The 66,920-nt window shown below is 37.7% G+C and overlaps 4 protein-coding genes across 14 annotated transcripts; 2 read left to right on the top strand and 2 right to left on the bottom strand.

Annotated features, from left to right (window-relative positions):
- The first annotated feature begins 19,779 nt into the window (after positions 1-19,779).
- Positions 19,780-22,733, top strand: LOC114289569 (U-box domain-containing protein 9). Its single transcript, XM_028233316.2, has 2 exons — positions 19,780-20,606; positions 21,282-22,733. Exons 1-2 carry the CDS (start codon positions 20,313-20,315, stop codon positions 22,365-22,367), a joined length of 1,380 nt encoding a protein of 459 aa, XP_028089117.2. The 5' UTR covers positions 19,780-20,312; the 3' UTR covers positions 22,368-22,733.
- Positions 22,734-25,511: 2,778 nt separating this feature from the next.
- LOC114289567 (E3 ubiquitin-protein ligase CHIP) lies at positions 25,512-30,467 on the bottom strand. Of its 11 annotated transcripts, none has more exons than XM_028233306.2 (8): positions 29,823-30,467; positions 29,539-29,606; positions 29,339-29,402; positions 26,996-27,067; positions 26,530-26,663; positions 26,242-26,395; positions 26,037-26,147; positions 25,512-25,959 (listed from the first exon to the last, which is right to left on the bottom strand). In XM_028233306.2, exons 1-8 carry the CDS (start codon positions 29,937-29,939, stop codon positions 25,834-25,836), a joined length of 846 nt encoding a protein of 281 aa, XP_028089107.2. In that variant the 5' UTR covers positions 29,940-30,467; the 3' UTR covers positions 25,512-25,833. The 11 variants fall into 11 exon arrangements, with proteins under 11 accessions (XP_028089107.2, XP_028089110.2, XP_028089111.2 ...); XM_028233309.2 differs by having other exon boundaries at positions 29,332-29,402; positions 29,823-30,404; XM_028233310.2 differs by having other exon boundaries at positions 29,535-29,606; positions 29,823-30,404.
- Positions 30,468-31,325: 858 nt separating this feature from the next.
- Positions 31,326-36,750, bottom strand: HINT3 (histidine triad nucleotide-binding 3). Its single transcript, XM_028233305.2, has 7 exons — positions 36,237-36,750; positions 35,057-35,112; positions 33,357-33,414; positions 32,631-32,697; positions 32,083-32,138; positions 31,762-31,815; positions 31,326-31,681 (listed from the first exon to the last, which is right to left on the bottom strand). The coding sequence occupies exons 1-7, from the start codon at positions 36,435-36,437 to the stop codon at positions 31,550-31,552; spliced, it is 624 nt and encodes a 207-aa protein (XP_028089106.1). The 5' UTR covers positions 36,438-36,750; the 3' UTR covers positions 31,326-31,549.
- A 22,091-nt stretch (positions 36,751-58,841) lies between these two features.
- Positions 58,842-60,535, top strand: LOC114289564 (serine/threonine-protein kinase OXI1). Its single transcript, XM_028233304.2, has 2 exons — positions 58,842-59,467; positions 59,560-60,535. Exons 1-2 carry the CDS (start codon positions 59,073-59,075, stop codon positions 60,419-60,421), a joined length of 1,257 nt encoding a protein of 418 aa, XP_028089105.2. The 5' UTR covers positions 58,842-59,072; the 3' UTR covers positions 60,422-60,535.
- Positions 60,536-66,920: the final 6,385 nt, after the last annotated feature.

Below are 66,920 nucleotides of genomic sequence, written 5' to 3' on the forward strand. Positions count from 1 at the left end.
TCTCTCTTACTAGATGAGTGAAAGTTAGCTTCTCAAACCGAGGAATTAACAGATCCAAGGTCTGGTGGTAAATTATCATATTTTCTTCTTTGACTTTCCAGTCTCCTTTTGCCTGAGACACAACAAGGTTCGAATCCCCGATGACGTCTAACCGTCTTGCCCCTAGTTCCAGGGCTGCTTCTAAACCAGCAATACATGCCTCATATTCTGCTTCGTTGTTCGAGACTTTGAACCGGAGCTTGAAGGCTAGAGGGATACGGGAATCGTCGGGTGCTATCAGCAACACTTCTATCCCATACCCGTACTGATTTGACGCTCCGTCAAAGTACATCGTCCAATACTCGTTGTCGACGTGCAAAATGGCTTCATTTGGAAATAGGTATTCAGTTGCTCCACCTCCTTCTACTGGATGATCGGCTAAGAACTCTGCTACTGCTCTTCCTTTTATTGACTGACGCGTTACATACTTCAGATCGAACTCGGAGAGCAACAGCAACCAACGAGCTAGCCCACCCGTAAGCGCTGGTTTCTCGAAAAGGTATTTGATGGGATCCAGTCGTGAAACCAACATTACGGAGTGAACTAATAGGTAGTGCCGCAGCTTTCTGGTAACCCATACTAAGGCCAAGCAAGCCTTCTCCAACGGTGTGTAGCGAGTCTCATACTCTAGCATTTTCTTGCTCAGATAGTAGATGGCTCTCTCCACCTTGTCCTCTGACTCTTGCGCGAGCATACAGCCCATGGTGGTCTCAGCCACCGAAAGATACAATATCAACAGTCTCCCCTGCTCTGGTGGCGACAACACGAGCGGGTTCTGTAAATATTCTTTGATCTGTTCAAAAGCAGCTTGGCATTGGCCGTCCCATTGGAAATTCCTTCATTTCTTCAGGAGACCAAAAAGTGGTTCACAAGTCAAGGTTAATTTTGAGATAAACCGTCTTATGAATTGCACTTTACCCAGAAAGCCTCGCACCTCCTTTTCAGTCCCCGGTGGTGGCATTTCTAAGATGGCCTTGATTTTGGAAGGGTCGACTTCGATGCCCCTTTGTGTAATCAGAAACCCTAGCATTTTTCCTGCCGTAACACCGAACGTACACTTCTGAGGATTCAGCCGCAACCGGAATTCTCTGATCCTTTGAAAGAACTTTTGCAAGGCGGTGTAATGTCCCTCCCTTTCTTTGGACTTGACAATCATATCGTCCACGTACACCTTCACCTCTTTGTGGATCATGTCATGCAATATTGTGGTTGCAGCTCGTTGATACGTAGCTCCAGCATTCTTCAACCCAAACGGCATCACTCTGTAGCAGTAAGTCCCCCACGGGGTGGTGAAAGCAGTCTTCTCCCGCTCTTCGGGTGCCATTACTATCTGATTGTAGCCTGAGAAACCATCCATAAACGAGAGCAAAGCGTGCCCCACCATAAAATCCACCAACTCATCAATATGTGGCAAGGGAAAGTCATCCTTCGAACAAGCTCTGTTCAAATCCCTGAAATCCACGCATACTCGAATCTTGCCATCCTTCTTTGGTACTGGAACAATGTTGGCCAACCAAGTCGGATATTCGGATACCAGCAGGAAGCCTGCGTCGATTTGCTTGGTGATCTCTTCCTTAATCTTGAAAGCCCAGTCTGGGCGGATCCTCCTAAGTTTTTGTTTGATCGGTCGGGCCTCGGGGTCAAGAGGGATCCGGTGCTGTACAATCTCAAGATCGATTTCGGGCATGTCTTCGTAGGACCACGTGAAAACGTCTTTGAAATCTTTTAATAAAGCGACTAAGCGCTCGCATTCCTCCGAAGACAACGTGGACCCGATCTGGAGCAGCTGCGGGTCCTTCTCAGTACCAACATTCACAGTAGTGATTTCATCTATTAAGGGTTTAACAAATCTTTCCTGCTCTTGATCAATTAATCGTTGCAAAACCGGAGGAATTTCTTCCTCGTCGTTTTCATCAAAATTTTGAAAATCCTGATTTAAGCAATAAATCAAAGGCACAGAAAAATACTCAGAAACCACATCCACATCATTCTCATTAAATACTTTTAAGCCGTCCGATTCTTCTGTTACAACAGACTCAAAAGAGAAAGAAAATGACGACCTAGACAGGACTGTAGCATCCGGGTTATCACCCCCAAGAATACCAGACTCAGACTCAGTCGAGCTGGAACTTGATTCCGACTCACAAGACTCGGTGGAATCAGATTCCGGCTCACTACCTGACCCGGTGCTGCTTGATAAAAATCCCTCTTCGTATTGCCAAACGAGAGAGGGTGCGATGGATGCATCCAAAATAGTTGCTGGTAGGCCCGCAGCCGTTCCATTCCCGATCATGCATACCGAGAAGTTATCCCCCAAGCACTTCTGTTCAATCGGAGGATCTGAAAGTAGACATGCCAGTGCTATCCCCATTTCATTTTCAGCGTCCTCAGACTGCGCTTCCTTACTCTGCCCAACCTCAGCTGATAAATCTGTCTGCCCTTCGGCAACGTCATCCTCAGGTAGCTGCAGGTCAAAGAAAATCTCAAACCCTGGTACGCGCTTCCTCTCCGCGTTCAGCCACGGCTCTAGGAAGCCACAGAACGGAAAGTCCTCCCCCTCCCGAACGAAGCGTCCGTTTAGGGTACCCTGAATGGGCCTATGCATCAACTCAAAAGGCTTCCCAGCCTGCTTTGCTCTGGCTCTTCCGACCATTTCCTTTCCCTTCCTTACCCAGTCCTCTTTGGTGGGTAGATAACCCAAGCCAAAGGTATGTGGGTTATGTGGCACTTCGGCCAATGTTGCGACGCCCTTCCGGCCGCTCTTTCCCAATCCCATCCCAGGGATATGTTGAAGCTTGTTCATGAGGTATACCGCTTGGGCACTGACATATACCCCTTCGTTAGCAGCCATGATGTCCTGTACAACCCGAGCCTCAGCAAGGGTGAAACCTGACAAAAACACATCCTCCATGCCGTGCTCAATTTCCAAAACTGGTGTAGATACTTCCGGCGGTGGATGGATCGATGAATTCCCAAAAACAATGGCTACTCCCTTTCCATAGGGGTATTTCACCATTTGATGCAAGGTAGAAGAGACTGCCTTGACTTGATGCAGCCACGGCCGTCCCAAAAGCAGGTTGAAAGTTGCAGGAACCTCCAAGACATGGAAATCTATCTCATGCTGTCCCGGCCCAACTTTTGTTTGAATCTTAACTGTTCCCATTACTTCCCGGCTTGTGTTGTCATACGCCCGAATCACCTGGGCTGTTGGCACAAAGTCCGCGATTTTTAAACCGATCGCATAGGCTGTTCTTGTCGGGCAGATGTTGATGGCGGACCCTGTGTCGACAAGGACCACCGGTATCCATTTATTCCTACACTCCACAGAGATGTAGAGTGGCTTGTTATGGTTTCCCCCCTCGGGCGGTAATTCCTTGTCGGAAAATGTCAGCATCGGGGTAGCTCCTCCCGAAAAAACCAATCCAACCAACTGCTCTGGCGTAGTCTCTATTGAGAGTTTGGCCTTGTCCATGGCTGAAAGGACAGCCTGTCTATGTACTCGAGAAGCCATAAGCAGCCCCCGGATGGAGATGTCTGCCTGTATCTTTTTCAATTGTCTCAATACGGCCTCATCCTCGAGTTGCTTTTCTTTTTGCTTCTCTGCCTCCCTATCTTTTCCAGACGCCTCTGGTTGATCTAGGTGTGGAGGCTTGAAATACCGTCCACTCCTAGTCATGTGATCGACTTTGCCGATATACCAGGTATCATCTGGTTGGTTATCCCCCCAATCTTCGTCTGTGTGGGCAAGACACAAGTCCTCATCTTCCCACTACATTCCATCAGCAGCTGACAAACATCTGTCCGGCTCTGGTATGACTGTTCTTGTACTTGCAGTACCTTCTATCGTTATGCTTGCGGCATTCTCCATTTCTGTGCTCACAGCAGTCTCAATCCCCACATGGGCTTTTGCCTTCCTGATTCTCTCGGAATCTTCGAATCTTTCCTGTTCTGGGTGCGTCAATACAATCGACTGTTCGATAATCCCCGTACTAGAAATGCTCCAATCCCGAGCGAAATTCTTAACACCGGCGCTCTCCGGCGATACACTCTGTTCGTCGACCCTCCCGGCTGTTACTGACATTCTTGCCCCTGCCGGGCCTTGTTGTGGCTGAAACTCTTCCACCACATCTGGTTGATCATCCAACCATCCCGTAGCCTCCGTTGATTCCTCATAATCGAACCAGTTGACGGCTGAGTCCCCTGGATCTTAGTTACTGTAAAACTGGAGCTTGGCAAGGTCCTCTTCCACAGCCGTTAAATCATCCGTTCCCTGTCCCAGACTGTCCCCTTGGATCATACACAGCTCCCTTTCTGTTGGTAGTTCCATATCTGGCCTATCCTGGCCTAATGACAAAATGTAGTCACCTGGGCTATAAGCTTTCTCAATACCACTCCCAGATTCCGCAGACTCTGGCTCAACAACCCCCTTCTCCTTAGGAATCTTCTCTCTCCTGTCCTCGACAGTCATCACTACTGGCTTAGGTTGGGTTATGGAGGTGTCCATCATGCACAAATCGGTGCAATCGGAAAGGAACACTTCCGGCTTAGGCAAGTGGGAAGGAGTGATATAGATGCTAGGATCGTAAGGCATGACCCCAGTTTGGATGAAGTTGACTCTTTTGGGTGGTGGAGCTTGGTTATGTATGGGAAGAGGGTTTGTAGTAACGTTGGGTTTCTCGGGAGGCAAAATCACCCCGTTATCGATGAGATCTTGAATCTCATGACGTAATCGGAAGCACAGATCGGTGTCATGACCATGTTGTTGGTGAAATGCACAATATTTGGCTGGGTTGTGGGCAGCGGGGAGTCTTTCTGGTAAGGGCCGCGGCTCTAGGGGCTTCAAATGCCCTTTTCTGATTAAAACCCCCAAAGCTTTGGACAGGGGCATATAAAGCGGAGCAAAGGTTCTAGTGTTTTTGGGTGGGTATTTGGCTGTTTGTGGGTTGCTTCCGGATGCACCGGAGAATGGTGCGGCCGCCACAGTTCTTGGGGGAGGGTTGGTAGTGACCATACTCACTTCGGAGGTCCTGGTAGTTATAGCGCCACTCGGGCCTACATTAGTGTTACTATTGAAAGTTCTGCGGGGTTGCTCCCGGTCATTATCAATTAAGCCTTGCTTCAGTGCATCCTCAATCTGTACCCCCATTTCATGTAAATCGGAAAAGGTAGGAAAGGGGAGTACGATCATCTTCTGCATTAACTTCGGCTGAAGATTGCGCACAATCATTCGAATATAATCTTTGTCCGTGGGCCTTAGGGTCATCATCGAAGCCTTAGCCCACCATCTGGTCACGAATTCTGAGAAGCTCTCTTTGGGTTCTTGCCTCGTTGTCTCGAGATCTCGGGTCGTAATCTCGATTTGTGTATTGTACGAGTACTGCGAGATGAAGGCCTCAGCCATTTCGTCCCAGCTTCTCTTGACGTCATCCTCCAATTTGGCATACCATATGGCCGCTACACCCGACAGGTCCGGCCAAATAGAGACAGCTTTTGCAGTCTAGTGAGGCCCATTGGCCTCAGGATATCTGAAAACAACCTCAGGTGCACCATGGGGTCCCCGGACCCATGAAATTGATCAATGTGCGGCATTTTGAATCTGTCAGGCAGCGTCACAGCTGTGTCAGTGTATCCATCTTCGATGTCAGGGATGGTCTTGACTCCCTGGGACTTCTTAAACATCTTTTCCAACTTGCTTAGTTTTAAAGCTGTGGGGTCCACTTCGAACTCAAAAGAAGAGTCCGGTATATTGACAGGCGTGGGCGCCTTGGATAGTTGTGGTGGAATCGGGGGCGGAGCTGACCCCGCTGGAAGGTCTGTATTCTCTTGGACATTCCGGACATTCGGTGTTTCTTCGGGTATCGAAACCCTTAGTGGGGGAGGGACTTGCTGTGAAGCAGATGCTCCGGTTTGCTGCTGTAACCTCACGATTAACTCTGCTTGTTCATTCATAACCGTGGCCTGCTGTTTGGCGAACTCTGCCTATCGGACAGCATCCTGCTACATCATTTTCATGTTTTCTTGGAGTTGGCGCACCATCTCCTCTAAACTAGCCATACTGTTCTGTTTTGACTGAATTATCGGTATATGTTCCCTCTCTGTGGGTGAAGCAGAACCCTGATCCCTACTGTACTCGGGTGGGGTAGACAAAGCCCTCTGTACTGACTGCGGAACTGATATCCTCTGCCTAACTGCCCTCCGTCTAGTAACCGGGGGTAGGGAGTGGTACACTAGTTGTCCGTCTACCAGATCCTCAGATCGATGGAGCCGACGACCTCTAATCCAGAGTGCTTGGGGAATATCTACTGGGTCAGAAGCAATTGTGCTCGACTACCTAGTAAAAAGATAAATAAAGCAAATAAATAAACGGGCAATTGGACAACATAACAACGTAAAATAAACACACACAACGCACAGTTGGGTATTTATAACACACAGTTGGTAAGCCGAACACACTGTTCCCCGATACTGATCATTGCTCTCAAATTACCGTTCCCAGAACTGAACTTGATACCCGCAGATAACTGATTTCTCAAATACTGATCATGACGCCCACAGGCTTGATACACAAACTCGCAAACTGATACATGCAATCCTGTAGAGGCCAACTCTAAAGCACATAGCAGATAAGTGAGAGCCAAAACACCCCTATGTTGGGGTAGGGTTTCCCTGTCCTATTTTGTCAAGAGCTAGGGTTTTACTATGTACGCAGCAGTTTTCAAACAACCTAACATCAGGTAAGCAACCTGTCCTAATTTGAAATGGTCACTATGGATTTCGATATGCACTAGGTCGAATTGTCGAAAAGGGTGCCCCGGTAAAATCGGGGTTTGTATTCCCATACTGTCAGAGCCCATAACCGGTCAGCCTTATGGTCATGTCTTGACAAGACAAGCCTCCGGCAAACCGTTCAGGAATGGCAGATGGCAAACACGGTGTCCTAGGCGCACCGATGCACATGCAATGCAAAGAAACACATAAATGAAATCAAAACATGATATCACGAGTTCGAGTCAAGCTCTCTAACTCCCCAGCAGAGTCGCCAGAAACTGTAGACGTCCCCGAACGTCCCGGGAGGGTGAGGTCCCGTTCCGTTTGTTTTGCTGGTCTACCACAGTTCGGACTCAAATTGTCACGGTTCTTAATCTGAACCAAAGAGTCCAAATCTGGCAAATCGTTTTAAGAAAACAGATTTTTGAAAGAAGTGCCAAACATGGACTGCTTTGCCAGATACAGAGTCGCCACCTAAATATTTTTTATGGGGAAATTTAGGAAACCCTGACTCGGTGCCAAAGGCCACGTGTCCGTCATCACCAAAGTTGCCTCGGCTCGGGAGCTTGGGTACGATTGGGGAAGGTCAGCTATGAGCACCTCCTCTCGCCCGATCCGAAGATCGGCCTATACTAACCGTGATATCCTTTTTTGAAAACGTTATGTGTTCTTATTCCGGTTATTAGCCTAGAATTACTATGTTATGCGCGCAGCAAACAAGTATAGACCAAATCGCCTAAATTGGAACAAAACATTGCATGTTCGTTTTGAAGATGGTTTGCTACTCGCAAGTAGGCTAAAATGCAGGTTTTGCCACCCTCGAGTGGGCTTTTAGAAAAGATGGTTTTGCCACTATCTAGTGGGCTTAAAACTCACAGTTTTAATGCATTATTCCAATTTAGGTAATTCAACCTCCATCCACAGGCATTCAAGCAGTTATATCACATAAGCAGCTAGCCTCATGGTAATCTTGCTGTTATGGCAACACTCACACACATGCGGTATGCTAAAGCATAAATGCTTACTGAGTACTCCAAGCCAAAACAAAAACTAGTTAGTAATCATATGCATGATCCTAGTTTAATATGGCTAATGCAACACATACGAAATGCAACTAGAAATGGGCTCGGCTATTCTAAACATAGCATGTGAAATGCTACAACTAACACGTATTCAATTTGGAATTGAAATATAAATGCAGTTAGAATGATGCGCCGAGCCCGGTGCATGCAAAACGAATGAATGGATGCAAACATGCTATCATACTGTATGCTAATTGAAACATTCCCTAGACTAACCATTGAAAGCTAGTAAATAAAAGGGAAGAAAGACGTGGGATTAGAAGACATACACACACTCACACACACTTATTACACAATTGCCCTCGCTCGGAGGGTCCAAATAAATATTACAGTTCGAATAAATAATACTAAATTAATTATTACAGAACTTCTAATTAATTAACAAATTAAATGCAAAAGGAAGGGGGCCACAGCCCTGCCTCGGAATGCGTGAATGATGCATGCTTGACCCATCTCGCCCGGAAAGTCGCTGCCATAGCACTGTTGCCTCTATTAACACTGCCCTGCTCCTCTAGGGACTGCCAAATTTCAAGAGTATGCTCTCTGGATGTTAGGGAATACCACCGGCTAGGACAAAATTCCACCGGCCGAAGGGGAAGATCACCGGCTGCCTTTTGATCTATCGGCCACAGATTACTGGCCGGTCGACACTAAACACTGCCGATCGGCCACAAATTCCTGCTGGGACCTGCAATTGACAGCAGCAGAGGACAGAGCAGTACATGGCATGGAATTTTGAGCAAATGTGAGCTTGGTCACACTCCTAATCATGCAAGAGACTCAAGGGAGCGTGACCCTCGACCTTCGGGCCATCAATTGTGCATTTTGATGCATGATGGCCTAAGAGGCCGAGGTTGCAATTCAATATAAAATGCATGCAAACAAAACACATGAATACCAATACCCTATCATATTGGAGTCAAGGGGATTGGCGACCGAGGGTTGAGGCGCGTTTTGTCACTTGAAGTACAAACACTCCTCAATCTCCATGCCCGGTTTGACACCCCAAACCAAGCAATGCAATGCATATATACAAACTTGGCCCAAATGCACAACATGAGGTTAAAATGAAAAACATGCCAAATGTAATGCAACCTAAAGATGCAAACTAAGTTAGTGCATTCTAAATGTGCCAAGTATGGTACAATGTATATGAGATGCAACTAGATAAATGCCATGCCAACATGCAAGTATGATACAATGTAAGCGCGAGGACCAAAATAATGCAACATGATCATGCAATGGTGGTGCTAAACCATGAAGGGCAGACCTCAGTCCATCCCAAAACAGTGACCAAAAAGTATCCAAAATGATGAACAAGCACTCATGCCAACATGTAAGCCAAAAGGGTCCAAAGCTAAGGCACAAACAAGGGACATTCTACTACAATCATCATGACCACTCATGGCATGGACTAAGCGACCAAAAACAGATGTTCAATGCAGCAAAATACACCCAAAAACCCGCTGATATGGCAGCCCCAAAATGTCTTAAACATACAAGCATGCATAATGCCCATTTCAAGGCACAAAGCTACAACACCTTAAAGCATGGGAAGGGACACAAATGACAATATAAGACCATCTTACATGGACTGAAATATGATCTTAAATAATGCCAAATCATGAGGATAGTCTATGTTAAGCATGCTAGAAGCCAAAATACTCAAGGCCTACAAGCCAAAATGCCAAGCAACTACATCAAGCATGTCAAACATGACCAAAACAGTGGTCAACAGGCCTTGAGCATGACAAATTATGACCGAAAGCTTCAACAAGCTAAGCTAAATTATGCAAGCATGGAAGCCTATATAGAAGATGCATTTCTATGCAAAAGGGAGGGATACAAAACAAGGGTATTATGCATGCAAAAGACCACAAACCCAACCAAAGATAGAGATATATTATGATCAAAAGACACCTAAAAACCTCTGAAATAGGGCCAAAATCAGTCAAGCATGCAAGTTGCCCTTTAAGCCAAAAACGAGGATAAAAGAGAGACAAAGGGGAGAGGGGTGTCCCTCCCCTATGCAAGAGCTCAAACCATCTTCTTCACCACTGAAAATCCACTGGATTTCAGTGGTGAAAAGAGCAATACAACAAAGTCAACAAGGCTTAAAGAAAAGGCACCAAAAGAGGCCAAAAGAGGCCTAAGAGGGGGAGTTCGACCCCCAATGCCAAAATGACCTTAATGAGATGTCTTAAGCAGGAAAATATAAGACTTTTTTCAGTTATACACAAAGTCTAAAACAGAAAGCAAGATAGGTCAAAAGCCAATGCCAGATTGGGAAAACTAAAGTAAAGTGATTACCCTTGAAGAACCCTTGAAGAATAGTTGGTCCAGCCACCCTCTACTGACCAAAATCAGTCCAAAACCTCAACAAACAACCCTCAAAGTCGAAGTAAGGTGTGGTAGTGTGTGTGTTAGTGCAAAACTAAGGTAAAAATGCACTTTTAGGCCACAAAACACACACAAAGGATGAGAGAGAGGGGAATATATAGAGAGAGAGAGTGTATATGATGTATATGTATATAAGCTCTGGTTTTTATGTTCAAAAACTCTAACCCTAAACATGGTGGAGGAGAGCTCTTTATATTGGCAAAGGCAAAGGCTTAAGCTTCTCAAAGAAGCTAAGTAAAAAGGGGCAAAGGGTGCAAAGGGAGTCAAGGCTTCTTGAGGAAGCTAGGACAGCTAGCCAAGCCTCCTCAAGAAGCTTGGCCAAAGGGGTCAACCTTCTAGAAGGAAAAAAAAGGGTCAAGGGTGCAAAGTGGTCATCCCCGTGCATGGGGAGGAGTGATGGTGCATTCCAGCTGGCACAGCTGGCATGCATCATGCCTAGAGGGTGCAAAAGGGTCACACCGGCCAGCAAAAAAAAGTCATCGGCCAGAGAAAAGTGTCGGTCGGCAAAATATAGTGCCATCCAGCCATTAGTTTTAAGAAACCACTGCCGGTGGAACCAATAAACGGCCGGTGATGTGAGGGGACAGCCGGTGGGGTGTGGGGATGGCCAACAAGCCATTCCTTGCCTCTCAAGGCAGAAACACAAGTGTTTGGTACAAAACCAGACACCGAAAAGTCGAGTTGAGAGATCCTGAGGCGAGGCGCGCAGCCGAGACCTCCGGGAACTCGAGACGAACACAAGCACGGATGATCACCGAGTGTTCCAACGGTGACGTCCAAATGTTGAGGACGGTCAAAAATGGGGTGTACATTATCTCGTAGGAGCTCCCTTGGTCAATTAGGATCCGTTTGACATCGAAGTTCTTGATGCGCAAAGTCACCACCAGTGCGTCATTGTGAGGGCGTTGTAACCTTGCTAAGTCCTTGTCAGAAAAGGAGATGATGTTCGTTGCCGTCGTTTTTTCCCTTTTGATGGTAGGTTGTGCACTTAGTACCTTTCTCATGTGCTCAACATTTTTTATCATCCCTCTGAGTTCACATACCCACTCAGGTTTGACGATCCCATGTATTACATTGATTATGCCTTGGGGCTGGTCGTTGACCGGCATCCCATCTGGCCTATTACGGTCCTAGGGGGCTAGTTATGTTCCTCCTTCAATATACTGGTCCAGGTGGCCTGCGGCCACTAACTCTTCCAAATGTTGCCGTAATGGCGTATAGTTTTCAGTTCGGTGCCCCTTTTCATTATGGAAGGTGCAACGGTACCTCTCATCGTAGCCCCTCTACATCTCTCCCAACTTGGCTGGCCGCCGAACGACGGGTTCATTGCGTATCTCGCTAAGAATCCGGTAGATAAGTTTATTGAATACCGTGGTGATGGCAGTGCGGACTCTCAACTTCCTTACTTGGGGGGTCCTCCCTGTTAGCTCTTCTGCTTTGCCCATTTTTGCTTGGTTGTTCAACTGTGTTGACTTTTGTTGCGGTCTTTCTATCTGGCATCGCTGTTGTGCCAAATTTTGCTTTAGCGCGGGCGCTATCTTCTTCTACCCAAACATGCTAATGCACTCTCTCCATTAGGGCCTCCATCATGAGGGGTGGCATCATTGTTATTGAATCCCTCAACATGTTACCGGCTGGTAAACCCCGTTTTGTACTGTGCAATGGCAAGGTTTGTAGTGCAATCTCCAATCTGATTGAAAGTCTCCCAATACCGACTGTTGTAAGACCTCAATGTTTCCTTCTCGTCCATGTTAATGGAGAGTAGTTGGTCAATCTCCACTGGTGTCCTGGTATTTGTTCTAAATCTGGTCACAATTGCCTCCGCCAACTACGCCCATGGAGCTATGCTACCTTCTGGCAACCTTTCAAACCATGTTAAACCCAAGTCACCAAGGTTGGAAGGAAACAAGATACACATTAGAGCCTCGTTTCGTTGATACACAACCATAATGTGGCAAAAGTGGCTTAAGTGCATGTAGGGGTTAGACTTTCCCTCATAAGTAGTGAATTTTGGTTGGTGAAAGCCTGAGGGCAGCGGTGCGTTCTCAATTGCCGGAACGAACGGTGAGCTCTGTAACCTTGCTAACACTTTATCTGCTGGTTCGTAAGTAAGGCGCAACATTGGCATCCCTACCTCGGCACTCCCATGTGTCCTAGGGGCTAATCGCTGTAGAGCTGAAACTCTACGAGGGTTGCGAGCCCTGGTGTCCTCCTTCCATCAAGCCCTCTCCTCTAGCACTGTTCGCAAGTCTGCTAACCTACGCAACTCCGTGTGCCTAGATGTCGTTTGGTGCGTGTGCAAGGGCCGATAACTGCTTCTCTCCGTATACGACCTCTCAATCCTCGTTCTCTTAGACCTGGAGTAACGAGTCCTAGAGGTTCGTGATTGTGTATCGCCTGTCCTTAGGCTTCTACTTTCCGTCTGGGACGGTGTGACTTGCCTGTCACGATTTTTTGAGTGGCGAGGGTGCGTACTACTCTTGCCCACCTCTTCTTCCGTCGCCCCTTTACCCTTTATCTGGCGCTTCATAGTCTCCATGTCTGTCGCCATCCTCCTTATCAATTCGTCTTGCCCCCTCATGCGATCCTCCAAAACCTAAGGATCCAACCTCTTCATCTGCCTTTCAGGACTTTGGGAGCGACGAGGACTGGATCCCCGTCTCTCCCGTGTATCCCTCCGGGAGTTCCGTCACTGGGGGTCTAACTCTACCATGGGTGGGATAACAGGTAAGCCTTCATGTCTCCCGCCCCCCTCCATGGTTTGCCCATGAATGGCAAATTGTGCCAAATCTTCATTGTGCGCCATTAATTTCAACTAAAGAGGAAAACTCGATCAAAAGGTTTTGTTCTTTGTGATTCCCACAGACGGCGTCAATTGTACGAGCATGAAATAATCTTCTCGTATAATCTTGTTGATCAAGTTTGCACTCCAAACGTCGTCACTTTGCTTCTTGAAAACACAAACGTGAGCTAGTCAACAGGTGTGTGCCGGAAACCTCTCCGATGCCTAAGTCAGCAAGTAGACAACAGACACAAAAGCTCTGTGTATTCTAGAGTCAGAATTGTGATACCTATATATAGGTCCTATACGAGTTTTTATAGATTTCGCATGGCACAATTTTAGTAGGACTCTTATTCTCCAATGTAGAATCCTCCTAGGAATCACATCTCTTAAAAGATAATGCTTATTTTTTAACACCCTCCTCACTACTTAACCAAGTAAGATGGTTCAAACACTATACCATGGTTTGGTAACAACACAACTGAGCTAGCACAACTTTGCCTTACACCAGACTTAACCAGGCTCACTCAACGCAATGTTATCTTGGGCAACACGATCAGTCTTGAGATTATGCTCTGTAGTGCCATCCTCTAGCTCAGTTCTTCTTCAATCGATACCTCGATCCAAGGCATCCAGACCAGGCCACTAGTAGCCACCTCTGACCGAACTGACGGGATCAAGGACAAAGCTGCGTAGACTATTACCTCGGCCCATTGCTCGGTCCATTTCAACATCTGGACTTAGCTTGGCCCAAGCTACTCATAAATTACCCTCTCGGATCCTTTATTGTATTGATATACACTATCTAAAAAAAATGATATAATATTTGAAGGGAGAAGAAAGTTCATAAAATGAATCATCAATCACATTATAAGGGAATAAAAACTAGCTAATAATTTTTTTTAATTATTAAAAAAATTAAACATCAAGAGAAATAAATATGAAAGATGTAAATTGATTCCTATATTATAGTGATATAAAAATTAATCATTTTCAAATTTCTACATTTAAAATTTTAATTGACTAATTAACTTTCTTTTTGAAATGTGTAAATAAAGGCATAATAAGATATTTTTTTAAATGATTCAATAAAAGTTATAAGATTTGTTTTAAATTTTAAAACTGATTAGTTAACTTCCCTTTTCAAACTTCTAAATTTATAAATAGATTAATTAATTTTCCTTTTAAAATGTAAATCAAAGTATAATAAGATTTTTTTTAAATGATTCAATAAAAGCTGGAAATTTTTTTAAAAAAAAATTAAAATTGATTAGTTAATTTTTCTTTTCAAATTTCTAAATTTAAATTTATAAATGGATTAATTAATTTTTCTTTTGAAATGTGTAAACCAATGCATAATAAAAAAAAAAAATTTTAGTAATTCTTAAAAGTTAGCCAATAGAAATTTTTTTAATTATTTAAAAAATAAAAAATTTTAAAAAGTAGTTTGAGAATTTCGGGATTCACAATGCTCTTCTCATTAATTTTTTTTCTTCTTAATATATAGTATAAATATATAGATAGCATTTATAATCATGGAATTAGTAATATCCTTGGTAAAAGTATGACATGGTAAACTATTAAAAATATGCCATTTGGATGGTTCTCCTCAATAGGTACATAAATTATTCCCTCTGTTTCATTAAAATAGTTACCTCACTGTCAATTTCTTTAGAATGGAGGTTTTTCTTTTTAATTTAAAATTTAAATTTTTTTGCCTGAAAACAGAAAGCATTTCCAACCTCCTTAATTACAAAAAAATAATTTGCTCCTCTTAGAAAGACAAAGTACTAAAAAATGTAAATTAAGTAAATATAAATGTTATATGAAATGATTGCAAATATAAAATGCAAAATTAAATATAAATTTCAAAAAAAATATTGAATTCCAAATCTGTTGAGAATATTACAAATATATATCTTTTAAAATATTATTACATATATGAAATAAAAGGCCATAGATAGGTAGTTAAGAAATAGCTCATGATTTTTTTTTTTCTTCTATTAATTAACCCACAAAAGGTTGAGTTCATATTAGACAGTGTCATGTGTCCAACAAAAAGATCTCCCAATTTAATAATGCACATACTTTGTAGTGGCACTAGTTAGTTTAGACTTGAAACAAAATAATAATAATAATAATAATATCATAAAAAATAATTTTAAATGTCTACAATTTAATTATATAATGTTGAAGCAGCCAACCCCATCAGCATAATATTGTACCACCGCGGGTGGTGGTCCAGTGGTGAAAGTATTGTCTTCCCACAGCCATGAGTCAAGTTCGACTCCTGGGGCGCGAAAAATCCTGGATTTTCCAGTGGCTCTCTTCGGAGACCTCGCGATGTACTCTAATCGAAACTTGGCCATGGCTGGAGCGGTTGATGAGTTCCACTGGTGCCTCGGTGGTAGGTCCCTTCCTATGGGTTGGGTTAAATCAGGCTGGCAACTGGCTACCCCGGGGCCTGGGCCTACAGATGTAGTGATGACACCTCAAAACATCCTTATTTTACTTTGAGCAAAAAAAAAAAAAAAAAGCATAATATTGTTTGTTTTGAGCATATCCTCACGGCTTTATGCATAATATTGTCCGCTTGGCTCTCTTCGGAGACCTCGCGCTATACTCCGATCGAAACTTGGCCATGGCTGGAGCGGTTGATGAGCTCTACTGGTGCCTCGGTGGCAGGTCTCTTCCTATGGGTTGGGTTAAATCAGGCTGGCAACCGGCTACCCCGGGGCCTGGTCCTACGGATATAGTGATGACACCTCAGAACATCCTTATTTTACTCTGATAAAAAAAAACAAAAAAAAAAAACAGCATAATATTGTTTGTTTTGAGCATATCCTCACGGCTTTGTGCATAATATTGTCCGCTTTGGATGTACCTTCACGGCTTTGTTCTTTCCTTAGGAAAAGGGCTTGTGCTAATTTAAAGGAGATGTGGGATGGTGAATGACGCAACCAACCCCCCATTAGCACAATATTATCCCCTTTGGGCGTATCCTCACGGCTTTGTTCTTCCTTTAGAAAAATGCCTTGTACTAATTTGAAGAAGTTAGTCAACTTATATAGTGGAGTGTGGTTTCCTCAATGAACGATATGGGATGGACACCCATTGGGGTCCCACAAATGTTAATTTAAATTTAGTGTAATGTTTAAATTAAGTATGATGTGAACAATATATGTTTTGATTTTAGCTACCAACTTCCCAAATCAGCCATTAAGAGTGTAACTTGGGCAAGACTATTGAGTGACCCTAGTCCAATTCAAAAAAAGAAATAGAATTTGAACAGTATAATTCCAAATTTGGTGAGGGGCTTTGTTAAAATTTAGGAAAAATTATTTTTAAAAAAATAATTCAGGGTTTGATCATTAAAATAAAATAAACTATGAATTTTTAATTTTGTCAATTTAAATACTAAGGTACCATTTGGTAACACTTACGTTTTCAATTTTTTGTTTATATTTACAAAAATTTTAAAAACTCAAATAAAAACTTGTTTGGTAAATTTTTGATTTATAAATTAGTGGTCTCAGTTTATAAATTTGGCCAAAAAATGTAAACTCAAAAAATGCGTTTCCGTTTTGAGTTTTTATTTTTATTTTTTTTACTACCCAACACTAGCCACCACCCGTCACCATTTTCCACCACCGTCTTTCACCACCACCACCCACCACCCACCCGCCACCACTACCTGCCACCACCACCCACCACCCACCTGCCATCCACCCGCCACCCGTCACCCGTCACTACCATCCACCGCCCGCCACCACCACCACCCGCCACCTACCCGCCACCACCACTCATCACCCACCTGCCGCCACCACTATCTACCACTTGCCACTTACCCGCTATCACCACCCAGCACCACCACCACCACCTACCACCCATCTGCCATCCACCCACCACCACCACCACCACCCGTCACCTGCCACCCACCTGCTACCTGCCGCCACCACTCGCCGCTGCTACTACCACCACCCACTCGCTACCACCCACAACCCGCCACCGTCATCCACCCACCCACCATCAGCACCCGCCACCCCCATCCGCCCGCCACCATCCACCACCACCCACCTGCCACCACCACCCATTACCCGCCACAACCACCACCACCACCACCACCACCCACTCGCTACCACCCACCACCCGCCACCGTCACCCACCCACCAACCACCACCACCCGCCATCCGTCACGCACCAGCCACCACCACCCACCACCCACCACCCGCCACCACCCACCGCCCGCCAACGTTACCCATCCACCCACCACCACCCGCTACCCACCACCCACCGTCACCACTTTCCACCACCGTCTTCCGCCGCCACTTGCCACCATTTGTCATTTCTCACTCTTTTTTATATTTTTAAATTTTTTTAAACATTTTGTCAATTACCAAACGTATTTGCAGTTTATGTTTTTCTAAAAATAAATAAAAAATAAACAAAAATCAGTTTATAAAATTTTTGTAAATATAAACTGAAAACGTAACGTTACCAAACAAATAGTAAACTTTTTATTTGTTTTCAATTTAAATTATTTGCATGTTTCTATTAAGTAAAATAGATAGAACAAAAGATATTTTAATCATGTTAGTCAATGAAAATGGATATTTCAGACGTATTATGTATATCTATATTAAGGCCTCGTTTGGGAACAGGCCAATTTAGTAATTTTTTGGCTATTTAACTAAAATATGAGCTAAAAAAAAATAGTATGTTTGGGATGACTTTTTGACTTTTTACGAATAGATGTGTAAAGAGTAGAGAGAAAAGAGAATTTTTGATTTTTTTGTATGGATTGTTGGCTTTTTGGCTAAAAACAAGGGTTCCCAAACGAGGCCTAAATTTAATAATTAAAATATTGTTTTTGTTGATTTTCGTTAACGAAAATAGATACATAATTAAATTAAAAATATTAAAATTTAAATTGATAAAATTAAAATATCAAAATTTAAATTAGGGTTTAATTTAAACAAAATGTTCAGGCAAAGTCAAGCTTAATTAAGTTTGAACAAATTCCCTACATTTTAAGTTTTTAAGTTGAATTTGAATAAAATCAACCATATTGAACTCACCCGAGTGGTAGTGGCCTTACGTGGTGTTTGGCAAGTTGATTTGTGACTAAAATAGTCACACAAGACAAAATAAGTTATTTTAGTCATAACAAACAAAACATCACATTCAACCCATAATCATTACACTCTTTTCTCACAAAAAAAGTCAAAAAAATAAAAAACCCTTTCCAAACCAAGCTTTTCAGCCCAGGCTAAAATAATCAAAAAAATCAAAAAGTGAACCCACTTCTTACTTAGGCCTATAATGAGAATACAAATATGAGTACGCGATAAAAAAAAATAATGCATTAAATTATCTGTAACCCAAATTTAAATTTGATAAAAATTTAATAAAAGTGGTGTTCTAACTTTTTTAGGTCCGTTTGGGAAGCTAATCTTGAGGTTTTTTTGGTTATTTTAACCACAAAAAATAAAATAGATTTTTTAACTCAATAAGACAAAATATCACATTCAACTCATAATCATTACATTCATTCTCTCACAAAAAAGTCAAAAAAGTCAAAAGTTCTTCCCAAACCAGGCTTTTTAGCCTCCGGCTAAAATAGCTAAAAAAGTCAAAAAGTCAAAATGCCAACCCCCTTTCCAAACGAAGCAATATCAAATTAGTTTCAAATGAAAGGAATGTTATCAAATCTCGCAGGTGACTATTGATAGACGACCAGATGGATGACCGGCTGGCTAATCAATGAATGACCAAATTGGGAAAAATTTAATGAAAATTTACACCAAGTCGGACGACTGTACAGACATTCTTTCAATCATCTTCTTAGTCGATCAGTTGTTTAATGAAAATTAAAAATTTAGCATCAAAACGTTTGGTATTAAATGAAATTTTTAATTAAATCTTTACTCAAATTTAAGTAATAAAAAAAAAGTAAAAAGTTGAAGATACTCTTAGGGGGTGTTTGGTGTGGATTATTATAAGTTAAAAACTGATAATCAAAAAGCTGTAAGCAGAAGCACCTCTTTCTCAGTTTCTAAATAATTAGTTTTTCTCAGCTTATTTAAACTATTTTTACTTAAAAAGCTATAAGCAAAAACTGTATCAAACAGTATGACGCAGATTCTCAAATTAAAACAAGCTATAATCACCCCCTATAGGGGGTGTTTGATTGAGCTTTTCTAAGTCAACTTATAGCTTTTAGTTTTGGAAAAGCTATTTTGAATTGTTTGGTTAAACTTATTTTAAACAACTTCTGATTCTAACAATTTATTTTAACTAAAAAAAACTGATTCTGAGAAGCTGCTCATCCCTTTCTTCTGATTATCAGCTTCTGCGGTGGACATGTTAATTTACCGTTATACTCTTAGATTTTTTTATTTTTTATTTTTTTAAAAATAAAAAAAGACTCAAATAGACTATAGATTATTATTATTATTATTATTATTATTATTGAGAAATGTAGATAAGTAGTGAATAACAAAAAATAAAAGTTAATTGAAAAAATTACTTCACAGTTTATTTAACAAACACTACTTAACAACTTAAATTTATAATTCAACAACTATACTAAATAAATTAATAATCCCTAATTAAAGTCATAATTTATAATATAATCTATAATCTGCGCCAAGCGGGGTCATAATCACCAAACGGGGTCATAATCCACAACAAACACCCGCTTAGTACACCAAAGATTGAACTGGTTGCAGGTAAACCCTACACCGCCTGTTAATGCATAAAATAAAAATTAAAACAAATTGAGTAAAAAAAAAAAAAAAAGCAGTGGCATGAGGAGTCGAAAGCAAGCTTTTCCCCCCCGCGTAGATGCCAGCTGTCAGGCCATGGATTCCGTGATTGCGTACATCATGGACCACCGTTAGCCCCCCACACACATATACATACACACACACATACATACATACATACTCTCTCTCTCTCTCTCTCTCTCTCCTTCGCAGCAGAGCAGACTCACATTATCATCGTCATCATTCTCATCCTCCTCTCTCTCTCTCTCTCTCTCTCTCTCTCTCTGCACTCGCCATTATAATTTGTTTGAACCTATATAGCATTGTACATATAGAAAGTGGAGAGAGAAGAAGTGTAGAAGTAGAGGAAAGTAAAAGATGAAACAGGGCACGCAATCTACAGTAGAAGCGAAATTCGATTGTGATTATTCTTCTTCTTCTGATTGGAAGATCTGAGGAACAATTTGTGTGGGAATGGCGAAAACTGGGGTTTTCGAAGGCGATCCGGCCATGGCCGCCAAGGCGAATGAGTTGAAGAAGGATTTGCAGAGGCTGGTCAAGGCTATTCTCGAAGATGACGACGCCGACGAAAATTTCAATGCCGAGGCCATCGATCGAGCCACTCAGACTCTACTTGCATTGAAGGACTTCAAGTCCAAGAGATCAGTCTCTCTGAAACTGAGCGAACACTTGGCTTGTCCTGAGGAGTTTCGATGCCCTCTTTCCAAGGAGCTCATGAGAGATCCTGTTGTTGTCGCCTCTGGTCTGGTTAGTTCTCTTCCAATTAGGGTTTTTTTTTTTTTTAATGTATATAATAATGTATGTATTTTCGTGTGCTGCTTGATCAATTTTGAGGTAATTTTTATGGTGAATTTGGTTCTTGTTGTTGATGCATATGAAATTTGTGGACTTTGAAGTGGTAATTCTTTGATGGGTGAAGATTTTGTTATTCCTTTTGCTCTGTTCTTGGTAATTTAATTTTTTTTTTTTTTTTGGTTTGTTTTCAAATATCTTATTTTGTTCTGATTTTGTGACAGAAGCTCTGTAGCTGGGAATGTTGAATTTATGTTTTTCGTCTGTAGCTTTTGTTCTTTTCTCTTATTGTACTATCTTATGATCAACCCTTCATCACTAATCTTTTAGTTTCAATGATAGATGCGATAAAAATGTAATTTTTTTTTGTTCTTTTACAGAAATTAGTTGTCGGACCCTCCTGAAAAACTCTATTAAACTGTAAGGATTTGTGTTCTCCATTTATCCATTGATACTATGATGTTCATTATTAGTATTAATTTTTCATCAATTGAAAATGCTATACTAGTTTGCATTTTTGTATGTTTATTCATTCCCTGAATGTCTTTGTTATGGTTGAATTGGTTTGATTTTGCTAACTTTTTTCTTCTTCTTCTTCTTCTTCTTTTTTTTTTTCCCCTGATTTAACAGACTTACGATAGACCCTTTATCCAGAGATGGCTAAAAGCGGGGCACCAAACATGCCCTCAAACTCAACAAGTCCTCTCGCATACTCTCCTCACGCCTAATCTTTTGATTCGGGAAATGATATCACAATGGTGCAAAAATAATGGGACACAATTACCGGACCCTACTCAATATTCCAATGAGGATGGGATAACAGAAGCAGATCGAGACCATTTCATTTCTTTGCTTGAGAAGATGTCTTCAACTCTGTCCGATCAGAAGGAAGCTGCAAGAGAGTTACGATTGTTGACAAAGAGGATGCCTTCTTTTCGGGCACTATTTGGAGAGTCTGTTGATGCAATACCTCAACTGCTCAATCCGCTCTCTCAAAGCAGGTCTCAAAGTGACATTCCCACAGATCTTCAAGAAGACTTAATTACAACGGTTTTGAATCTTTCAATCCATGACAACAACAAGAAGTTTGTCGCAGAGACCCCAATGGTTATTCCTCTTCTTATGGATGCATTGAGATCAGGAACAATACAAACGAGGACCAATGCAGCTGCAGCCCTCTTCACATTATCGGCCCTAGACTCTAGTAAGTCGCTGATTGGGAAATCCGGTGCCCTGAAACCACTTATAGAACTTTTAGAAGAAGGGCATCCACTGGCTATGAAAGATGTTGCCTCAGCTATTTTCAACTTATGCATCATCCATGAGAACAAGGCAAGAGCAGTGAGGGATGGTGCTGTGAGAGTGATCCTAAAGAAGATCATGAATCGTATGCATGTTGATGAATTGTTGGCTATCCTTGCCATGCTTTCAGGCAATCCGATGGCTGTTGAGGAAATGGGAGAGCTTGGAGCGATTTCTTGTTTGCTTAGTATAATCAGGGAAAACTCATGTGCGCGGAACAAGGAGAATTGCATTGCAATCCTCTATGCAATTTGTTTCAATGACCGAACCAAGTGGAAGGAGATGAGAGAAGAAGAGAAAACTTATGGAACAATCTCTCAACTTGCTCAAAATGGGACTTCAAGGGCAAAGAGGAAGGCCAGTGGCATTCTTGAGAGACTGAATAAGGCTGTCAATCTTACCCATACCGCTTGATGAGGTCTCTCGTGCAGTTTTTCCAAGCTCAAATTCTGTAAATTCTATGTCCTCGAGCATTACAATCGCATGTGGCTCTCACACATCATTCTCAACCTCCATGTAAATTATATTTCCCCCCTGGTGTTTTACCGTTGCTGTGAATAATTATGATGCAAGCTCTTGTAAGATTCTCTCTCTCTCTCTCTCTCTCTCTCTCTCATTGGGCAATAATTCATGCACATGGCTCACTAAATAGATTGCTTGAAAAAATAGATGAAGCAGAGCATAGTTGCTCATATACTTGTTTGTCAGCAATGATTTAAATTTTGTATTATTTTGTCTTCTATTATTTGTCGAATAAATATTTGCACATGGTTTTTAGTAGATTGCTTGAACTCTACTTGAAGTAGCAATGGTGACCCTTTTTCTTGTTTTGATAGCAACAATCCCTTGCATGTACTAATTTTTTACTTTTTAATATAGATGTTCCCTTTTGTTTTTTTGTCTTCACTACACATTCAATGTGAGTTAATTTTGGTGGATAGATATCTGAATTTTTATTTACTTGTAGCAGAAAAAAGGGCTGTAATAGTCATTGGAACATTTTACGTGGCTTTTTATGACTTGGGAACAAAGCCAAACCTTGTCTTTGTTGCTACTTGGAATGATTTTATGGATAATTGAATTGAATTGAATGAATGGCTGAGAATTGGGTTGGAAATGCAATTGGGAAAAATGTGCCCATATTGAATGAATGGTACTCTGATATATGGTGTTGTGGGCCTGTGGCCCGTCCACTCTTTTGTGCAAGTCTTCATTGGAACAGTTACTATACATCCTGTGACCACCAAGGTTTTTGTTTTTCTTGTTTTTGTCTTTTGTCTTTTGTTTTTATTTTTACTCTACCTGATGTGGGCATGGAGGTTGCATGCCCTCTGAAGTTTTTACATAATGCCATATGTCTACATGTAGAAAGCGAAGGGGAAAAAAATGGCGAAATTCCTTTTGCTGATATATAGCAGGCTTAGCAGCCCTCTACAAAAGGATTGAAGAATAGAGGGTTGATTGGTTATGTGACAAGTGGTAATTTTGATATATGCAGCAAACTGATATGTTGTCAAGGCACAGTTCTTGAAATTTGTCAGGTACTTGCAGTGGTATGGTTGATCATGGTCCACACGCATGCATCTGCTACATACGGTTCTGGTTCATGAATAATACAAGCAAATTTTTTTGGACAGCTTGTAATTTTCTTGATATTGACTGCCTGCATTACATACATTCATATTCATATATATATATATATACACATATAAGAGTACTTCAAATTTTATTTTAACTTTAAGAGCTTTGATAGACTCTCTTCAATCACCACCCCCACACACACACGTGGCCGGTGGTGATTGAAAGAGAAGGAAAAAAAAAAAATAGAAAAAAAAAATTGGCCAATGGAGGGAAAGGGTCAAAGGGGGTGAGAGAGAAAGGGTCTCAAACATTTTTGTAACTTTAAATATAAATAGTTAGATTATCATTATATTATATGACCACTAACAAAGATATTAATTGCAAATAAATGGGGAGTTGCGTAGGGCATCTACTTTCTTGTTTACACGTTTTGTGGGGCATGAATTTTGTGCTCTTAAGCATTTGGCGCAGATCTAAAAGCTAATAGATTCGAAATGCTTTCCCAATCCGGCCGAAATTGGGTATATGGAAATTGAACACATTCTGGGCAAATAAGTTGAATTTACATATATTTTAAAATTTATCATTATTTTTTTTGGAAGTTTGACTGAAATTTAGCTTAATAAATTTGTTATTATTATCGAATTTATTTGAATTGTTGAGTCTTGTTCGATTAAATTTCTTTTGAAATCTACTCAAAAAATAAACAAATTAAGCTCTTTAAATTACTTAACTCGTTTACAACCTGAATACATGTATTACTATAATCTTATTTAACCTGATTCAACAAACAAATTATCTGAAAATCACACAACTGCTAGAATTTTCTCACTCAAAAAAAAAAAAAAAAGACGCATAATATGGGAGACACATATGTATACCTTTGATAAATTGGGCCTACAATTTGTATTAGATGCATTGCTTTATTGAGCTTTATTGTGATAAGACATGACCAAAATGACTATTCTTCATGGGTAAGTGATAATGCCAAGACAGGTCTAATCATCCATTCATTCAGCCCCTCAAAAGTTGGAACCAAATGCCTAGACTTATTGGGTGCTATGAGGCATTTTTCAAGTAGTTCCCATTTTTTACGTAATTAGCTTATAGAGTAAGATCTGTAATCTGTGTGTTTTGCCATGTGTCAAATGATAATTGATATAAACTAATTCTCTAAAAATATTTAATAATTTCTCACTGATTAGGACTGATTTTTATTAGGTTTTAATTTTTTAGAAAAAAGAAAAATAAGAAATGCGTTTTTTTTAACAAAATATAAAGACAAATAACTTATTTAGCTAGAAGAACAAAGTAAGGGATTCGATGGGGGCAGTAGTGGGATGTTGTGGGCAGAAGTGGGAGGTGGGAGAGTGGAGAGGAAAAGACAGGAAAGAGAAAGGAAAGGGAACTTTAGTAATTTTACAAAAACATAACTTCATAATTTAATTTTACAAATTTTCATGTCTATTTAAAGTATTTAATTATGATTCTCCATTCTGTATGATTACTTTTTGGTCAACCACAGTTATTTGTAATTCCTCCCCATACATATGATATGAAGTTATCCTTGAATTTGTTGCAACTTACAAGAAAGATCAAATATTGGCCAAAATACATGAAATTATGATTTGTTGAGTAATGAGAAGACAAAATTGTGATTTTTCATCCACAAATCACTCCAAAATCTTAAGACCCAAACACAATTTTGAAAAAGATATAATTCTTATATTAAAAAAAAGATTCACCCAAGGTCACCACGTCCTAGTGAAGTTTAGACACGCCGCCCCGCCTCCGACCAAGGCATCTTGAAAAGACACGCCATTCATTTAAGCACCGGAAAAACTAGTCTGCCATTGACTTTTGAGGATTGCAAATTAATTTAAGTGTAGCAATTAATTAATCATAGAAAAACCAAACAAGACCTTCAATAACTAGCAAAGCCAATACATAAAAGACATCATTGGCATTCAGGCCAAATTTTACTCAGACGAAAGGCAGTTGATTTCTATTGCCAATGAGAAGGCATTCTCTTCTTACGACATACCAAACTCATCTCAAAGATAGGTTCAATAAACTGTACAGAGTACAAGAAATGATATTAATAATAACTGAAACAATTCAAGAAGACTAATGCTACTATCTCACATATTGGACAAATGTGAAAATTACATACCGAACACGATTGCCTAATGCATCAAAATGAGAATTGAGAGGTGAAACCAAATACTAGATCATTGTTGACGACATACTATGCAAAACGATCAGCTCTTCTTGAGTTCTCTCATTGACGAAATAACTTTCAATCCATCTTGTATGCCCAACCATGTTTTCCTAGAAAGGCTTGGACTGCTTCTTTTATGGCCAAATTTGGTATCAGCTGGGATTCACTAAGAGGTTCCCGTGTGATCGGATCAAACGTTCCCACCTGATTCATGGTTAAGACAGAAATCAATACATGATGAAGACCAAAATTCAACTATACAAATCAAAATCAAATTCTACCTTCTGAAGATGGTCAAGGATCACCCCCCTCTCGTATGTAATCCCACTAGGACTAATGACAGGATCACGGAAAATATCAAGCGTAATTTTACAACATAGGTAATCTGGCACCTGAAATGCACAACCACGGAAAATATCAAGAAATTATAGATTGTAACCTTTTGAGAAGGGGTAAAAGAAGCAATTAAGTGTCCCCAATGCTCACGTCTGTTGGCGTGTCAGCTTCTGCAGCCGTGCTAAACACTCGTTCTAGAGCCTCCAATTCTGCTGAATGGGCATCAGTAGCTTTATCTAAAAACCCTTCCATTTGACAAATATCGAGTAAATGTTTCTCCTTAAGAGCAGACTCACAAGCTTCTCTGAGGCATGCACAAATGAAGATAATAAAAAGCCAACAGCACGATGGACACACAAATATCTAAGGACTAAAACTACAAAAGAAATGAAGGCCTTTCAAACACAGAAGGCTTCAACACATTGAAAAAACACTTACTTCAAGCTTTGCAATTCCCAAGAACGCTTGCTAGATTCATACTCCCATTCCAGGTATTTAGCTTTTGCAAGCTCCTGCCATATCTCCTCTACAATATAACTCTTAGGGTTTGCACCCCTCCCAAGATCCAAAGCCTACAGAAGTCATTTGCATCACATTTCAGTAAGTTCTGATTCTCGTAAGAAAACATCATGCTCATTTTGTCCCAAAGCAGCAATGAACTTTCCCTTCCAAAAAGTTTTTTGTTTTTTCTGATGCTAGGGGTAACAAAGTGTCATGTTCAAAACATGCATGTTAATTTAGGAACCATTACGGAAAATTAATCACTCTAGAATAGTTCTACAAGACGCTAGAGCTTGTTATGCATCAAAATAATTTCCTTCAAACTACAATAATCGGTCAGGTTTCTATTTTTTTTAATCTGTATTTTTCATCCAATTGGAGTCAAGTAGGAGAAAGATCATACTCTTTCCAATTCCTTGATTCCTTCAGCATATTCTTCCTTCTGTAGCAATGCAAGCCCAAGCATATAGTGGGCCTGTCATGTCCAGAATGTGTCAGAACTAGGTTAGATTATAATAATTTAAAAAGACAAGTGTATAATAATCAGACAAGACATTGAACATCAGCTCCTTTTGATAAGAAGAACAAACTAAATAAACATGTAATAATGTAAACAACTAATACCATAATATTGCTCAGACAACATCTTAAAAGCACAAGCTAGCAGTAAAAAAGGTTAATACTCCTTTATGAATTGCAAATCGAAGATAAAACTCTCCTTTCTGAGTGGTAGCACAAAACTATTATGCTGTATCCCACACACTTGAGAAGACAATGCAGTGGAGGTGACACACTCCAGGTTCATGTCATGCCAGAAATACCAACAATATGCTCAGAGAGAGGAGGGGGAAAATGAAGATAAACACCGTACGATAGATCAACTCATATGTAACAAACAAGTATTTAAGTCAAAATTTTCTTGCTGAAGCAAAAATTCCAATCATAAGCTTAGCACTCATTGTTTATCCACTACAATGAAGCAACCTATTTTCATCTCCCAAAGACCATAAATAGTAAGCAGCAATGACGAGTATATATATATCAAAGAAACATAGGAATTTATGGTCCTACCATGTGGCATATATGAATATACAAAGAACTAGTCTAATTATCAAAACAGCCATCATATAAGGTAATATGGCAACTCTACATCAAGGAACAAGCCACACAACAGTAGTACCGATAGCTCGTGGCAATGATCTATCAAGGTAATGTCTCAATTTCCAACTTATCAAAGCAATATCATATAGAGGAAGCATGGCAATCCCATGTATTAAGGCAGCCATCAATTACGACAACATGGTATTGCAACAACTTTCTCTTTCCAGATTGGAAAGACAAGAAAATATGGTGCTTTGAAGTCTCACTAAATAGTTAAAATCCACAAGAACTACAAATCAAGGTAACAAATCATAAATTACAGCTAAGATGTCACATTGTAAAATATGTTCAAATCTAATTCGTGAACTGATAAAAGTTTCAAAGGAAACCACCTGATTGAAGAGATTGCCAAATTTTATATTTCTAGAGGTGACAATAAAATGGGGTTTTGTCATTACAGCGGGTGTGATTTATGGGAGAAATGAGAAATGATAAACAAGCATGAATAAAGCTAAGCTGCACAAAAAAATAGTAGTAAAAAATGGTACAAAGCTATCCACAACAAGTCATAGACAAACAACCTCCACCCCTTATTTTCTAAATCTAATTGAAATTTAGTTATGGTAACATTTCTCAAGAATCTCTGTCTTATGTAAATTATACAATATGGTTCCTGTAGGTTAAGCACCTTTTCAAATGAAATATAGAACAAGAACAGTAAGTGAGTTTACACAAAAACTTTTGTGAAGGTTGAAGAATTAGTTCTTTCCTCCCCAAGGAACTTTTGAAAAGCATGTCACTGGGGAACAATCCTTCGATAATTTGGACTGATGATTACCGTGAGTTATTGCACAGCATTATAGCCTTTGAGACATAGCTATCTATAATGGCAAGCTGGTCATCAAACTTGACTGCCAATGACAATCGACCCTTGCAACATGTAATGCAATCTGAATTTTATTATGTTATCTATTATAATTAGGTGCTTTTGTACTCCTTCCTCTATTTTTTAAATTTTACAGTCCATAAATTCATTATATTTGCACCAAAAGGATTAAATCTCAGCAGCATCATCAACTAACAAAAAGCATAATTTAAAACCATGAATAAACAATGTAAAACGAGACACATATGTTTCATAAAGGTGCCATAAAAAAACATTTCTGAGTTTACAAGTCTAAAACAATCTCAATACATATCACTATGATGTCCACTAAAAAATCCATCATATATATACGTATATGTAAGTGTGTTTTGAACTGTATTAAGCTTTCGATTTCTTTTTTTTTTTTTTTTTTTTGGAAGGGGGAAAGGATGTCCACCTAGAACAAAAGCTTGTGTGTGATGTTTTGTATAATTATGTGGCAAGTTATTCTACTTGCCTAACAAAAGCAAAGCAGCCTTTTGACAGATTGCCCAATTGTGGCCCTTTAAGGCCTAAGAAAAGGACCCTTCCTAGCTACTCATCTAATATCCAAGTATAAACTTCAAGTTATTACCAAGCGCGTTTGTTAAATATTCTCATTTGGTAAGATATTGTTTGTTTGCACAAATAAAGGACAGAAAAATACCAACAACTCTAAAACCAATGACCACAATAATGCAATGGAACAAGTGAGATTAGGGTGAATTCAGTACCCCTAACCTTGACAGAATTGTTATCAAGCTGAATGGCTCTTCTACAATCCTCCTCAACTTTTGTCCAATCACTATCAAAAAAATAAAAAAACACCCAAATCGTAAAGCAAAAACACAATGAATAGGATTATGAATAACACAAACAAAAGTTAATGATTAAAGTGGTAAAAAAATGAATTTGCAAGGAGGGTTTGTGTTCGTACATACTTGCGCTTGCGATGACATAAAGCGCGATTGGTCCAATATACAGGAACATTAGGGCACAAAGTAATTGCCTACAAAAATCAAATAAACTAAACAAAAATGAGAAATTTATGCAACACAAAGAACAAACCATAGACCAATAAAACTAAAAATTTTAAAAAATAAATAAATAAATAAAATCATCAATTTTTTTTTTTTTTTAAAGATTGAATTTACAAATTGATATACATAGAGAAATAGGGTTGATAAAATAGAAAGATGAGATAGATGGATAGAGAAAAAGAGACCTCGGTGTAGGCATCAATGGCGGCGCCGAATCGATCTTTCTTGAAGTAGGTATTTCCATCTTGCCTGAGTTGTTCTGCTTGTTTCGACGCCGTAGCTACGGCCACAGTCGGAGCCATATTCTCTCTCTCTCTCTCTCTCTCTCGCTATATATATATATACACTTCAAATCTCCTTCTTTCTTTCTCTCTCTAAATCGATCAATCCTACGTTTTCCAGCTGATCTCTGCCCTAATTCTATATCTAAGTATATACACACAAACACAAGACTTCGATGAATACAAGAGAGAGAAGAAGAGGAAGTAATCGAAACAGTTGCGAAACGGAGGTTGGAATTTGGAGAGGTATAAGGAATACACGATTGAGGAGGTTAAGATGGAGATTTTTCAAGTCGAAACGACGCAGGGAAGACTTCCTCCTCCTAAAGAACGACCGGTAATTAAAGGCCTAGTTAGGTGACCCTGGAATTTTATTGGCTGATTATTCTTTTTTGCCCTTTTCTTTATTCGTGTTTGCCTCTCATTAGTTGCTTTGCTATGTGGAAAATTTTACTTTTATATGTAAGGGATATATAAAGTGTAAAATTACACTAACCTTTTTAGAGTTTACAAAAAAAAAAAATGGATCAAATTCTACAAATTGAATATGATTATATTATTTTTTTTAATATTTAATGTATGTAATTTATAATTTTTTCATTAATAATTCATTAATTATATATTTTTTATATTAAAATATATATTAGTTATGTCTGTTATCTATAAACCATATATTTCTATTAATTTTGATCTTTTTAACTTTATTAAATTTATAAAAGTCATTATATATATATTTTTTAACTTTAAGAGTAGTCATTGTAATTTATCTAATAATAAATTTTATAAATATTTTTTACTCATTGAGGAAGTGGTTGAGATTTTGGGAGGAAGTGGATGTTTGTTCTTCGTTTGACTAGTAACAATACTTTAAGGTGAGTAAAAAAAAAAAATTTTATTTAGAAGGTAGTTTCGTTGAAATTTAAAGATTGTTTATTTATTTTAATTTTTAACATTATCAGCAATTGTCCTTGTTTTCATGTCACTGGCTATATATGCCTGATGGAGGACTCACGTATTATTTTGAAGAAATTATTGTAAGGGAGAATCATCTGTTTATATGCTTAAGTCTGTCCAATTAAGTTATTTTCGCTTTCACAATCCAAAGTTCATTTTTAGAATAGTGTTATGATCCAAATTTAAGTATATTCTAATTAATCGTAAATAAGTTTAGTCAAATTGATTAGTGAATTGTATCAAAAACTAAATAGGTTTCAAAATGTCAATTTTAAATGAATTTTAATAAAGTCAGTCACAAGCAAACACACACATAACCAAAAAAAAAAGTTTTTTCTATAGTTCACTGAGCCAAATTACCGAGCTTAAAAAGGTAACGAAGTTTCAAAATGTATTCGATACATACAAAGAAGCTGTTGAGAGAGAGAGAGAGAGAGAGAGAGAGAGAGAGAGTTGAATTTAAAAAGAATGTCTTCAATGTTAACCATGTAACAGGTACTGATAATGGTACAACACAACCCCAAGCAACTCTCTCTGAGTCTCAGCTGAAGAAATTTTCTGAACATGGAAATATATTATCATCACAGTAAATATAACTCATTCCACAAGTATACTCCATGAAAGAATGGGCTATATAATTATACATATTGTACAAATGGGTACATGTGATAACAACACTAGTTTGCGAAGAGACTAGATCCTTGGCCCTTGCTATATTCGGAGTTGTCTGAGAATAATAATTCTTTGCGAATTCGATCAGCGAGTCCTGAAGTTTCCTGGTCTAATTTTAGAGGACACCTAGGCAAACTCTGTAGATTTAAATTTTTAGATATCCCATCAGGGTGAGTAAAAATTTTAAAAAAGAAAAAGAGAAACAAATCTAGGATACCTCAGAGCTCCACAAGCAATCACGTGCCTTCCGAGGAATTATATGAAGATGAGTCTAGACGAAGAAGAAGAAGAAGAAGAGCAAATGCTAATCAGTTCCCTCAACAAAAAAACAGTAGCCACTCCATTATTTGTACACAAACAAATTAAAGTCTCATAAAACCTTACATGAATATGAACAATACATGTTTTAAGGTTTCACGAAAGAAAAAATGTCTTCACAAGAGCATGCAACAGCTATCTTGTCAAGTATGAAATGGTTGAACAAAAAGTGTCCATGTCACATCAAATGCAAATTAAATTCAAATATCATAAAACTTACATGAAATATGACTTGGCCAGCAGCTGCACCATTGTTAACCAACAAGTTGAATGAATCTGCACCGTTCAAACTTCATATAAATTGAAGTTCATAATAAGGTGGTTAAAGAATTTTGGCGATACAATTGACCAAAGAAAGTGCCATCCAAACTATTCTAAACGAGGAAGGAATGATTTCAATGACTATGAAACTACTAGTAATTAGGCTTGTAAGTTTCACCTTCACTTGAAACATCACCTGTACGAGCCATCAAATATGTATTTCAGATTCATCAACTAGTTTTTATTCGTAAATCATCATTACTCTCTCCCTGTTTCCCCTTTTGCCTTTCCATTGGTAGTGAAATTTGTTGAAAGCAACTGAAAAAGGGTGCTCAGATTTTATTCTTATTTCGAGTGGCTCATATTTGGGCTTTTATCTATGTAAATCTTTTTTCTGATAGACTCAACGCGATCCAACCCAACAATATACCTCCCCTGTCATCCATGATTAAGAATTGCATACATGCAATCCATCACAACATAAACTAAAGAACCATGATTACATACCACAGCCAGTAGCTTTCATAACCGCATTGCTAATAAAAGGTACTTTTGAGCACATGGCACCGACTGCCTGCATCACACATAAACTACATTAGGTATATTAAGAATCAATCATGTACTTCTATGAAATATGAACTGAAGAAATATAGGAATGTGATCACTTCCTTCAACAAAATATGATTGTATTTTGTGCACAAACACAAAAAGATATACGAAGTATTGTTCGTACTCGTATACTTTCCGGTTTAAAATAAGATTTAACCAGCCACAAAATTTGAATAATTGGAGTTATGATTTTCCTTATAATACAGTGGGAATTTCTTGCTCTTACTTGTTTTTGTTACACATAGATATATAATAATAATAATAATAATAAAATAAAAAATAAAAAAACAATGCACAAATAGTACATATTAATGAGTGTTTGGGAGGGGAAAGATTGTGCATAGTTTACAAAGTGGTTGTCCCGAGATTTGAACCCATTACGTCAAGGTTATTAGTTCAAGATGTTACACATTGATATACATAATAATAATTTGGAATTGACCAATATTGCCCTTCCAAAGTAATCCTGTGAAATTTTATATCATGATATGGCATATGTCCACATCATGAAGACACAACAATAACAATTGAGTATGAAGAATAACCATGATTGGATCAGCTAGACAGACGGTTAAGATCTGGATTACATGATGCAGACTAATTACACACGTGAACAAAACTTACAGAAGGTGGAGTTGCTCGCAAGGAAGAAAAATGTGACTTTGGGATTATAAGAGCATGCCTATAAAACAAATTATAGAAGAATCAGTGGATGATAATTTTAAGTAATAGAATAATATACAGAAAATAAAAACGAATAGCTAATATTTATGGATACCATAAAATAATGACGACATTTGTAAGAAATATTCCTAAGAACCATATATGAAGGGCGGGCCTAGCATAGCAGTAAATCTACCCCTTGGTGACCTGGAGGTCACGGGTTCGAGTCACGAAAATAGCCTCTCCACTTAAGGGGGTAAGGTTGCGTACATCAACCCTTCCTCAAACCCCACTTAAGCGGGAGTTTCGTGCACTGGATACGCCCTTTAATCCTAAGAACCATATACACGCGAGATGACAATCTTAAACGATTTTAGCACACTAATCTCTAATGCTAAAAACAAAGGCTGTGTTTGGTTTAGGGGTGAAATCATAATTCCACCTTCCTATTTCAATGCTGTGTTTAGATATAGTTTTCAAAAATTGATTCCACACCCACGTTTGAAAAAAAAAATTCAAAACATGTTTAGCAGAGTGATTTTGGAATTTTAAATTTTGAAATTAAGTCTACCCGGTCGTCGGCTCGGATATCCTCCCGGACAATTTTTGAACTTTTGGGTCTACCTAGTCGTCCTTTCAGATGTCTGGCCGGTTGACTAGAATAGTTTTTTTTTTTTTTTTTTTTTCACCTGTTATTTGAAAAAAAAAATTATATTTGTTTTTGATATGTTTAAAATATAGAAATTATTTTTTTAGACCAAAATGACAAATTATTTGGCCATTTATTTAAAATTAACAAAAAAAATTTAAAATAAAAATTAATTTGTCGCAATAATTTTTTTTAAAAAAAATCCAATCAAATATATAATCAAAAGTAATTTTAAAGCACTAGATGAATATTTTTTTAACAAAAAATAATATATACACATATTTTTTTTTTAATATTTTAAATAAAAATATATTTTCGAAATTTTTTGAATTTTTTAAATAAAAAATTTATTTTTTTTAATTGAATTTAAAAAAGAATTTGATTATGAGCTTTAAATAAAATTTTCAATAGAGTTTTGAATTATATGTTTGGTTATGGGTTATAACTTTTTGAATTAAGTTTTAAAAAATCTTTTCAAAACTCATAACCAAACAATTTTTCTTATTTCAAGACTCAATTAAAAAATTCAAAACTCAATTAAAAATTCAATTCAAAACTCATAACCAAACAATTTTTCTCTTCTCAAATCATGATAACAACTCACAAACTCAAAATACAACTCCATTCTCAAATCACGATTCTAATACTAAACCAAATGCTATATTCTACTGAAAAGCAGAAGATGTTCTTCGTAAAAAGCCAAAAAATCATTCCAAGCATACTAATTTTTTTTAGCTCATATTTTAGCCAAATAACCAAAAAGTTACTAAATTACCCTGTTCCCAAACGAGGCCTAAGTAATAAACCACTACTTATCCAAAAAAATAATGAACCACGAAAAACATAAAAGTAGACATTGTAGCCAAGTTATTGAGACCAGCGTAGCACTAACAAGGACAGACTCCTGATAGGAAACCTAAGATCATGACTACTCATATTAAAAGAGAACTCGAAACAAAAAAGAAAAAGCAGACTTGTATAGCATTGCAAATATATATAGATGATACCTTACCCATGACTCACTGGATTTTTGTCCAAAATGCATAGGCATATGTCATCTTCATAAAGCTGCAATCAAATCAAATTAAATGTATAAAATGATCAAGGTTTAAAAAAAATCATATTTTCACATCAGACCAGCAATGAAGGCATAAACATCATTCTTAATACAAAGGAATTAGATTGAAAAACAATTCATGAGCATATAGAAAGGAGCAACTTCTAAATAATAAAAACCAAATTTCTTTGAATTGAGCCAAGCTTCTAACATTTTTTGGGGTTGTCTAGAAATTTGAAGAATCTGAAGATAGTATATTCATTTCCCATGGTCATGTTAAAACCTGTGAAGCTCTCATCAGTTTGCTATATGAACAACATGTTGATTTACTGAAACTACGCCCTCACGTGTGTCCTAAGAATCCGGACTTCTAGACCCACAAGTGATTGTGGAAGCGGAACCTAATAAGCATATGTTGTTACATCAAGAATGGATGAGATTGCTCAAGAGAATGCCAGTCCCTAGAACCTGGTTTTGATCCAAGTAGTAATTTTTTTATCTTTATCTTGTAGGCTCAAAAACATACTCTGGAGATTCCCACAACCATTCATCATATTAAAGAAACCAACACACATCAGATCATAAACAATGCAAGTTGTGCTTTTACCAATCAATCACCAACATCAACAGAAGTGGAAACCTAACTGATAGAACATAAACCCGATAAGGAAGATCAAATTAGTCCTTTTAAAATACTTAAACCACAAAATTTAAAATGCATTAAAATGTAATTCTTTAACAATCAGTAATGGCATTATACTAGATGATTGCAATGAGACAATGTTCCGAGTCATGCATGGTGTCTTATCATCTTCACAGAACTGCCATGGGTACAAAGTACACATTATTCATATGCTAAATTACAAGTTAATAAAGACCACACACACACACACACACACACAGAGACACACACAAAAGGCAATTAGATCCTAAATTTAACAAATGAAAAAAGAGTCAAAAAATCAGAAGAGCAAGATTGAAAAATGACCAAAACTATCAAATTCAATATCAAACACGCGAACATCACAAAAACCCAGAAAAAAATAATCATCCACAACACAAACCCAAGTGTATAAAGAAATTAAATTGCTAAACGATCAAAATTAGAAATTCAATTGGAGAGAGAGGGAGAGACCTTGAAAGCGGGGGATTCGCCTCGAATAATCTGGCAGAAAACGCAGTCAGATTGTTGTTGAGTTCCCTTGTCGCCATCGGAACTGGAAGCTGAATTCGAATCTGAAACGCATGAAAAGGGTTTGAGGGTCGAATTTTCAGGAGAATCGATTATTGGGCGGAGGTGGGAAGAGAGAAGGGCCAGACGGCGACGTGCCTCCATATTTTAACAGGAAATGGAATGCTTTTTATAATATGGGGGGGTTTAGTGGTGCGGAGTTGCAGTGGGTCACCATACGATGTGAATTGAATTCAGAGATAGCCTCGAAGCTTTTTTCAGCTCTCTCTGTGGTTGGGTTATGGAGAAAAAGGGTTGATTGCTGTTGCAGACTGTAGCAACGCGGTTGGGTTGGGTTTGGGGGTCGTGTGGTGTGGTGTGCTTTATCCACAGAGATCAGTACCCGACGTTTTCAGGCGTTTGTTTGGATATGAAAAAACTGAAAATTATACTATAGTTCCGTACTATCACCTGGTCCATTTGACAATAGTGTATTTTCGTTGACTATTTAGGCTAGCATTTTCTCTATTTTTTTTTTCACATTTTTCGTAAATTATTTAAATCATCTCCACTTAATCCTTTTAATTATTTTAATTTGACTAAAAAAAAATTATATTTTGAATGATATTTAGCATTTTTTAGTTGATTTGATGGTTTTAAGAAAAAAAATAAAAATATTATAAGTTAGATGTGATATTTTACCTTATAATAATGTTAGAGACCCACATTTTACATTCATAAATACATCTACAATGATATAAAAAATATCAACAATGCTAGAGGGACATAATTTTTGTGGCCACAATGGCTCAAAACTGTCAAAACGACGTCGTTTTGACATGTTTTACACCCAAAACGACGTTGTTTTGACAGTTTTGAGCCATTGTGGCCACAAAAATTGTGGCACTCAAATATTTTCCAAAAAAGATAGTAGATCTCATATAATTAAGTGTATGACTAATTAAATAATTTTTTCCCATTCCTCCTTCCCCATCCCCCATGGGTACTACCATCTCCATCCCTTAATGGGTTTAGATTTTCCCCAACCCAACTTGGCATTTTTTTTAATTTTTTTTCAAGAGTTCACAACCAAAGCTAAATATACATTCAATTTTATTTTATTTGGCTCAATAACAAAATCAAATACATATTAATTAATTAATCAAAAAATTTGTTTTAAAATAATCAAATATATAATGTTGAAACAATCAAATAAATTTTTAGTAATTAAAAGAAAAAATGTGATTGAAAAAAAAAAAAGAGTAAAACTTTTATAATTTTACTAACATTGGCTCTTTCTTTGGCTAAAGCGAGGCTTCAAGTGGCAGTAGATTCCTTAGAAGCCGCGAAGGAAGAAAGAGTGATTTAGAACTTATTTGGAATGTCGGTTGGATTTTTAACATTTTAATTTTTTGATTATTTTAATTTGAGATTAAAAGTCTCGTTTGTGATAGATTTTTTTGACTTTTATAAGAGAAAAAAATGAAATGATTATGAATTGAATGTGACGTTTTGTCATATTTAACTAAAATAGTCAATTTTGTCCTATATAGCTATTTTAGCCCAAAGTGATATCTCAAACGGAGAACATGAAAGTGGAGGCGAAGAATCGAATATATTAAGGAAAGATGAGGGAGTAGTCTTGGTTGCTTCGGATGATATTAGAGTTTGTTAAGTTACTTTGACAATTCTGGGACAGAGTTGAGACAATTTCAAAGCAGAAAAGAGGAATTGCAAAAAGAAGTGGACCGACTAAATGAGATTGCAAAGAAAGTGGAAATGAATGTTTTAAAAGTGAAGGAAAATGCGGCAAATATCATGCATTTAGGAAAGCAAGTTGTGAGAATGAGAACCCTAATTCTAAATAGGATAGTGAAAACATATGGAGGAAATGGGCGGATACTCATCCCTGACCCATTCTTAATGGATATTTAAAAAATACCTCTTACCTAACCCGATAGGTAAAGCAAAAAAAAAATCCATATATTTGAATCGAATATCCATGGATACCCATAAGGTAGGATAGATCCCATTGAGGGCTCCACTTCTTATCTTTATCAATAATTCTAATCTTGTAAGGTTTGTGTGGAAAACTATTGATATCAAAATTTTAAATTAATTAATATGATTAGATTATTTGTTTTAAAAAATATAAATAACAAAAATAATTTAGAACCTTACAATTCGAATGGTTGAGACGAATCCAGAAGGCAGCCTGGAAAGAAATCATCAAATTTCATTCTAGAAAGTTGAATTCACTTTTTAAAAGACAAGTTTTTTACTTTATATTTTTTTTAGTGAATTTTTTAATATTTTAGGGAAAAAAAATTTAAATATATCTAATCTAAATATACGTATAATATTTGTGAAAATAAATTTAAAAATTTTACCAAATACAAAAAAAATATATACGAAAATTTAATATATTTTCATATTTTGTTATATTCAATGATTTTTTAACAAAATTTATACAAATTTTTTACTTTTTAAATAAATTAAAATTAAAGAAAATTTGTGATAAATCCAATCTAAGTATATAATATATGAAATCCAATGAATATTTTTTTATTGGTGAAAGGTCCACCTTTTATGAAATAGTTTGGCGATAAATCTTTTTGTTTATTTTGAATGACATTTTGTTTTTAATTTTACCTTTAATATATCTAATTGACTTTTTTCATCGGTTAACTATCTATTCAAATTTTTTCTTATCTGTCCAAAAAAAATTCATTTTTTTCAATTTTCTTACTTATCTGTTTAATTTTTTAAACTTTTCAATTCAAATTTCTCATATCTATTTAAATATTTGTCCAAATAAAATTCTATCTCTAAATTTATTACCTACAAAAAATAATTGAACAGATCTTGATTTACCTGATGCAATTTGTTTTTTCATTATCATCCACAACAACAACAACAACAACAATAATAATAATAAACAACTAAAAAAATAAAGATTTGTTCACCTCAGATTGGCCGTGACCTTCTCCATAATATATGAAATCCAGTGAATATTTTTTTTTTTGTTAGTGAAAGATTCACTTTTATGAAATAATTTGGTGAAAAATATTTTTGTTTGTTTTGAATAACATTTTGTTTCTAATTTTACCTTTAATATATCTAGTTGACTTTTTTTTTCATCTGTTGACTATCTGTTCAAATTGTTTCTTATCTTTCCAAAAAAAATTCTTATCTGTTCATTATCTGTTTAATTTTTTACACTTTTCAATTCAAATTTCCCATATCTATTTAAATATTTGTCCAAATAAAATTCTATCTCTAAATTTATTACCTGTTCAAATTTTTTGACTTGTTATTTAATTTTTTTCCCTCATCTATCAAATATCTGAACAAATTTGATTATCTGTTGAAATTTATATGTTAAAGAGGAAAGATCTGTTCAAATAACCTTTTCAAAAAATGTATGACATTATTTGTTAAAAAATATATCTGTTGCAAATCTATACGTTCAAGTTCTCTCTCTCTTGCCATTATTTATAAAATAAAATTCAAATTCAACAACAAAAAAACAACAAAAAAAAATAATTGAACAGATCTTAATGTACCTGATGCAATTTGTTTCTTCATCATCATCATCCACAACAACAACAACAATAATAATAATAATAAACAACTAAAAAATAAAGATTTGTTCATCTCAGATCGGTGACCTTCTCCATAGATCCAGATCTACCACAACAACAATAAAGTCATGGACGATTCACACAACTCTCCAAACTTCACCATCAGCTTTGTAAAACAATCAAATCCACTTCAATACTCCAATTCCTCCGAAATTTCAAACATATAAAACACATATATTAAAAAAAATCAACCTGTCGTCGGTAGGACGACGGAGGATTTAGCCAACGCAGCGGTGGTCGCCGGTGACTCTGGTGTTGGAGTTCATGGACTGAAGAGCTTTTAGAAGGATTCCAGTGGTGAGAGGATTTGATGAAGAACCGATGCAGACCTTCGTCAAAAGGAGAGAGAAATAAAATGGCTTTTATAGAGAGAGAGAGAGAGAGAGAGAGAGAGAGAGAGTTTGGGGGTTTGACATCTGAGATCTGTCGATCCGCCAAGGAGCAACGTCGGAGGCGACAGTGGAGAGGTAGCGAAAACGGCGGTGGCTAGCGTTGTGCCTGGGCGCCAAACACCTTCTATGCAAGAGTGCATACGAGCTCTGACTTTCAAGTTCTTGGCTGATCTGGTATTAGAGTAGGTGTTTGCGTTAGTCCTTCCAGCAGCGGCGAACAGCGGAGCATTGCAGAGCCAATGCAGGTGAGGAAGTCGACGGTGATGGAGCCAATCGAGATCTGACTCACGATTTCTCTGCCTTCTTCACTGATCTCTCTCTCTCTCTAGGTTTCAAAATCTCTCTTATTTTGTTCCATGTGGTTGTCCTAATCGACATACTCCCTCCAACTCAAAATAATGGGTCATTTTAGACCATCTTCAATAATCTATCAAATTCATCATTAAATTTAAATTTAGTAAAAAAGAAATTCTTTTTGTACTCTAACGGCTTCATCAAAACAGTATCAAATTGAAAAAATATTTCACCAAATTGAAGATCGCTTGCATCTTTCAACAATTTACTGTGTATAGCTGTTGAATGTAACCCACCAGACGACCGACCGAACATCTAGCCGGACGTCCTCCCGAATGACAGCCTCAAACAAAATTTTGTGAAAATTTTACACTAAGAGGTTGACCCCATGGTCGACCACCAACAATTAATAACTTTGCTTCCTTAACATGTCCATATCTACTCAACAAGTCCACGATAAGAACATAGTGATCCATGTTTGGTTCAATCCCATAATTTGTTTTCATTTTCCCAAATTCTCTTTTCTCTTATTTTTTATTATTATTATTATTTTATTTTATTTTTTGAGAGAAAGAGTTGAAGTCATGAAATCTATAAATAATTCCATGCTTCCCAGCTGCTAGATTTTGGGTTTGTTTTACTTCTTCAACCCAGATTTGTTTCTAACAGAAGAATGGTTTCTCTGCTGATTGAGCAATTTTGCAGTTGAAAAAAGAAAAGAAAAGAAAAGGCTGCCAATGGATCAGAGTTGATCCGAATCCAGTCCAAATTCAATAAGGAGAAATCCGATCGAATAATCCAAAAAGATACCAATTCAAAAATTTGATAATGAAATATTATTGTTATTCGATCATTAATTCAATCCCCAAAACATCTGTGAAAATCAAACATGGCTAAGAGAGAGTTTTAAAATGGTGAGTTTTGTCAAATTTACATGGCTATTGTGTTATGTGATGGTGAGAGATAGCTTTCAAGATTAGAAGATGCCACAAGGAAGAGAAAGAGGCTCGTGAATGCCACACATTTAGGACCATTTGATGATCTGTTTCATGCGGGACTTGCCTCTGCTTTTGCTTTCAACATTGCTTCTCAAAAACCTCATCAATGACAATGGAAACTTGTCTGTCTTGTTCGGACTACTCGACATGGGTTTTGCTAAAATCTTCTCTCCCTCTCTTTTGGGTCTCTTGAAATGATCATAGCCAAACACCATCCATTCTCTGTTGAAAAAGAGAAGTCCGACCAAGTCTGTGAGACCTCTAACTTTTGTAAACCTTATTAGGTCCTTAAATTTTGAGTTATTATAATAAAGCCCTTAATTCATTGATTGTTTGCAAATTAAACCCTAGAACCGAAAATGCATCACGGACGAGGCCATACAAACCCTAATCGACCCTAGAAGCTTAGAAATCATTTCTAAAACTTTAATATTAATTATTTAACTCTCAAATTTTAGATTAATCGCTCTAAACTTTAACTTCCGGTTTTCACAATTTTTGTTCGGTTATTTACCTTTAAATTCAAAGCAAGATAATACAAACTGAATTATTTTTCCTAACACTAATTTGTTAACTCTACACTTGAAATAGATACTTAATTGAGCCCAAGCCCTCACATTGTTATTGAATCACAAATTGACCCCAAACAAGTATCATTATATATTTATATATACGCTTGTAACCTAAAATCTTTTTAAAAACATTTTATTTTACAAATTCCAACAATTTTACACAAATATATATATATATATATATATATATATAAATAAAATAAAATATAAAACAAGTCCATCAATTCACCATCACATAGCTAGCCATCACTATTGTAGGTGTAATGAATGTGCTATGAGACAAATTTTCCATGATTTAAGGAAGAAAAATCTTTGACTTGGTACAAACTTTTATATACATGTATATAAGCAACTAAGTTGGTTTGATTAGAAGGAAAATCCTAACTGGATCATATTTAGAAACCTAATTAAGACCTTTAATCCTCCACTATTCCATTGAATTCAAACTATTCAATTCAATTCCAACCAAGGGGCATTTAGGACCTTTTGCATCAAATTCATTATATAAACAACCCCTCCCCTAGCATTTTACATACAAGAACAACACTTATACACACTATATTCAGCTGAGAGAGAAGAAAAGAAGGAGGGTGAGCTTAGTAGAAGAGATGAAGGAAGAAAAAGTTTGCTAGTAATTCCAACAACCCTCAAGTAAGCCACAACACAACTCTCTCTTCCATTTTCTTTTTTCAAATACATGTTATTAGAAGTTTAAAATGGTATTTTCAAACGTGTTATAATGGTATTCTTGTGTCAAAAATGAAAGGAGTAAAGCCTTGATTGTACCCTTCTTCTATTTCTCTTAATCAGTATAAGACTATATTTTTCCCTATCAACCTTTCAAAATTTTCAAAGGCACACCTTCACCTTAAATTTCTGATTTTAATACATATTATTTATCATGTTTTTATCACAAGATAAGTGGAAAATTTCCCCTAGCTGACCTCTTTTCTCACCAACTTTCTATTTTCAAGAACTGTGCCAGAAAAATCTATTTTACTGCCACCTTACGAAAATTGTAGAAAAATGTATAAAAATATTCTAGACCTCCATTTTATGTCAAAATCTTTCTTAAGGAGTTATCTTTCAAGGAAAATTTGTTTCATTGAAAACAAGTGAGCGGTTTGTGAGAAAAACTGATTTTCGTAACGGTCGACGAATCTGAACAGAGCTGGAGTATTTTTGAAATAACTACAAATCTGGAAAAGCCATTCCATTTCTGAAAAATGTCCTGAAAATTAGATAAAATTCCCTACGAACTATAGGAAGGCCAGGCTCTAGAAAAATCTGAAATAACCCTTTTGAGTATAATCTTTAGGTAGTACTGAATTTGAAAATTATGTTTTCATTAGTGTTTTATGCTCTTGTGTTTATGAATATTCTTATTAATTTATGATCATGTCACGATATGACATTTCAAATGTCGTAGCTTTATATATTTTATTTTAATCCTTCGATGGTGCTCACACTTATGCAAATTTAGAAATTATATTCATGTACGAATTTATTCCCTTAACTACTTGAATATGCCTAGAGCTACTTGTGCCTATCTTCATATGTAAATCTCATGTGTTGTAACCTTATTTCCTTCTATTTGTACTATTTAGTTGTTCAAACTTGTGCAATAGATGTTGCTTGAACGGAAAACTTAATAGGTGGTAATGGGTTGCGAATTTTTGGACAAGACTAAGATATTGATTGGTTGACGGGATGCATTTCCTAGTTGGAAGTTAAAATCTTGCGCAAGTGGTTTTCGGAACCCTTGAACGGAGCGGTTGTAATCGGACCCTAGGTATTTGGTGTAAGGAGGGATATGGGCAAGGCCCATTATTACCGTCTCTTTTGAGACCCTACGGTTGGCGCTACGTGGTATATAACCGTTGGTAGGCATCCAAGATTAGTTCTGCAACAAAGCAGCAAAAGAGGGGGCATACCGAATAATCCGCGTCCGATTCTTGTGGTTGGGAGGACGAAGTCTCTTTGAAGGATTTCTAAATTTCTAATATCTAACCTTGTAATCCTTTATTATTGAATAATTATCATGCTTCATTACTTGCTTGTTATAATTGTGATGGTGTATTGGATTGGGAAAAAGGGATGGGATGTGTGTGCGTTCTCTGGGCATTCAAAGCTCATGGCGTTTCATGCCAAGTATCGAAGAAACGTACGAAGCCAACGAAGAGTCAAAGACATTTGAAGACTTAAGTTTTTCTTAGAGAAAGTTTGGAACCATTTTGCTCATTAGTCTAATTGTGTTTTTATTTATTCTTTTTAGATTGTAATAGTAATAGAACTAGTTTTGTAAATTTAAAATTTAAGATGCTGTAATTATTATTTACTTTGTAATCCTATGCCTATCTCTGCGTTACTTATGAGACCTTACGTCAATGTCTTTTAAGATCTGTCAAAAGGGTGGTAAGCTACCTAAGAAAGCTGGACTTAGAAGGGAGGCTAACTTGACTCCTCCGGCGATCTGGGATCTTACTTGGTTTTTGGCCATAGGACTCATTAGTGCCGTTTCCTAGACTCCTAATCTTGGATAAACCTTGTATTTAATTGATAATATATTCCCTGAAGTTCGCGATTTTTGGGGCATCACAAAGTCTCCAAGGATGCTGCAAAAAGAAATTCAGACTTTATCTCTTTCCGGCCGACCAGCCAGTTGTCCCTCCAGATGTCTAGTGTTTTGATGAAAGCTATAGTATTCTACCGTTGGAGTAGCTGATATCAGATTAAAGAATTCGTCTTTTTTTTACTCAGATTTGATGAAATTTTTGATAAGCCGTTGAAGATGCTCTTAGGAAATTTAACTTTTTTTTAATAATATAATTATTATATTTTAAAAATATTAATTTTTTAAAATTAAATTTTAATAGTATTTTTTTTAAGAATATCAATTGTTATAATTGTACTTTTTGTGTTATTAATGAATTTTTTTTAAAAAAAGATAAAATAGTAAATTCATATTACTTTATTCCTTAATTTTTTTTAAAAAACTAATATTTTAAAATAATAAATAATAAAATAAATGATTAATATTTTGAGACGAAAAAAGCAATAACTTAACGCTTGAATCTGTGGGTAAAAAAAATGTAAAATTGGACTTTTTGTACAAGTACCCTTAAAATTAAGGTCTTGTTTAGGAATTAAACTATTTAAATAATTTTTTTAACTTTTTATGAATAGATGTACAAAAAAAGAGAGAGAGAGAGAGAGTGATATAATAATTTATAATAACATTTTGACTTTTTAACTAACATATGTAATCTACGGGAAAGAAATAAACCTTCTCGTATAATCCTGTTGATCAAGTCTGCGCTCATTTGTACGTCGTCGCTTTATCACCTGAAAACACAAACGTGAGCTAGCCGGCGGGTGTGTGCCGAAAACCTCTCCGATGCCTAAGTCAGTAAGCTTGACAAATAGACAAAAGCTCTGTATATTCAGAAAGCAAAGTTGTGTGTTACCTCTCCAAAGGTGATGTTTGTGAGTTTTTATAGGTTTCGTGTGGCATAATCCTAGTAGGACTTCTACTTCTTCATGCAGAGTCCTCCTAGGTTTCTTACTCCTGAAAGATAATGCTTATCTTTCAACACCCCCCTCACTGCTTAAATCAAGTGAGATGGTTTTTACCATGGCCGAACTCCAACATGACCGAAGTAATCATGGCTATGCTGAGCCGCAGAGTAGGCCGAACTATCCTTAGTTCGATTCTTCCTTTCGCTATACCTTATCTCGGTTCTCTCATGTACGAATCATGGTGTGTTTAGACCGAGCTACCGAGTAGCAAGGTTCTGACCGTTCTAACCATAATGCGCTATGACCGGACTAACTCCAAGTCGCTTCCGGACCGGAGTAACATTATATTTATCTCAGGCCGGAGTAATTTTGTACCTCTCTTGGGCCGGAGTAACTTTATATTTATCTCGGGCAAGAGTAATTTTACGGCCTTTTTACTCAGCCCTTCGTATTGGGGGCCATAATAACCATCTCCCAGCTTGGCCCAATTTTCACAAAAATTACCCTCTCAATTGCCCCTTAATTCCATCTGCGCAGCATAATAGGGATTACTTGTCTATCAACCGAGCTGAAGTTTTTAAGCCTTTCCAGCCGAGCTAAAAAACCCTTTAGCCTTTCTTGCCGAGCTAAAACTCTTAAGCCCTCCAGCCGAGCTAATTTCACACCGGGCTCTGCTTATCCGGTCAAAACGTCTCTTCAATCACAGCAACTGAATCGATTCTTATTCTAATGACACGTGGCCAGCCCTTATTGGCTCTCTGCAACTATCCCGCCGCCCTCGTACTTCGCAAAATTTGAACAGTTCCCGCCCTTCCACTTTCGTCCTTTTCACAAAACAATCTCCACATCTTTGGACTCACTATCTGCATTTCTCATTTCCCTTATTCTCTCTTTCAAGCTCCATTGCTCTCCAATTGTTGCAACTGTGAAGCTTGCTTCGTGTTCCCCTTTTACCGCCGTTGCTTCCATCTCCAGGTCTTCTACTTCAATCTGGTAAGCAAATCTATTTTTCTTGCTCTGTTTGTTTTCGTATTTTGCTTTCTGCGTTTTGTTTTCTGTGTTTTTGCGAAACATATTTTTCCATTTTGCTTTGCTTCTGTACTTTTATGGAAAAAACTTAACCATAGAACACATGAGTATATGAAATATCCTGTAGAAAACTGGTTTTTGATCCAAAATCATGATGCAACCGAACTAGGATACTGTTTAAGCCAGGTAAAAGTCTAATCAGCTTACAACCGGACTAACACTTCATGTTTACACCAGTAGCTTTGAATAAGTCAAACCACTTCTTGACAGACCTTAGCCAAGGTAACCAACCGAACTAGGTTTGCACTTAGCATACTGAGATACCTGAACTCCAACCGATCTAGGCCTTTGGGGCTAAACCAGTTTTCTTAGTTTTTTAGATGGAACTCAGAAAGCTGCCCCTAGACGATCAACCGGTCAAACAGAACCGTTTCCACAACCGAGATATCTAGACGCTTGCCAAGCCCGAACTAACAAAGCCCTCCTCAAACCGAGCTACCAATCACCTTGCAGAAACCGAGATAAGACCTGTAGCATCTACATAGCCGAAGTAGGGCTCCTATTTTTTACTTTTATTTTGTAGCACGGTCCAATGATCTGTGCTTAACCCCTTTGTTTTCTACTTTGCAGACTTAAGTTGCCCAGGCACTCCTCTGCGCGCTCAACCGTGCTACTGAGCACAATTTTTGGACCGAACTAATTTTATTCATAAATTATACAATAAATGGGGAAGTATAGGTTTCTAGTTGAGACGCCAGGTGGTCTAGCCGAATTCCGAAGGGATTATGGCATACCTAACGATGTACACCTTATCTTGGCAGAAAAAGATGTCATACCCTGGGAGAATGAAGGCTTTGTCCCCTTCACCCTCTTGTCCATAATTGAAACCGGACTACGATTTTCAGTCCAACCCTTGATTTGTGAGTTTCTTAGGCAAACCAGACTATGCCCAACCCAACTATCCACCAATTCATACCGTATAATAATGGGAATAGTCGAACTAAATCGCCAAGCTGGTCTCAACCTCGGTCTGGCCGAAATCTTTCACCAATACTCCATTGGTTCGAAGGAAGACGGCTGGCTGTACTACCTTAGAATACGTCGTCGTCATGAGAAAATAATAAAAAACATACTGGATAAAGACTTGAATGACGACGATTTTTTCTGGGTGTCTGGGAACTTTGAGGATCATCAAGCCCAGATTCCTGGCCGACGTATAAACTGGAAAAAAGGAGAACCCGGTATATTTACTTCGGTTTTCTTGCGTGCTTTACTATATTTCGGTTTTTCAATCTTTCAGCCGAACTAACAGTTGTCTTCTTTTGCAGATTCTGCCCACCTCCATTCTCTATACAGCTACCCAAATCTAGCGACCTTGCGCGCCGCACTACGGTATACAGAACGTAGTTGGGCCAAGCTGCTAAAGTTCGAGCCGACCTATAGATATAGCAGCCGCCGAAAAGCGAGGGTGACCGACTTTCTGCTAGAGGAGGCCCCAGAACCGGACCCAACCTTGCCAGAAATCAGACTAATCCCACTAACCGCTGAAGAAGAAATGGCCAAAAGAAACAGAGTAAGGGCCCTCTTGACCGAGACCAACAGGCCCGAAGTACCGCCACCAAGCCAAACGCAACCTGCCATTGTTGCCCTTCCTTCTTAATAGCCTTCTTCATCACGCCCATCCAAGCGCGCCCGGTCTACCCAGACCGAACAGCGTCTTGTGGATGAGGACGAATCCATCCCTCCACCAATTCCACAGCTGGAGCCTTCTGACTGGGCTGACTCTTCCAGATGGGCACCGAAGCTGAAATTTCAGAACCGCTTTATTCAAGATACTGATTCGGTGGTTGCTGAGAAGAATCACTTGATGGCCTTCAATCTTGCCAAAAGTGTGTGCCTTCCAGTAGACATGGAACACCACCAGAATTTGACCGAGCTGAAGGCCATTCGATCGGCCACTAAGTCCATGATCCTGGTATGATGCCTCTTGTCTCTAACTTTAAAAAAATTTTCTCAACTTTCAGTTTGGTTTCCTCATTGATTTCTTTCCATTCATTTTAGTCTCTTCAGAAGAGCCAAATTGCCCACCAAAAGGTATTGGAGCTCAGGAAGACTACTACACAAGCCTTGGCGGAGGTTAAAGAGAAAACAACCGAGTTGAAGAAGTTCCAACAACAATCGGTCGAGCTAGAGGCTGAGGTAGCTCGTCTAACCGGACTAGTTACCTCGGCTGAAGCTGACAAACAGAAGGTGTTAGTCGTAATGAAAGACAAGTACCTTCGTGAGCTGGTCAAGCTTGAAGGGAAAAAGGACGCCGAAATAGCCAATCTGAAGAAGAAGGTCGGTGATGCCAACGCCGAAGGTTTCAAAGAGGCGAAGGGCCTCTACATTCCACAGTGTGAGGGGGCAAAAGACTTATTCTTCAAGTGCGGTTGGAGAAGTGCTGTGGAGCAGCTCGGCTGTGGGCCTGAAACCGAGGTCTACAACGCTCCTCAGTATTTCATTCCGGCCTCACTAGCAGAGTATGCTGCTTCCGTCCAACAACAATTTTTGCAAGGTTCAGATGATGAAGATGAAGAAAATGAGCCAACTGTTACTTCGGTAGTCAACGAGCAAGGCAACGATCCATCAGCTCGGTTGGAGGCAACGGTTGAAGACCTGCCTATTGAGCCGTCGACTGACATCGTTCTGCTAGTTGCTACTGAGACTGATCTTCCATCTGCAACCGGTGTTCAAGTTGATATTGACGCCGACCTCGAAGACCTTTTTACTTGATTCTGCACTTTCTTTTTGTTTGTTACTCTTTGCTCTTGTAACCGGGCTAAGGCCCCCCCTTTGTAATTGCTCTTTTGATGAATGAAAAATTCCTTTTTCTTATCTCGGTCGATTTGTATGTTTGTACTTGCAATGACTTTTCCATGATCTTTTTATTTCCAACTGTTATCTCGGTTTAAATTCCTGTTTGAGCTTGCTTTCTAATAGTAGTGTGGCCTAGATATTTTATCCCGGTCTCAGCTGAGCAATCTGACTGAGCTTACGAGCCAACCACTCTTTTGGTCGATGTCCTTACTTCGGCTAAAGAGTACTAAGAGTTGGTTTAATCCAGCCAACCACTCTTTTAGCCGATGTCTTTACTTCGGCTAAAGAGTACTTACTTCGGCTAAAGAGTACTAAGAGTTGGTTTAATCCAGCCAACCACTCTTTTAGCCGATGTCCTTACTTCGGCTAAAGAGTACTAAGAGTTTAGTCCGGCCAACCACTCTTTTAGCCGATGTCCTTACTTTGGCTAAAGGAGTTCTAAGAGTTGGTTTTTTTCAGCCAACTTAAAAAAGAATGTTTGGTTATTTCGACCAAATGTCCTGCAGCCTGGATCCTTATCCTAGGCTTAGGAAGGGTGTTGGTTTAATCCAGCCAGCCTCCAAGTTAGTTTTTTCAGCCAACTTAGAATAATGTTTGGTTATTTCGACCAGATGTCCTGCAGCCTGGATCCTTATCCTGGGCTTAGGAAGGGTGTTGGTTTAATCCGGCCAACCTCTAAGTTAGTTTTTTCAGCCAACTTAGAATAATGTTTGGTTATTCCGACCAAACGTCCTGCAGCCTGGATCCTTATCCTAGGCTTAGGAAGGGTGTTGGTTTAATCCAGCCAACCTCTAAGTTAGTTTTTTCAGCCAACTTAGAATAATGTTTGGTTATTCCGACCAAACGTCCTGCAGCCTGGATCCTTATCCTGGGCTTAGGAAGGGTGTTGGTTTAATCCAGCCAACCTCTAAGTTAGTTTTTTCAGCCAACTTAGAATAATGTTTGCAATATACCTAACTTCACTTTTACAGAGAACAACTTATGCTGAAAAGAATCGATTTGTTTTATTGAGGAAAGAAAAAATTACATATGTTTGAAAAAGCTAAAAATAAAATAACTTGAGATTGGCTGTGTTCCATGGCCTAGGGATTGCTTTGCCATCTTTGTCTTCTAGGTGGTATGCCCCTTTGCCTGCTAACCTAACCACTTTGTAAGGTCCTTCCCAATTAGGCCCTAGCTTGCCATCTCCTAGCACCAGGGTGTTTCTCATTACTTTGCGCAGCACCCAATCTCCGATCTTGAATTGCCTTGGATGTACTGTTTTGTTGTATTTCTTGGATAACTCCTGTTGATACGAGGCAATGTGGACTAGTGCTCTTTCTCTTCTTTCTTCGGCGAGGTCGAGCTCCAATGTTATAGCTTCTCCATTCAAGTCGGGATCAAAATTTTCACTTCGAATTGTGGGGAGGCCAACTTCCAGTGGGATTACTGCTTCCATTCCGTAGGCTAAGGAGAATGGTGTTTCTCCTGTTGATCGTCGAGGTGTGGTGCGGTAAGCCCATAAAACATGAGGAAGTTCTTCCGCCCACTTGCCTTTTGCCTTCTCTAACCTTTTATTCAGTCCATCCAAGACAATCTTGTTTGAAGCTTCTGCCTGTCCATTTGCTTGGGGATATGCCGGTGTAGAGTCATAGAACTCTATCTTATACTCTTCACAAAAGCCTCTGAAGATTCTGCCGTCGAACTGAGTGCCATTGTCTGAGATTAGGGCTTTTGGTATGCCAAACCGAGTGATGATATTTTGCCAGACAAACTTCTTCACATCTCTTTCCTTGATTGATGTCAATGCTTCTGCTTCCACCCACTTTGTGAAGTAGTCTGTTGCTGCGAGAAAGAACTTCCTGTTGCCGGGTGTTGTTGGAAATGGTCCTACTATGTCCAAGCCCCACATTGCAAAAGGCCATGGGCTAGTCAATGGTAGGAGTTCCTGGTTGATGTATTTGGTGTGCGAATTTTTGGCATTTCTCACACTTCTTCACATATTTCTCTGAGTCTGCCTGCATGTATGGCCACCAGTATCCTTGTGAAATGGCCCTGTAAGCTAGCGATCTTCCTCCTTGATGGCTTCCGCACACCCTTCGTGTATCTCGTACAAGAATGCTTCTACTTTGCTGGGGTGGACACACTTTAGATAGGGTCCTGAGAACGACTTTTTGTATAATGCCAAAGATGGGGAGAGCCAAAATCGCTGTGACTTTGCTCTAATTTTGTTGGCTTCTTTCTATTCTTTTGGTAGGACGCCATCTTTCAAGAATAGTATGATGGGATCCATCCAAGAGGGGCCTAGATCGGCGCAGCATACTTCTTCTGCTTCGGGGTCTTCGATGTTTGGTCTTGGCAAGTAGTCGATGAGTAATAGATGAGGGATGGATGTATCTGCCATTGAAGCAAAGCCTGCTAGTTCATCTGCTCTGCTGTTTTCCTCTCTGCCAATCTGTTCTATCCTCATTACTTCAAATTTCTTGATCTCTGTTCTGACCAATTCTTGGTACTTGGTCATCCTATCATCCTTTGCTTCATAGTCGCCAGAAATTTGGTTTACCACTAACTGTGAGTCGCTGTAGACCATTAATTCGGTGGCCTTCATGTGGTATGCTGATTTGAGTCCTGCTAGAAGTGCTTCATATTCCGCTTCGTTGTTTGATGCTGGGAAGCCAAGGTTGATTGCTTGCTCCACAACCAGGCCGTCTGGTGAGATGAGGACTATGCCAAGTCCTGCAACATGCCGGTTGGATGCTCCATCCACAAAGAGCTTCCACATCTCACCAATCTGATGTCGTGGGGTCAAGAATGTTGCTAGTGTTTTCTTCAAGGTCCATGCTTGCTGTCTGCCCCTTGCTATCTGATTGAACCAAGTCTTTATTTGTTGGTGAGTCTTGGTTTGTTGTAGCTTGGTTTACTTCTTCCTTGTTGTCTATAGTCTGGTCTGCCTTGGAGTCTGACTGAGTACCTTCTGCTAGGGGTTGCGCTATTCCGACGTCAACTTCCATCCCTAGTTCGGTTGTGTCAGTTAGGTCGACTGGGCAGATATGATGACTTCCAGAAGTAAACTCTACGACGAAGTCTGCCAAAGATTGGGCCTTTACTGCGGTCCTGGGTTGGAACTTGATGTCGAATTGTCCCAATTCTACTGCCCACTTCAAGATTCGCCCAGAAAAGTTCGCCCTCTCAAACAAAGCTTTTAGTGGAAAAGCTGTGAGGACAACTATGGTGTGGGCGTGAAAGTAGTGTGCCAATTTCCTGGAGGCCATCATTAAGGCCAATGCAAGTTTTTCCAGTGGCAAGTACCTTGTTTCGGCTTCCAGGAATGTCTTGCTGACATAAAAGATGGGCAAATGTTGGATTCCTTCTACACGAACCAACACTGCGCTAATTGCGTGCTGAGGGACTGCCAGGTACAAGAAAAGTTCTTCACCAGGTACTGGGATAACCAGCAGTGGTGGGGAAGACATATATTTCTTCAAGCTTTCCAGAGCTCGGTCGCATTCTTCATCCCACTCGAACTTGACTTTTAATGCTTAAAAAAATGGTCGTAGTCTGTCTGACGATCGGCTGATGAATCGGTTGAGTGCAGCCGCCATGCTGGTGAGTTACTGCACTTCTTTTACTGAGTTTGGTCTCTCCAAATCCTGGATTGCTTTGATCTGGGAGGGGTCTGCTTCTATACCCCGGTTGGTCACTAGGAAGCCCAGGAATTTGCCAGATCCTACTCCGAATGCACACTTAGATGCATTGAGGCACAACTTGTGTTTCTTCAGGATTTCAAACATCTCTCCTAGGTCCTTGAGATGGTCATTCTCATTTTTGCTTTTGACCACCATATCGTCGATGTAAGCCTCCATCGTTCTTCCTAACAATGGTTCAAACATCTTGGTGACCATTCGTTGGAATGTTGCCCCTGCGTTCTTCAGGCCAAAGGGCATGACCTTGTAACAGTATAGTCCTCTTGGAGTTGTAAAGGATGTGACCTCCTGGTCTGGTTCATGCATGGCGATTTGGTGATAGCCTCTATATGCATCTAGAAAGCTAAGTCGGTTGTGCCCCGCTGTTAGGTCTACCAGTTGATCTATTCGTGGAAGAGGAAAGCTGTCTTTTGGGCACGCCTTGTTGACTGTTTTGTAGTCGACGCAGACACGCCATTTGTCATTCTTCTTTGGCACTACGACCGTGTTGGAGATCCATTTTGGGTAGTGCACCTCTCTAATTGCTCCTGCCTCCAGCAGGTTACCTACTTCTTCCGCCACTATTTCGGCATGGTGAAGTGCCGATCTGCGAGTGCGCTGAGATGACTGGTCTGGCGGATGGGTGGACATTGAGTTGGTGATAGATGAAGTTTGGATCAATGCCTGGCATGTCGTAGGGTGTCCAGGCGAACACTTCGATGTTAGAGATTAAGAATTCCAAGACCTCTAATCTCTCAGTGCTGGACAGCGACGAACCGAGTAAAAAGAACTTATCCGGGTTCTTTTCATCTATTTTTACCTCTACCAAGTCCTCCACTGGTTTTTGATCCGCTGTTTTGCCGACATCTGCAAATAGCTCATTACTCTCAAGTTCTTCCACCGAATGAACATATCCTTTGGCAGCGCGGCTGCCATTTACCATGACGAAGCATTGCTTCGACATGATCTGATCTCCATAGACTTCTTCAATTACACTGGTGTCATTGGGGAACCGCATTACTTGGTGGTAGGATAACGCCACCGATCGCATGGCATGCAGCCATGTTCTGCCCAGGATGATGTTGTAAGTGGAGGGGACCTTCAATACCCAGAACTCCACTTGTTTCGTCACTCTTCCTGCTCTAACTGGAAGAATTATTTTGCCGACGGGCCATTCTGGCATGGAGTTGAATCCAATTAGAGGAGATACAGCAGGCACCAAGTCTTTGTCTTGTAGCTTCAGTTGTTTAAATGTTTCATAGTACATGATTTCACATGAACTACCTTGGTCAATCAGAATCCGCTTGACGTCCAAATCCTTGACTCGGAGAGTGACGACCAGGGCGTCATTGTGAGGGCAATATATCTGTTCTAAGTCTTTATCTGAAAAAGGACATGACGTTTGTGGCTTCTGTCTTCCCCTTCTTGATGGCAGGTTGAGCACTTAGCACCTCTCTTAAGTGTTCAGCCTTTTTGATTGATCCCCTGAGCTCGCATACACGCTCAAGTTCGAAAACTCCATGAATCACATTGATAATGCCTTGAGGCGGGGCATCGATTGGTATCTCATTGGGGTTATTATGGTTTTGGGGGGCTGGTTGCGTCCCTCCTTCAATGTATTTATGCAAGTGACCTGCCGCCACCAATTCCTCCAGGTGCTGTCTCAATGGTGTGCAATTCTCAGTGCGGTGCCCCTTTTCTTTATGAAAGGTGCACCGCGATCTTTCGTCGTAGTCTTTCTGTGCTTCTCCCAGCTTAGCTGGCCACTTGACGAAAGGCTCATCTCTTATTTCGCTCAGAATTCGATATATCGGTTTCTTGAACACCGTGGTTATGGCAATACGAATTCTCAACCATCTTTTATCCGGGTCTTCTCCGTTTATCTCGTTTGCCATACTCCTTGCATTGTGCTTTTTCTTCAAGCACGGTTCGTAAGTCGGATGATTTGGGTAACTCCGTCTGTCTAGATCTGGTTTGGTGCGTATGTGAGGGCCAATACGTGCTTCCTTCAGTGTATGATCTTTCAGATCTCGTCCTCTCAGACCTGGAGTGACGAGTTCTGGAAGACCTGGATTGAGTATCGCCTGTCCTGAGGCTTCTACTCTCTCCTTGCGAGGGTGTGGTATTCCTACTATGATTTTCTGAGTGGGGAGGGGGCGTCTTATTTTTGCGCCCATCTCCTGTCGTCACTTCTTTGTTCTTTATCTGGCGCTTCAAGGCCTCCATGTCCGCCGCCATCTTCCTTATCAATTCGTCTTGCCCCTTCACGCGATCCTCCAGAACTTGAGGATCAATCCTCCGCCTTTGCCTGTCAGGACTTTGTGAACGAGAGTGACGGGGGCTGTGAGTCCGTCTCCCCCTAGTATCCCTCCTGGTGTTATGTCGCTGGGACTCCAAGTCCGCCATAGGATGGATAGAAGGTAATCCCTCACGCCTTGCACCCCCATCTGGAGTTTGCCTGTCGATGGCGGACTGTGGCAATTCTTCAATGTGTGCCATTGTTTCTAAAGAGGTAAAGCTTGATCAAGAGGTTTTGTCCTGTCTGTTACTTCCCACAGACGGCGCCAATTGTACGGGAAAGAAATAAACCTTCTCGTATAATCCTGTTGATCAAGTCTGCGTTCCTCTGTACGTCGTCGCTTTATCACCTGAAAACACAAACGTGAGTTAGCCGGCGGGTGTGTGCCGGAAACCTCTCCGATGCCTAAGTCAGTAAGCTTGACAAATAGGCAAAAGCTCTGTATATTCAGAAAGCAAAGTTGTGTGTTACCTCTCCAAAGGTGATGTTTGTGAGCTTTTATAGGTTTCGTGTGGCATAATCCTAGTAGGACTTCTACTCCTCCATGCAGAGTCCTCCTAGGATTCTTATTCCTGAAAGATAATGCTTATCTTTCAACACCCCCCTCACTGCTTAAACCAAGTGAGATGGTTTTTACCATGGCCGAACTCCAACATGACCGAAGTAATCATGGCTATGTTGAGCCGCAGAGTAGGCCGAACTATCCTTAGTTCGGTTCTTCCTTTCGCTATACCTTATCTCGGTTCTCTCATGTACGAATCATGGTGTGTTTAGACCGAGCTACCGAGTAGCAAGGTTCTGACCGTTCTAACCATAATGCGCTATGACCGGACTAACTCCAAGTCGCTTCAGGACCGGAGTAACATTATATTTATCTCGGGCCGGAGTAATTTTGTACCTCTCTTGGGCCGGGGTAACTTTATATTTATCTCGGGCAAGAGTAATTTTACGGCCTTTTTACTCAGCCCTTCGTATTGGGGGCTATAATGACCATCTCCCAGCTCGGCCCAATTTTTACAAAAATTACCCTCTCATGTAATTACCAAACGAGACTTAAGTGAAACTAATTTTTTTTTAAAAAAAAATGATTAAGATAGCCCCGTAGTGTTTCGTTGGGTTAACGAGTTAAGAGTATCCACACCAACCTCTTCAAATTTTTAGTCAAATTATAGCTAAAAAAGTTATTTTGCTATTTTAGTTAGTCACCTGTTTAGTACCTACTGTATCAAAAATATTATTTTCTTATTATGTTTGTTATTCTTTTTTTTTATTATTAAATTAATGAGTTACCAACCAAACAATTCTTAAAAAATGTAAAAAAAAACTTTAAAAAAATGGTCGTTGACCGGTTGATCGGCCAGACTTCCGGGCGGACATCCGGTAATATTAATCTCTGTGTTGTAGCGATGAATAGTACCTTACTTGTTGTAACAAGATACTGTAGCAATCATAAATTAGCACGATACTGTAGTGAGACTGATGAACGTCCATTTTTTATGAATAGTATCGCTAATTTAGTTAAAAAACGATTTTAACTAGTTTGATACGGATGCTCTAAGGCCCTATCTCTTGTCGAAGAGGCTTCAGGCTAAATTTACCTCCTTCACCTCTAACTATTATCATTTTTTAAAATTTTATTTTTATATTATCAATTTCAATTTCTGATTTATTAAAATGATAGTGAAAATAGAATAAAATGGTCACTCACTTGTAATGATAAATAATAATTTTATTTATAATATTTTTTCTAATAAATAAAACGTGAAAACAAGCATTTTAATACAATTCATTTTAACCAAACACAAGTTGTTTAGAGTGTTCCAAATAAGTACACTTTTTGACTTTTTGAATTAAAAAGTTGAGGAAAAAAATATGATTGTTTCAGATAATTTTTTAACTTTTTACGAAAAAATATGTATTAAAAAATTATATAAATTAGTGTATATGAGAAGCTTGCGCAGAGTAGACAGTACGGTGGGCAGAGTAATGTATAGGAAAAGCTTGCCTCCTTTTCGAGTATTGAATTAGACGGTGTTGTTCGGCCCGTGGGGGCCCACCACGGGTCTCATTTTGCTAATCGGAACCGTCAATGTGTAGAACTCGTTGAGTACTATATGATTGTAAAAAATCACGTTATTCGAATATCGATAACCATCTAATCGGATTAGTTTTTTTGCCAACCGTTAACTATAACACCATCTAGTTTTTTATACAAAACTGATTTGATCGTGTAGTTAGTGATATCTGATCAACGTGATTTTTTACAATTACTCGACGAGTTTTACACATTGAACGGTTCAGATTATCAAAATGGGACCCATGATGGCCCCCCAAGAGCCGAACAACATCGTCATGTTTGCTTCTCTTCCTCCCTTTGTACAAACGGTGGACAGTTAAAGTACAACTCACGTGACATGTAAGTTGTACTTTTTTTTGTAAAATTAAATTTTTTTTATATTTTTTTTTTTTTGTGAATAATGATAACTTTTTAACTTTTTAAGTAACCTTTTAGCTTTTTTGAGATATGTCAAACTAGCCCTTAGGTCTTATTTGGAAACGAGAGAAAATAGTCAAAAAAATAAAAATAAAAAATCATTAAAAGTTATCATATCCCTTTATCTATTTTTTTATACTTCTTTTCGGTCAAATAGTAAAAAATAATAATTAATTAATTAAAATAATTAATTCTCAAACTGGCCTTTAATTTATTTATTTTTTATTTTTAATTTCAACTTATTTACTTGTAAGACTATCTCCAACGGTGAACCAAATTCACCATCAGATTTGAATTTGGTGAAAAATTATTACGTTTATGGCTCAAACGGTTTCACCAAATGGATATCAAATTGAGAATTCACCAAAAGTTTCACCAAAATGAGAAGTGGAGCAGATTTCACCAAAACACTATACGTTTACGTTGGAGGTGGATCCCACCGGACAACCGACCGGACGTCCTCCCGGATGACCACCTTATGCAAAAATTTGTAAAAATTTTACACTAGGCGGTCGACCACCTCTTTATTTTTTCAGTTTTTCAAGTTTTTGCATTGGCCAGTTATTCGCCCGGTCAACCGAAAGTTTGATGAAAAATTAAATTTTTCCGTTGAAACATGTGATATCACATAGAGGAAATCATTTCTTTTTTACTCAAATTTGAGAAAAAAATCTAATGAACTATTGAACATGCTCTAAAGATTCAGAAGACTAATTTTAGAAATAAATTTTAAAACCGCTTCTAGAAGGACAAAGCTCTGCCCTCGACCGCAAGTACCTCACCGTTTTAATATTAATTTTTTTTTTAAAAAAATTCAACTCTCTCACTTTTCCTTCCCTTGAATTGAATCCTTCCTGAGCAAGAAAGTGGGAAGCTGCGTTCGCATTCAGCTTTCTCTTAAAAAACGTGTGACAAATTTCTATTCCTCTAAACAATAGTAATAATAAAACAAAGCAAACAATTCCAACTCCGCAACAAACTCCAATTACGTACTTTCCTCAAAATCTCCATTATCACTCCTACCCTCTCAGCTCCGCCATGAGCGACGGCGACGACCACCTGGACATCCCTTCTTTAGAGCTCAGCCGCCTCAAAGCCATTTCCGCCCTCGGCCGCGGAGCCAAAGGCGTCGTGTTCTTGGTCCAAACCCAATCATCATCCAAAAACGAATTCATTGCATTGAAGGCAATCTCTAAAGCTTCCATTGACAAGAAGAACAGAATCAATCACGACAGCGATGGAAGCGAGTACCGACGAATTTGCTTCGAACGAGAGGTCTTGAGGCGCTTTCGTCATCCGCTTTTGCCGAGATTGCGTGGCACTGTCTCCACCGATAAGATTGTTGGCTACGCCATCGATTACTGTCCAGGACGCGATCTTCACTCTCTCAGAAAGCAACAATCGGAGAAAATGTTTTCCGATGATATCATCAGGTAATTCACGTCAATTTCCTGTGATCAATGAAAAAAAGTCCTGATTTCTATGAAGATTTGGTCATATAACCGTTTTATCTCTATCTGTTTAGGTTTTATGCTGCGGAATTAGTACTGGCATTGGAGTACTTGCACGAATTAGGGATAGTATACAGAGATTTAAAGCCTGACAACGTAATGGTGCAACAAGACGGACATTTAATGCTCATCGATTTCGATCTCTCAACAAAACTCTCTCCAAAAAATCCCGAATCTCTTCCTCTTGTGAAATCTGAGCCTTTGAAGACGAAGAAGAAGAGACGATTTTTCTCTTGCTACTCCGGCGTTTCGCCTGAAGACTCGGTTTCTCCGGCCAAACCAGGTTTTAACCAGGCGAGTTCCGAGTCGGATTCGGTTGAGAAGTCGAACTCGTTCGTTGGCACGGAGGAGTACGTGGCGCCCGAGATCATCTCAGGCGACGGCCACGATTTCGCCGTCGACTGGTGGTGCTTAGGTGTCGTTCTCTATGAGATGCTGTACGGAGCGACGCCGTTTCGGGGGTCGAATAGGAAGGAGACGTTTTACCGGATTCTGACCAAGTCGCCGGAGCTCGTCGGAGAGCCAACGCCGTTGAGGGACCTGATTGGTAAATTGCTGGAAAAGGACCCAAAGCAGAGGATATCACTGGAGGGAATCAAGGGCCACGATTTCTTCCAAGGGGTTAGATGGGATCTGATCCTGCAGTTGGCGAGACCACCATACATTCCCGTAGGGCCTGAGGTAGAGGATATGGAGGGACATAAAGGAATTGACGTGGAGTGTTTTGTCCAGGAAGTGTTTGAAATTGGGAGTGAGGACAAAGTGGAAGCGAAGAAAGATTCAGAAAGCAAAACGAATAACGTGAACATAAATAATGGGGTGTGGGTCGAAGGATTGAATCACCCCTCTCAAACTGACAATTTCATTGTCTTTTAACTACTCAATTTTGTTAATAACTAGACTCATCAAAATGATTCTATAACATATTGTTTGATTGGTTGTAATAGTTGTAACAAATTCTATGTTGATTTAAGCTTACTATTTCTAAAATTGCTTTATCTCTTTGATATTTCATAGTCATCTAATGAAACTGGCATTGGTTAATTCTGAGTTGTGAATTTTTTTCTTTTTTTGGTTTGTTTTAAATTAAGAAAATGCTGATGACTTTTAAAATAAAAAAAATGTTTCATCTATACAATTTCATCCTTTATAACCCTCCAAATAATGTGGCACGAAAATAAATAAATTAATGATCCATACTCATACACTTTTCTCTTTCAAAAATTTTCAATCAATTCGGGAGATTGGTAGAGGAGAATTTTGTGTGAATCTAACATTATTAGTTAAAGCCTGTGTTTGGCAAGGGCTTTTTCAGGTTTTTTTGGCTATTTTAGCCACAAAAAACAAAATAGGCTATTTTAGCCATAACAAACAAAACATCACATCCAACCTATAATCATTACATTCTTCTCTCACAAAAAAAGTCAAAAAAGCCAAAAAGCCAAAAAGCCTTTCCCAAACCAAGCTTTTTAGCCCAGGCTAAAATAGCCAAAAAAGCCAAAAATTCAAAAAGCCAACCCACTTTCCAAACGGAGGCAAAATATTATTTTTAAACTTACTTTTAATGACATAAACAATCAAACCCTTGTAAAAGTAAATTTATCAGTGAAATTTCAAAGATACCAAATATTACTTTTAAAAATAAGACAGTATTTAGATAAAATATATATATATATATATATATATAAATTGTATAAGAAGAAGAAAAAAAAAAAAAAGTGAAATTATACATACAAAAAAAATCAGTTTACTTTTTTCTTCTCTTCACAAATTTCTCTCAAATTCTCTATCTAAACAAATCTAAACACAACTTGAATTGCCATCTAAACTATAGTGTAAGTCCTGGAGAATTTAACTTTAGGAATTGACAAAACAGTAATAATACACAAATAAAATATATATGAAATCATTCTTTCATTTTCAATTAAAATACTCACAATTATTCTCATAACTTCACAAATCATTATATTTTATCATTTTGAATGTTTTATTCGTATAAATTCCCGTTTACAAATCACTTTCCTTAAAAGAGAATCAAGAGAAGCGCCTCTTGCTCAAAACCGAAAACGTACGATCACATAAAATTGACCTCTATCCTACCACATAAATTAGACACAACAATAAATTTCAATAATAAAAGCTAGCTAGCGACATACTAGCACGGGACACAGCCATGGCCACACAACTTTGGCTCATTTAAAGGTGAAGTGGTAGTTGTGAAACTATCACTGACTTTTCAAACAATCGACCTCCAATAAGTTGGCCGTCCACAACCAACAATAATTATTTAGTGGGTAAATCACATTGACACTCTCTAATGTTTATATTTATTACAGTTTTCTCTTTCATATTTTAAAAATTATATCTGTCTCTTGAGGTTTAAAGTTTTATTACAAATTCTTTCTTCAGTAATTTAATTTTTTTAAATATTAATTTTGTCCTCACTAGATAAATTACATTGACACCCCTTACATTTTAGAAATTACAATCCTCTCCCTAAGGTTTAAAGTAGCGTTACTAATTGCCCCCTCGGTTAGTATTAGTTAGATAAAAATCATTGAAAAAAATTATTTGAAAAAAAAATAAATTGAAAAAAATATTTGTTAGTAAAATTTTTAAATTTCTGTTTAAAAACCAACATAAACTCATTTTTTGAATTTACGTTTTTTTTTCAAATTTACAAATTGAGACAACCATTTATAAACTAAAAAAATTATCAAACAACTTTTTATGACAGTTTTTAAAATTTTTATAAATATAAATTGAAAGCTGAAAACGAAATGGTTACCAAACAGGTTTCAGATGGTAAAAATATCGTAAAATTAACAAATAATTAAATAAGTTATCAACGAAAGAAATGACTTATCAAAAGACTCTTAGGCTATGTATGGTTTGATTTTTAGAAAAAAAATTAAAAAATTAAAAATTAATCCGGTTAAGAAATAAGAAATAAAAAATAATTATCATTTTTATATAATTTTTATCTTTCGAGTGGTTAGAAATAATTTTTTACAAATTAAATTGAAACAGCCATACGTATGTATATAACCTACCCAAAAGTTAAAATGATAATTATTTTTTACCCTTAAATGATAATTATTTTTTTTTTTTTATTTCTTAACCAAATTAATTTTTAATTTTTAAAAAAAATTCTAAAAATCAAACCATACATAACCTAAGAATCTTTTAATAAGTCATTTCTTACGTTGGTAACTTATTTAATTATTTGTTAATTTTAAGATATTTTTACCATCTGAGGCCTATTTAGTAACCATTTCGTTTTTAATTTTCAATTTATATTTACAAAAATTTAAAAAACTGTCATAAAAACTTATTTGATAATTTTTTTGATTTATAAATGGTTGTCTCAGTTTGTAAATTTGAGGAAAAAACATAAATTCAAAAAATGAGTTTATGTTGGTTTTTAAATAAAAATTTAAAAATTTTACTAACAAAATGTTTTTCAATTAATTTTTTTTCCAATTAATTTTTTTTTCAATGAATTTTTTTTCCAACTAATAGTAACCGATGGGACAATTAATAATGCTACTTTAAACCTTAGAGAGGAGATTATAATTTCTAAAATGTAAGGGGTGTCAATGTAATTTACCCAATGATGGCAAAATTAGTATTTAAAAAAAATTAAATTGCTGAGAGGAGAATTTGTAATGAAACCTTAAATCTCAAGGGGGGAGATGTAATTTTCAAAAGGTGAGGAAAAAATTGTAATAAATATAAATCTCAGAGGGTGTCAGTATAATTTACCCTTATTTAATCATGTAATAGCATTATCATAAAGTATGAAGAGAAATTTACAGATAAGTCTCATATATAAAATTTAAAATTTATTTAATTTTAAAATTAAATGCTTACACTAATTAATTTTATATATTTTTAATTGTTATTAAAAATCTTATTTTAAAAAAAAAAATTTAAACCGTTGTTACATTCCACCACTACCGGACTTCCAGACACTCGTTGGAATGTTTAATATCATCAGGAAGTCTCCTAAATATCACCGAAAATTTGCTAGAGTATCGCCGGAATGCTCTGAATATCACCGAAAGTCGTCGAAATGTCTAGAATATTCGTTGGGCATCAAGAATATTGTCGGAGACTCACCGGAATATCCAGAATATTGCCCAAGAAAAGAAGAACAATAAACTGAGAAATTAAAACAAAAAAACATAACAAAATGTGCTAAATATTGATAAATTGAAAGAAGAAAAAAAATATAAAAACAACAAACCTCCACAATGGAAAAAAAACAAAAAAAAAACATGTCATTTCAATTTTTATAGGGTTTAAGCAAATAATTTTCAATATTGATCAAATTGAAAAACAAGCTTTGAAACAGTAAAATGTTACAGTTTCAAAGTATGATTCTATTAAGTATTTATCCTTATTAATGAAACTGAAAAATATGTTATGAAACTGCAAAATTTTATAGTTCTAAAGAAAGTTATGAAACTGAAAAATTTTACAGTTTTAAAAAATTATTCATTTCAGCACCAAAAAAATTAAACTGTAAAATTTTACAGTTTTCACCTCATGTAATTAAAACTCGAAAACAACTTATTTAGAATTTAAAAATTTTCTCCATTATAATAGAAAAATAAAGTGTGTAGTGCAGAAAAAGTATTAAAACTGAGAAATCGAAAGAACGACACAGATATAGAGAGATACTTGTACTCCGGCAATTATTTTTTGGTTTAGATCTACTAAAATCTTACTACAGATTTGAGTAGATCTGCTCATCTTCTTCGTCAAAAACTCATCTCTTTCATCATCAATGAGTGTGATGCAAGGAATTGGTACTCGGTGGTTATTCGTGAATCGTAATAAATAGTAGTCGTCGGTCGATGACTGTAGATTAGAAAGAGAAAAAAAAAAGAAAAGAGTGGTCGTAATGATGGTCGTCATCGATATCAGAGAAAGAAAGATAAAGAGAAGAAGTAAGATGCAAAGAAATAGAAGAAGATAATGGCATAAGACTTTTAGATCTATTTAAAAGATTTTAAAATTAAATAGAATACATTTTTCAAAAAAGACTTGTGAATAATTTACCATAAGTATTACGTAATGTTCATGGACAAAAAAGAACGGCATAACACATTAAATGAATCTTCCTTTCAGTCTAAACTAACTAAAATGAGTTAATGTTGTCCAAAAATTAAAATTAACAACAACAAAAAAAAAAAAAAAAAGAGAGAAGAAAATTCTACGTCACAAGAAAATGGCATCAACAATGCAACAAAATGTTTTGAAATTACTAAATAATTACTCAGCACGAAACAGCACCGAACTCTATCTTAAGTAAAACAAAACTTACCATAATCAATCTCACTTGGCTTTAGTACTCATTTTCTATTCTCAGCATTTTAAGAATTTCAATACACTGCCTAACCTATTGAACAAGAAAGAAGATTAGCCTGGTATAATAAAATTTCTGAATATACTTTTGAAGTAGAACATCTTAAAGGTACTAACAATTTTCTTGCAGATTTTCTTAGCAAAAATTGTTTTAGAAAATTAAATTGTTAAACAAGTAAATTTAATTTTTGCAGAAGACCTCTAGACCAAGAGGAAACAATGGACAAGGGTAAACAACCCGCTCAAGGAGATTGGGTGAACCAACAAGCGTTTCAAAAAAGAAAACTTGTAAATGTTACATTTGTAACGAAGAAGGTCACTATGCACCCGAATGTCCAAAAAGGGGAAAAAGTGCAAAGAAAATGATCAAAATCCTTGAAGAACAAGATTTTGAAATAATATATGGAGAAGAAATTTCTGATGAAGAAAAAATCTTATATGAAATTTCTAGTGATGAAGAACTAATGTTCATGATGACTAATAATAGTCAAGAAATATCTCAAGAAGTAGATAATATATCTCAAGAAGAATTATAGGCAATTCGACTTGGAGATGTAATCGGAGAAGAAAAAACTTTTACTGACGAAGAATTAGCAAAATTTGAAAAAATGCAAGAAGTTGTTATTCCAGAAATTTACAAACTTTCAAAATTTAATATCTTTTCAGCAAGAGTGTTTGAACAATACAGTGGTAACACTCAAGCAAAATGGTCAGAAGAAGGAAATATTGATATTCCTTTTTTTGATAAGAAAAAGGTTGCAAGATGGAAAAAGAAATATCCTGAAATTCAATATATTCATATTAGATTAATTCAAGTAACCATAACAACCTTATTTCGCCAAGGGATAGATACTCCTATTTTGGCAGTAATTTTTGACAAAAGATTTTCCAACCCAATGAAAGCAATTATTAGAGGAATTCAGTCTAATTTGGCTAATGGAGTAGTTTGGTTTAATGTTAGACCAAATTTCTTTATTTCCATAAATGATCCTAATATTGAAGATACAATCAAAATAAGAATTAAAACATAAGGATTAGGAATGAAATCAAATTCTCATGATTTGGCTATTCGTTGGAAAACAATTCACGAATTAACCAAATTTCCTGAAACAAAAACAAGATCAAACGATAATAAAATCGTTGAGATCTTTAAACCAAGACCATTTGACATGGTAATACAACCTCGTTTAATGAATTGGAGCGATTTAGAAGTCCCTCGACAATGGTTAATCTAAGACCTAGTGAGACAAGGAGAATCTTCTAAAACAAAAAAACCTGCACAATTACAAATGCAGGCATCAGGAAAAAATTTATACATTGAAAATACAGTTTCAAAAATTAAAAGATCAACTTCTGTATTCGAAAAAGATTTTCCTAACAAATCATTTTCAAAGTTAAGCATTGGAGAATCAAGTAATAATTCTAATCAAGAATCTATTACTTCAAACAATGTTCAGATTCCTATTTTTTCAGGAATAAGAAAACTTGAACATATTAAGTCTGCATATATGTATCATTTTCAAACAAAAAATGATGATATTATTTTTTTACCTAGCCAAGGAAAAAGAAGATATACATATGTATTGGGAACATTTAATTTTACAGGTTACAAATTCTATAGCCTCAGTGTTCTCATAGATACAGGAGCTACAGTTAGCTCATGTAAATGGAATGCCATACCAAAGGAAAAATGGACATTAATGAAACATCCAATTTTGGTTACTAGAATAGATGGCAACCCTACTTCCATACAATTCAAGGCTAAAAATATAGCTATTTGGTTAAATGATAACAAGTTCATTATACCAAAAATTTTATGTTTTCCGTATATGCATGGAGATTTCCTTCTTGGCAATAATTTTATATATAAATACCTTCCAATGCAAATACAGAAAAAAACTATTTTATTAAGCATAAATAATGTCTTAATTCATATTCCCTTGTTAGAACAATACAAATACATTTGTGATAAAGAGTTTACGCCCGTGCCGCGTGGTGATTT

The sequence above is a fragment of the Camellia sinensis genome, chromosome 14 (genome assembly GCF_055761805.1).
Source record: "Camellia sinensis isolate YWXY chromosome 14, ASM5576180v1, whole genome shotgun sequence".
Taxonomy (NCBI): domain Eukaryota; kingdom Viridiplantae; phylum Streptophyta; class Magnoliopsida; order Ericales; family Theaceae; genus Camellia; species Camellia sinensis.

Bases quoted from the DNA above. Each gene is read 5' to 3' on its own strand.
- HINT3 (XM_028233305.2), bottom strand. From the start codon at position 36,437: ATGGAGGCACGTCGCCGTCTGGCCCTTCTCTCTTCCCACCTCCGCCCA. The intron at 33,415-35,056 runs GTAAGGTATCAT...TTTGTTTTATAG, and splicing joins AAAAATCCAGTGAGTCATGG to GCATGCTCTTATAATCCCAA. The intron at 32,139-32,630 runs GTATGTAATCAT...TGAACGGTGCAG, and splicing joins TATGAAAGCTACTGGCTGTG to ATTCATTCAACTTGTTGGTT.
- LOC114289564 (XM_028233304.2), top strand. From the start codon at position 59,073: ATGAGCGACGGCGACGACCACCTGGACATCCCTTCTTTAGAGCTCAGC. The intron at 59,468-59,559 runs GTAATTCACGTC...CTATCTGTTTAG, and splicing joins TTTTCCGATGATATCATCAG to GTTTTATGCTGCGGAATTAG.
- LOC114289567 (XM_028233306.2), bottom strand. From the start codon at position 29,939: ATGGCTCCGACTGTGGCCGTAGCTACGGCGTCGAAACAAGCAGAACAA. The intron at 29,607-29,822 runs GTCTCTTTTTCT...TGATTTTTGTAG, and splicing joins CCATTGATGCCTACACCGAG to GCAATTACTTTGTGCCCTAA. The intron at 29,403-29,538 runs GTATGTACGAAC...TTTTTTTGATAG, and splicing joins TTATGTCATCGCAAGCGCAA to TGATTGGACAAAAGTTGAGG.
- LOC114289569 (XM_028233316.2), top strand. From the start codon at position 20,313: ATGGCGAAAACTGGGGTTTTCGAAGGCGATCCGGCCATGGCCGCCAAG. The intron at 20,607-21,281 runs GTTAGTTCTCTT...CTGATTTAACAG, and splicing joins TTGTTGTCGCCTCTGGTCTG to ACTTACGATAGACCCTTTAT.